Source organism: Heterocephalus glaber, unplaced genomic scaffold (assembly GCF_053883595.1).
Source record: "Heterocephalus glaber isolate CG9 unplaced genomic scaffold, H.glaber_assembly_v1.0 deba00001479, whole genome shotgun sequence".
Classification (NCBI taxonomy): domain Eukaryota; kingdom Metazoa; phylum Chordata; class Mammalia; order Rodentia; family Bathyergidae; genus Heterocephalus; species Heterocephalus glaber.
The window spans coordinates 7,716,387-7,776,719 of record NW_028258316.1 but is presented as its reverse complement, the minus strand read 5'-3'; the positions used below and the strand labels follow the sequence as shown (position 1 = coordinate 7,776,719).

General features: G+C 56.9%; 5 protein-coding genes and 1 long non-coding RNA gene across 21 annotated transcripts; 3 read left to right on the top strand and 3 right to left on the bottom strand.

Annotated features, from left to right (window-relative positions):
• The first annotated feature begins 965 nt into the window (after window positions 1–965).
• On the top strand, window positions 966–9,059 carry Cfap157 (cilia and flagella associated protein 157). The gene is made up of 9 exons (XM_004849316.4): window positions 966–1,314; window positions 4,257–4,528; window positions 5,564–5,717; window positions 6,363–6,630; window positions 7,108–7,238; window positions 7,417–7,567; window positions 8,146–8,312; window positions 8,448–8,613; window positions 8,883–9,059. The coding sequence occupies exons 1-9, from the start codon at window positions 1,142–1,144 to the stop codon at window positions 8,952–8,954; spliced, it is 1,554 nt and encodes a 517-aa protein (XP_004849373.2). The 5' UTR covers window positions 966–1,141; the 3' UTR covers window positions 8,955–9,059.
• On the bottom strand, window positions 6,195–10,814 carry Ptrh1 (peptidyl-tRNA hydrolase 1 homolog). Of its 3 annotated transcripts, XM_004849318.4 has the most exons (6): window positions 10,682–10,814; window positions 10,138–10,357; window positions 9,654–9,753; window positions 9,440–9,485; window positions 7,402–9,340; window positions 6,195–7,212 (listed from the first exon to the last, which is right to left on the bottom strand). In XM_004849318.4, exons 1-5 carry the CDS (start codon window positions 10,793–10,795, stop codon window positions 9,158–9,160), a joined length of 663 nt encoding a protein of 220 aa, XP_004849375.2. In that variant the 5' UTR covers window positions 10,796–10,814; the 3' UTR covers window positions 6,195–7,212; window positions 7,402–9,157. The 3 variants fall into 3 exon arrangements, with proteins under 3 accessions (XP_004849375.2, XP_021117663.2, XP_004849374.2); XM_021262004.2 differs by lacking the exon at window positions 9,654–9,753; XM_004849317.4 differs by lacking the exon at window positions 6,195–7,212 and having other exon boundaries at window positions 9,158–9,485.
• Window positions 10,665–30,114, top strand: Ttc16 (tetratricopeptide repeat domain 16). Its single transcript, XM_087183176.1, is given in 16 exon segments — window positions 10,665–10,800; window positions 11,140–11,344; window positions 12,082–12,254; window positions 12,670–12,760; window positions 12,915–13,058; window positions 15,355–15,398; window positions 15,400–15,453; window positions 15,532–15,673; window positions 18,069–18,283; window positions 18,846–19,093; window positions 19,337–19,478; window positions 20,340–20,505; window positions 21,114–21,256; window positions 21,399–21,591; window positions 22,867–22,951; window positions 23,514–30,114. Coding segments are annotated over 15 exon segments (2,478 nt in total). The 5' UTR covers window positions 10,665–10,800; window positions 11,140–11,287; the 3' UTR covers window positions 24,095–30,114.
• On the bottom strand, window positions 24,205–27,743 carry Tor2a (torsin family 2 member A). Of its 4 annotated transcripts, none has more exons than XM_004849319.4 (5): window positions 27,572–27,743; window positions 26,787–27,052; window positions 25,882–26,057; window positions 25,147–25,274; window positions 24,205–24,948 (listed from the first exon to the last, which is right to left on the bottom strand). In XM_004849319.4, the coding sequence occupies exons 1-5, from the start codon at window positions 27,720–27,722 to the stop codon at window positions 24,704–24,706; spliced, it is 966 nt and encodes a 321-aa protein (XP_004849376.2). In that variant the 5' UTR covers window positions 27,723–27,743; the 3' UTR covers window positions 24,205–24,703. The 4 variants fall into 4 exon arrangements, with proteins under 4 accessions (XP_004849376.2, XP_087039301.1, XP_021117660.2 ...); XM_087183175.1 differs by having other exon boundaries at window positions 25,882–26,054; XM_021262001.2 differs by having other exon boundaries at window positions 27,560–27,722.
• On the bottom strand, window positions 29,967–58,931 carry Sh2d3c (SH2 domain containing 3C). Of its 11 annotated transcripts, none has more exons than XM_087183170.1 (13): window positions 55,795–55,986; window positions 52,301–52,410; window positions 47,925–47,999; window positions 47,243–47,282; window positions 41,149–41,277; window positions 40,287–40,732; window positions 38,615–38,739; window positions 36,015–36,556; window positions 34,269–34,384; window positions 33,373–33,544; window positions 31,834–31,945; window positions 31,404–31,610; window positions 29,967–30,530 (listed from the first exon to the last, which is right to left on the bottom strand). In XM_087183170.1, exons 1-13 carry the CDS (start codon window positions 55,816–55,818, stop codon window positions 30,355–30,357), a joined length of 2,274 nt encoding a protein of 757 aa, XP_087039296.1. In that variant the 5' UTR covers window positions 55,819–55,986; the 3' UTR covers window positions 29,967–30,354. The 11 variants fall into 11 exon arrangements, with proteins under 11 accessions (XP_087039296.1, XP_087039295.1, XP_004849366.1 ...); XM_087183169.1 differs by having other exon boundaries at window positions 52,301–52,399; XM_004849309.4 differs by lacking the exons at window positions 47,925–47,999; window positions 52,301–52,410; window positions 55,795–55,986 and adding exons at window positions 56,618–57,062; window positions 58,574–58,931.
• LOC147826072 (uncharacterized) lies at window positions 34,423–35,238 on the top strand. Its single transcript, XR_015439841.1, has 2 exons — window positions 34,423–34,786; window positions 35,044–35,238. It is a non-coding gene; the product is annotated as an uncharacterized LOC147826072 (long non-coding RNA).
• Window positions 58,932–60,333: the final 1,402 nt, after the last annotated feature.

Genomic DNA, 60,333 nt, shown 5'->3' with positions numbered 1-60,333 from the left:
TCCTCCTTGTTTTTATCCTTCAGCTTTGCTCCCTGGGGGCCACTCCTGGGTGGCCGTAAGCCACTTATGGGACAGAGGTTGTGGTGAAGCCCCAGACCCAGCTGGGTGTTTACCTCTCAAGATGGCCATTGTGTGGCTCAGAGGCTGCCAGCTAATACTGTTCGAGGAGTTGATTTTTTTTTGTTCCATGATCATCCCAGGACAAGTGGCTTGAGGGCCCCTTCTCTGGTTGTTCATGAGAGAAGAGGCCTTGGACATCCACAGTCCTCCTGACTTCTGGAGATGACTGGGATGCTGTTAAGCCTGGGTTCCTGAGAATCACTGCTGGATCAGACTCATCATTGTTTGCGCAGTGTTTAAATCCCTTGTCCCAGGGAGGTGGCAGCCCCAGGGTGGTGGGTCCGTGTGTGGCCTGTGGGATGTTTTCAGGGGCCCCTTGTCCTGCACTGAATCTCCCCAAGTGGGTGTAGCCTGGCCTGTGAGCAGTCTTCCTGATCCTAGAGTTGCCTGAGTCACTAAATTTCCTGGATGGGGCTTGAACTCCTGCCTCACTCAGCCTCTCAGCATGCTGGGGTTACAGGCATGTGCCACCAGGCCTGGCAAAATGCCCTTTCTTATCATGCTGCTCCCATCCTGCTTTGGGTGACACTAATAACTTTGCTGTGTAGTCACATCATCAGTGTGTGTTCGGGACGGTCTCGGGCCTCGGGAAAGGCACTCCCTGGCTAGGAAGCAGAGGACTGGCTTCTTCTGGTCATGAGGAGGGCTATGGGGAGCTTGCAGCTTTCTCTGGCCTCTGTCTTCTAACTGGTCCCCAGGGACAGGCTGCTGATTTCTAGGGCCCTGACCATCCTAATTTCCCATGTCACTTATTTCCACTTGGGGAACCCAAATGTATGCCCCAAGAACCTGTGTCCTGGTCGGACACATTTCCTGGCACACCCAGGCCTAGGGCCTCAGTGACACTGTCTGCCTTGGAGGGTGAGGCGGGACACACGTACACACGTACCCAGCCAGCAAGAGGCCAGGGGCCCTTTAAGCCCAACCTCACTCCCTCTGGCTGTTACTATGTACAAGACCAACTTCCTTAGCAACCACCTGGCCTCTTAAGGGGGCCTGGGAACAGTGGTCGCCATCAGCCATGGCTCCCAAAAAGAAGACAAACAAAGGAGACAAGGAGCTTGACATTAAGAAGAAGAAAGGGGGCAAGAAGGATCCCAGTGTGACCACCAAGACTGTGGAGGCACCCTTAGCGATGGAGATGCAGGAGTTTTACCTCAACCAGATCCGGGACCTGGAGGACAGGCTGGCCCGGTGGGTGGGAGGCGGGGAGGCTGGTGGTGCTCGGCTAGGGGACTCCAGACCTGTGTCCTGGCCTGCATGAGAGGTCCAGGCCCCATTACCAGCCCGTTTCCTCATGGGTGACACAAGGAGGCATCAAGATTTTAAGGGTAGCCGGGCCGGGGATTTAGCTCAGTGGTTTCACTGCCTGCTGCACAAGCGCAAGGACCCGAGTTCGATCCCTGATACCCCCCGCCCCCCCCACCAAAAAAAGATTTTAAGGGCAAATGGGTGTTCCCAGCCCTTCTCAGCTCCCAGAGCCTGGGGCCACAGTGTATGGAGGAGCCCTAGCCCCAGCAGGCCCCAAAGGATCACATGATTTACCCAGGGAGGGTTTAACCTGTGGGATGGATGGGAAACAGTGGCGTCCTGGTGGTGGGTGGGCCACGCATCCCTCCTTTCTCTCCTGACAGTGGCCCAGGTCCTGCTGCCGACCTAGCTGCCGACCTAGCTGCCGACCTAGCTGCTGTGCCCCACTGCTTCTCCATGGTGGGCCTCAGTTTTCCCAAATGTAAATGAGGAAGTTTGACTCTCCCCTTCACGACGATGACATTCTGTCCTGGAGCTGGTTTTGTGTGTGGCATGCTTGGTGGGGAGGGGATCCTCTAACCCTTCGTTTCGAGATGTGTTCATTTGCCTATCATTTTTCCTGTTTTGTTTTGGTTTTTTTGGTATCGGGCATCGAACTCAGGACCTTTCATTTGCAAGGCAGGTGCTATGCCACTGAGCTAAATCCCCGGCCCCCATTTTTCCTTTTTTAAAAGAGCTCCCAGTTTTGAGTAACCAGCCCAAGTCTCAGGGTGATCCTTACAAAGACAAGTAAGCAGCAGCTCTCTGCCCATGCCTGAGGCTGCAGATGGTCTACACCAGGGGACCCTGCGCTGGCATCAGCAGGAAGCTGGGTCCTGACACTGCAAGCAACTGGCAGCACAGCTCAATTCTTTGACGTGAGATTGCAGACAAGACACACAGGCCATCATTTAGGGTACAGGTGGGGTTCATTGCAGAATGAGAGGGAACAGCTTCAAGCATGAGGGTGGGCAAGCTCCATGGCAGTTGCACTGAATGAAGTCCTGGGTTACATTGATATGAATAACTGGGTCTTTATTTTATTTTATATATTTATTGAGACAGAACCTTGCCATGTAGTTTAGGCTGGACTTAAACTCACTATGTGGCCCAGAATGGCCTTGAACTTGTGATGATCCTCCTGCCTCAGCCTCCTGAGTGCTGGGATTACAGGGCGCACCATTTCCCCCTCCCCCAACTGAGTCTTTCAAGGAATTTCCTTTCTTTTCTCCCAGGTCATTGCTTTTCACAAGGAAAACAGGCTGTGTTCACCTACTGGGTCCTCCATAGGTTTACTCCATAGGTGGATGTTTTGGGTATGGTTTGTTTTGAGACCTTCAGGTTTTTCCAATCCCTTGGTGTCACCCACAGTCTGGACTCTGTACAGCCTGGGGACCTTATCAGCACGCTCAGAGGATGTTACCTTCTCTTGAGCTAAAGTTTGAAACCACAAGTTTGTGTGGCTTTTACCTATAACCAATGATTAAGAAAGCAAAGAATAGGGCTGGGGATTTAGCTCAGTGGTTCTGGTGCCTGCCTTGTAAACGCAAGGTCCCAAGTTCAATCCCCAGTACCAAAAAAAGAAAGCAAAGGATAAACATTTTGTTTCCTTTGCTTTTCAAGTAGCCCCAGCCACCTTTCTCCAGGCCTGCTAATGTCTAACTTTCTGCCTAACACTGCACTTCCGGTGTCCTCACACCAGTTCCACAAGAGAGGTCCTGACGTCACCCCAATGCAGAGACAGGGCTATTGAGGTTCAGAGTCACCCCGGGGAAGAAGAGGTGCCAGCATGACAGCCCAGCCTCTCTGACTCCCCACACTGGGCTCCTTCCTTACCCCCCAGGAATCTTTCGGCTCCACACTCCTGCAGTGCCCGGTGTGCAGAAACCTTTTGAAAGGTGTTGGTTCAGTGAATTACGGAGTAGAATAACTTTGCAGTAGCTTTATTCCATCGGCAACTAGTCTGTTATATTGTGCTCTTAAAATTCACAGCTTCCTGGGCCAGGAATTTAGCTCAGTGGTTCCGGTGCCTGCCTCAAAAGTAAAAGGTCCTGAGTTCGATCTCCGGTACCAAAAAAAAAAAAAAATTCACAGCTTTCTTCAGCCGAGACACCAGAGGGAGCGTATCAGGAAAATGCATTTATTGGACAGTTATTGGGTCCTTGGTATTGGCCAAGCCCTCTGCTGGGCCCTGAGAATAGAGAGGTGGAGTTCAGGGGTCTGCCAAGTGGAGGAGAAGGGTGAAATCCTCCGGTCTTGACCAACCAGTGGGGCAAAATTCAACCTACAGGAGAGGGCAGGAATCTGACTTGGGGCCATGAAGGGTCCACCGAGGATGCAGCAGTGGGTTCACTGATGGACAAAGATGAGGAAGACAGCAGGCCTTACTACTGTGAAGGTGTTAGGGAGGGATGCAGAGCTGGCTGACTGCAGCGTGGGCATCATGGCTTTAGGGTCAACCTGAGGTTCACGTTCTTGCTTTGTCACTTATTAACTAGGAATTTCATCTCTCTGAGCCTCAGTTTCCTCATCTATAAAATGGGTACAACCATCATAGTACTCACATCTTTCTAGGTTGTGAGGGCTCAACAAATGGGCACCTGCTAGGTATCAGGCCCAGATATTGGGATCATGCCTGTGACTGTAATAAAGGCTTGGCCCATATGGATCCTATATTCTAGAGACATAAAAAACACAAAATGGTGAGCAATAGGGGCACAGGGGAAGATGAAGAAGGTCTAATGCCCCTTTATGGCCAGATGTGTGTGTGTCCCAGAGAGTGGGCCCAGCACCAGAGGTCTGGCTTGCCTGCCCCAACCCTAGCCCTCTGCCCGCCCCCACCCTAGGTACCAGCGGAAGTTGGATGAGCTGGCCTCACAGGAGAGGCTGTCCCGCCAGGAGTTTGAGCAGCTGGCCAACAACAAGAAGGACATCGTGGCCTTCCTCAAACACACGCTCAACCAGCGGGTGGATGAGATCACGGACCTCAAGGAGCAGCTGCAGAGCCTGCAGCTGGCCAAGGAGATGGAGAAGGATGCCTTTGAGGCACAGCTGGCCCAGGTGCGCCACGAGTTCCAGGAGACCAAGGACCAGCTGACCACAGAGAACAGCGTCCTCGGTGAGCATGGCCCAGGGCACAGCCCACCGGAGCCAGGTGATCTGTGACCTCTGTGACCCTGTTTTCTCACTTGGAAAGTGGGGCTGACTCAGCAGACAGGGGCTGCTTCACACACATCTTCCTTAATTCTCCTGTCATCTGTGAGGCTGGAAACTTCAAGAAGTCAATGGCCTCAAGCAGCATGAGGGCCTGGGCCAGAGATGTTCCATTTCAGCTGCTCATGTTTTTTTGTTGTTGTTTTGTGTACGTGTGTGTGTGTGTGTGTTTGTGTGTGTGGGACCAGGGACCCAACTCAGGACCTTGCACTTGTGAGGGAGGTGCAAGACCACTCAGCTAAATCCCCAGCCTTCAGCTCCTCTTGTTGAAGCAGGAAACAGTGAGGACCCCAGCACAAACAACTCTTTTAACACGAAGATAGGAGCAAAAAGCGGCTTTTAATGATGCCGGGAGCTCACTAAGTGACTCCTGTCAGTTTCGAGAGCCCCGAATAGAAGTTTGTGCTTTTTTATATACCTCTTTTTACATCTACAAAGCTTAATTCCATTGGAGTTTCCCTGGGAATATAGCAAGCAGGATTTACCCAATGCAGGGCAGTGGAGGTGGGGAGAGCTTCTGGCAGGACTTTGAGTCCATCACGCTCCTTTGGGGAAACATTACAGAACTTGTCATAGCTACTCAGGTACATTCTACAAAGAGCAGTTACCCAGTTAACTCATAGTTGCCCATTCCATATGGAGGGGTGGTCTCCTCTCTCACGTCACTGCTACTCTCATGAGAAGGGACTAGAGCACAGTATCAATTGCAGCTTCCTGGAGCAGATGGATCCTGCAGGCTTTGTGAGATTAGTTTTGGGTGGCAGGAGGGCATTCCAGATGAAAGTGATAAAGGTGGGCAGTGCATGTATTTAGGAGTGTGGCATGGGCAGGGCCAGCCCTGCAGGAGCAGGAGGCAGAGGGGCAATGGGAGGTGCCCGGGGGGCATCACTCAAGGCCTTCTGGGGCAGCCCCTCATGGGCTTATGCCCTTCTGTGGGCAGGGGGAAAGCTGGCCGCCCTGGAGGAGTTCCGGCTACAGAAAGAGGAGCTCATGGACAAGTTCTCGTCCCTGGAGGACCAGCTGCAGAAGCAGGAGAGTGAGTACAAGGACTCCGTGTACAACCTGGAGAAGAAGTCCGTGCTGGACAAGGACAGGTGGGCAGGCTGGGCACCCCACTGGGCCCACACACAGCCCACTCTGCAGGCCTTTGCATTCCTCAGCTTCTGAGGGGCTAGGACCAGGTCATCGGCTCCCCAGAGCACTGGCTGGGACGAGCCAAGGGGTGCACAGTGAGGAAGCTCCAGGCTGCAGTCCTCAGGTGGGTGATGGGGAATCCCTGAGCTTCCTCTGGCCACTTCTTGTGATTTAACCTAGATTTACTTAGTTAATAAAAGGTTACAGTGAGCTGGGCGTGGTGGTGCACACCTATAATTTCAGCACTCAGGAGGATAAGAAGCCAGCCAGAGTGAATTCAAGGTCAGCCTGAATTATATAGAGACCCTGTGTCATAACAACAGAATAGGTTGCAATGGTTCAAATTCCAAAGCTCCAGAGGGTCTCCTGACAGACATGTCCAACTTGTGGCCCACAGGCCATTTGCCCTCTTCTTAAAAATATTATAAGAACAAATATTAAAAAACAAAGAAAGCTTTATTGCTGATGTACATTAATTATATATACTGTATGTGGCCCAAGACATTCCTCTTCACCCAGTGCAGTCCAGGCTCTGGGGCCCTCAAGGAAGGGGATATCAGGGTGTGTGCCCTCTGGCTGCCCCTTCCCCTCTGCCACCTGAGCAGACTGAGGAAAGAGATCATCCAGCGAGTGAACCTGGTGGCTGCTGAGTTCCACAAGATGGCCGCGCACCAGACGTGGGAGATGACGAAGCGGGCCATCGTGGAGAACAACAGCACAACGCTGCAGCTGGCTAAGGTGTCCCAGCAAGGTGTGCAGCTGCTGCAGGAGAATAAGCAGCTCAAGGACACCCAGGAGGAGCTGCGCAAACAGCTGGGGCTGCTGGAGAGCACCCAGAAGGTCATGGCCAGGAACAGCAGAGGCCACCGAAAGGTGCGCTTGGCACACAATTGGAGGGGGGGAGGTGAGTCTCACTATGCAGTTCAGGCTGGCCTTGGACTCACTACGTAGCCCAGGCAGAGCTCAAACTCAGTGATCCTCCTGCCTCAGCCTCCCATGCTTGGATTAGAGGTGTACCACCATGCAAGAAGCACATCTGGCATATGAAGCAGGAGGAAACCCAGGGGCCCTGTGCCCAGGGTGCCCCTGCAGAGTAGCTTCAGGCTGGAGCCAAGAAATGCAGGAGGTGGCACAGTGGGGACGGACCTGTGTGAGGGAGTCCCCAGTTCTGCATTATCCTTCTTTGCTTCGAAGCCCCGATAACTTGAAGCAGACCCTGCCTGTGCCGAGTTGCTGTCCAGTGGTGGTACTGGCCTCTCTGTACATGGGGGTGAGCCTGGCTGTGTCTGGTGCTGACGGACAGGGAAGACTGGGGTCGTCCAGTGCCCTGGGGTCCTGCCCACCCTGCAGATCATCCTCATGCTGACCGAGAAGTGCCAAGAGCAGCAGCAGGGCATGGCGGAGGCCAAGCAGCTGCGTCTCCTGCTGAACCACCTGGAGCAGAGCGTCCTGCAGCTGCAGACAGACAACCAGGCATTGCAGTGCGCAAGAATGGGGTGGCACGGGCGGGCTCTCCACATCTCTTTTGGGCCCCATAGCCTGGGGCTGTCAGGCTGAAGCCTGGGTTTGGATGGGCTAGAGAGAACCAGCAGGGCCCAGGGCCACCAGCCACAGCCAGGGGATGGAGGTGGGCTGTCGACTCACCCTGTCCCCAACCAGGAGCCAGAGAGACCAGCTGAACCAGCAGCAGCAGCAGCAGCAAGCTGAGGTACAGCAGCTACAGCAGGAGCTGAATGAGGAGCAGAAGATTCGGGCCAGCCTAGAGGTGATCCTGGCCCAGGCCATCTTGTATGTACAGGATATTCTGCAGGTAAGCCGGAAGTGGGGGCACCAAAGACAGAGACCAGGAGAAGCTGCTCACAGGGAACTTGGCCATCTGCAAGCTCAGAAGCCACTCTGTTCCCTGAGAGACTCTTGTCCTGCCTTTTTTTTTTTTTTTCAGACAGGGGCTGGCTATATAGTTCAGGCTGGCCTTGAACTCCCAGTGATCCTCCTGCCTCAGTCTCCTGAGTGCTGGGATTACAGGAGTGTGCCACCACCGGCCTTGTACTCATTATGTAGCCCAGGCTGGCCTCAAACTCCAGGGATCCTCCCACCTCAGCTTCTGGAGTGCCAGGATTATAGGTGTGCACATAGATGTGCCACCACCACACCCAGCTCAGTCTGTCCTTTTCTGATTCTGGACTTCAAGATCCCTTCAAGGTCTCCAAAGAGCTGAATTCCTCCTCTCAGATTCTAGAAGGCTTCAGGCCTATCTCCCTACTTAGAGAACGGGTACTCATTTGACCAGGGGACACTGAGCAGACAGGCCCTGGGGTGGGAGTGCTCCCAAGGTAGGTGGGTGTTGGGGCCACTGTGGGCCCGATGCCAGCCCAGTCTCCCCGGTAGATGTACACAGATGAAGAGGACGGCGACTTCGAAGTGGCACTCCAGCTACGGTGCAAGGAGCTGCTGCAGCAACTGCTGGCCCTGCTTAGCTCTGTGGTGGTCCTGAAACCCCAGATGGCTGCATGTCTCCGCCACAAGAAGCAGCCCCATGGGCCGCCCAAGGAGAGGTAAGCAGGTGGCCCTGGGTGGCCTCAGAAGAGGCAGCTGCCGTGCTGCAGAAAAGCCTACCTCTCCCAGGCCTCCCTGAACCCCAGCCTCTTCTTCCGGAGATGGAGGTGATGACCCCAGGCCCCTCCCCACAGCCAATCCTGTGTCCTGCAGCAGCAGCTATCTGGCATCACCACCTTCCAGCCAGGGCATCCAGGCTCAGTGCCTCACCAAGGCCACCTCCCACCCAACCCCCAGGACCTCAGGCTGCTCTCATTTGTCACCCGCATGGGGACCCTCCGGGCACACAGCACTCCTGAGGTGAGGGTTCCAGGCCCCCCAGGGACAGCAAGACAGCTGCCCGTTGGGGGTGCACAGTGTGGCTCTGCCAGGTCACAGCTGTGCGGCCTTTGGGATGTGACTAGATGTCTCTGAGCCTCCCGTCTGTAAAAGGTGTGGCAGGGCATGCCCACACATCCCCTGGGGAGGGGGTGCTGCACACTGTTCTACCCACCCCACTGGCAGGAGAAAGGTGAGAGTTGCCCTCTGAGGAGGATTCAGCATCCAAGCTGGCATCTTTAATCCTACAGATCCATGCCCCCGACACTCTAAAAAGGCTCAAAAAGTTCAATGTTCCTGAAGTTTTCCTGCGTCCCAAGTAGCACCTGGAGAGACCAACCCCACCCTACCCCAGAAAGGGACTGTTTTGGCCACAGTCCCCCCTGGAATCTGCAGGAGGCCTGGAGCAGCCCAGAGAAGAGTGGACCCCCTATAAAAAATGGAACCCCTCAGTGGGCATGGTGGCTTTATGGCCATGGCTGAGTCTGCGGCCGCTGCAATCAGGCAGCAACCTAGTGCACTGGTGTCAGGGACCGGGTGAGGGCGCCTGGCTCCGATTCTGGATGTGGTCCAGGAGCAGGTCAGTGGCACTCTCCAGCAGCGGAGGCAGCAGCTCCTGTTCCTCAGGGGAGAAGTAGCCAAGGACGTGGCCCTCCACTGTGCCAGGGTGCACAGGGCGACCGATGCCCACCCGCAGCCTTGGCACTGCCTGTGGGGGATCGAGGGGGGCCCGGGAGCTTTGGTGAGGCATGTTGGGGACCCCACACTGGCCATCCCCACCCAGGGCAGGGCAGAAGGGCAGACTCACGCTGGAGTTGAGACAGCTAATGCAGGAACGGACTCCATTGTGGCCCCTTTGAGGGACAAGGGAGAAGTTAGTGTTGGGGGGAGGCACCCTCTACCCCTTTCAGTCCCAGCTGGGTTCCGCGTGGCCCATCCCTGGGGAGCCTGGGGCAGAAGCCCCACTCCACCCCAACTGGAGGGCAGCATCCCTGCCCCAACCCTGAGCAGAGGGACCTAACCTGGCACTGCCTCCCAGCTTCAGAGCCAGCTTCCCCAGGGGCTTGTCCAGCTCATCGTGCACCAGGTAGACCTCCTCTGCCGTCAGCCCAAACAGCTCCGCTTGGCACAGGGAAAGGGTGGCCCTGGTTACTGCCCATCTGCCCTGACAGGCATCTCCCTAGGTCACACAAGGAACCCCACCCACTTCCCATATAAAAAAGCCAAGGCGACTGGGTGTGGTGGTGCATGCCTCTAATCACAGCACTCAGGAGGCTGAGGCAGGGGGAGTGCCTTGAGTTCCAGGCCAGCCTGGGCTGCACAGTGAGTTCAAGGTCAGCCTGAAATACATAGCAAGACTCTGTCTCAGATCATCAAAAAAAGAAAAAAGAAGAGGCTCCTCAAAGTACCTAACCTCAGAGCAGCTGCAGCTGCTCATGAAGACAGTGCACCCTCTCTGGACCCTGCGCCCTCCCCGCCGGTTCATCCCTGGAGCCCTCAACTCACCGGCCCGAGCCACGCTTCGCCCATTGGCGTTCATGAGCCGCCGCGGCCGGAGCAGGACCAGCTGGGCATCGCCGAGTGGGGCCAGGGCGAGGTCGGCGGCGCAGCTCGAGTCGCGCACCCAGCTCTCTGCCACTCCTAGACGCCGCGCCAGCTGCCCCAGCACTGCCAGGCCCACGCTGTGCCGCGTGCCGGGGAGTCCGGGGTTCCCCAGGCCAGCCACCTGCGGGCGGCACCAGGGAAACTGAGGCCAGACAACTCTCACCACCCCTGATCGCACAGCCTTCCCTGGGACCCAAAGCAGAGGAAAAACGGAGAGCAGAGCTACAGTGGGAAAGGGGCGCGACAAAGGGGCCCGGGAGCTCCCAGAAGCTTCAAAAGGCTGGGCGGGCAGGGCGCCGGGTTAGAGAAGAGAAGCGCCTAAAAGAAGCCGTGGTATCCGAGCCCTTTTCTAGATAAGAAAACTGGGACAGCAATTTGGGGGATTTACCCGGGAGACAGTGACAGAACGAGAACTAGAGGCCCCCCGAGCCCACACCCCACTCACCAGCCACCGCTTCCCTGGGGACTGAAGTTCCGAAACAAACCGACTCATGGCCAGCGTCGGCCACAGCCCACAGCCCGGCGCGCAAAAGGCCGGACCACAACAGGCTGTTCCCATTCACGGTCCGGACCCCGCCCCCTGACGTCAACCAGCCCTAAGCCAATCAAATCGTCCTCTGCTCAGGGTGTCCAATTCGGGCCTCGCCTCGTGGCCGCCATATTTACAAAAGGCGGAAGTGGCGAGGCGGTGGCCGCGTCGGGGTGTGCTTGTGCATTCCGTGGCGAGGTGTCACCGTGTCCCTGTGGGGTTTATGTCACATTCTCGGAGATCTTGCTTAATCATCGGCTTGGGAGGCAGGAACCTGGTTATGCCACCGCTATGGCCCTTCCTCGCTGCAGAAACCCATCCAGTTCATTCAAGCCAGAGACCTTAGCTTCACCCGCTATTAACTTTTCTTACAGCCTTTGGTCCTGGGGGCGTGGCCAAGGAGCGGAACCTGTGGGCGTCCTGGAGCTGCTGCCTAGTAACGCCAGAGGCCTAAATTAGGAGGCGGGCAGGGGTCCCGGAAGGAGTTGGCGCAGGCCCAGAGATCCTCCTGCAAGATACCTCATGACAGACTCCTGGGAAGTGCAGGCTGGAGATGCCAAAGCCAAGGTAGAAGGCAGGGTAAGGAGACCAGGGCTGATTTCCAGGAAGGCTTCACGTAGGACGGAGACAGAGCCAGCAGTGCTATTCAGGGAGGCCTTGGGGCCGTGCGGAGGTGGGAGGGGTGGCCAGAGCCCGGTATCCAGGTAGAGATAAATGACACTGGCCCGAAGGAGGGGGACGAGAGAAGAGCGATCTGAGAGATTTGAGGAAGTGGCACAGATAGGACATGTCTCTGGCTTGAATGGCTAGTGGGGAAGGTGACAAGTCGAGGTGGGAAAGCCTGAAGCAGATGTCAGATGAAGGGCTTACTCAGTATAGCTTTCTGGGTGTGAGGGTCCCAAAGGATACCCAAGGGACTTGGGGATCCCGAGGCCTGTGACCTAGGGCAGGGCCTGCTCTGGGGACGTTAGAGTGATGGCTGTTAGGAGGAGAGCAGAGGGTGGTGTGGATGAGGACCTGGACTGTAGGAGAGAGACAGAAGCAGGACTGCAGAGAGACGCTGGAACATCTTAGAGGAAATGGTCAGGAGAGCAGTAGACCCCAGATTGTGTGTGCTGCCTTCCAGGTCCTGTTTCCACTCCTTCTCCACCTACATGGGAATATACCTCCGGAGAGGGCTGGGAGTGTAGCTCAGTACTACCACGAACAAAGATCTGAGTTCCACCACCAGTACAGAAGGGAGGGGGCTGGGGAAGTGTATAGGTCGGGCGAGGGTCCTCTCTGAGGCCTGCTCCTGGTGGCTGTCACTGTTCTAGGAGGACCCGGAGCTTGGACAGACCTCCTCATACAGCATCCCAAAGCCATGGGTGATTCCAGTCCCAAGGGGGACCCTACGTTCCATCTTTGGGACCAGCCAGGTGTTCTGGGGCATGGATGATATAAAACCAAAGGTCACAGGATTAACAGTGCCTCTCAAAGTCAGGGAGTAGTAAGTGACTACCTTGTCCTGTGGTCCCAGACTCCTACTCTACACAGCTATTAACATGTTCTGCAATCTTGAGCCAGTTACCATTTCTCTCTGGCCCTCAATGAACTCCATTGTGTAACAGCTCTTCTGCCAGTGGATGAAAGACTGACGGCCCAGAGCCAGGGATTTAGCTCAGTGGCGCCGCCACCTGCCTTGCAAGCATAAGGTTCTGAGTTCGATCCCCAGTACCAAAATTTAAAAAAGACTGATGGCCTGGATGAGCTCCAGAAATGCCAACCCTCCCTTCCTGGCACTCCGTCCACTCTTCTTGTCCCCCCACTCCACCTCCCAACTACCGGTCCCCTCAGCCCCAGCTGTACGCTTTGGGCTGGTGCAAAGTCAGGGCAGCCCCCTGCCCATACTTCCCTGCCTGCAGCTACCACCGAGGCCAGGGATGCCTGGAGCAGGAGGACTGGGAGATGGCTGTGCTCTTCTTCTCCCGAGCCCTCCACCTGGACCCTCAGCTGGTGAGAGGGCCTGGGTGGGCATGGACAGCCTCTGACACACTTTCCAGGGCCCTCCTCTCAGGACCGCCAAGTCCCTGCCCATAACTGCATGTCCAGCCTCAGGGAGGGGTGGGTGGTGGGGAGGAGACAGCAGCCTGGGTCCCCTCACCTCCAGGTAGACTTCTACGCCTTACGAGCGGAGGCCTTGATCCAGCTCTGCGACTCCTCCTCGGCTGCCCAGAACCTGCGCAGGTCCTACTCGGCCCAGCCGGAGAACACGAAGCACCTGGAGCAGCTCACCTTTGTGCTTTACCTGCAGGTGCCCACTTGTACCCAGGCCCCCTGGCTTGCGCTTCAGCTCTGGGGGGCTCTCCTTGCCCTCGGGACCAGCTGTCTCCTTGGGGACTCCTCCCTGTGTCTGCTGTCCCTCTCACCTGCTGAGGGGCTTCCTGCCAGGGGTGGGTAGAGTTTTGCAGCATAATGACGTGATCAACTCAGCTCTGTCCAGTAGTAGCACAGCCACCAGCCATGTGAAAGGTTGGACCCCTTGAACTGTGGCAAGTGTGATCAGAAACTGAATTTTAATTTTATCTGGGCTACAGGTGTAGCTCAGTGGCAGAACACTTGCCTAGCAAGTGTGAGGCCCTATGTTTGATCCCTAGCACTTCAAAACTAATTAAATATCAATTTTATTTAGCTTTTTTTTTTTTTTTTGGTACTGGGGATCAAACTCAGAGCCTTGTGCTTGCGAGTCTTGCATGGTGCCACTGAGGTAAATCCCCAGCCCAATTTTATTTAGTTTTTTGTTTTTGTATTTTGTTTTTCTTTTTGGTACCGGAGATCAAACTCGGGTCCTTGCACTTGCGCAGCAGGCGGCAAAACCACTGAGCTAAATCCCTGGCCCCAAGTTTTAATGAATTTAAATCTGTATAGCCACATGCAGCTAGCTGGTGCCTGTGGTAGTGGACAGATCTAGAGTGGAGAGGCTGGAGCACTAAAAAAGGGATAATAACCTTATTTGCAGTTTATAATAAAATTCAAGCCACGTGTGGTGGCACACACCTGTAATCCCAGCACTTGGGAGGGTGAAGCAGGAGTGACATAGGAGACATGGCTGGGGAAAATGAGCAGGACTTGTCAGTTACAAGATCCCCGGGTAATACCAGGAGCCCCTATGTAGATCTTCTCTCAAGCTCCCACTAGATGTGGGCTGAATAAAAGAAGAGAGGCCATCACAGGAAGCTGCTGTCATGAGTTCCCCTGATAGCCCGTGTAGTATTTCTCAGAAGGCGCATATACTTTTATTTTTGCTTTTACCCTCTTTTCTTCTTTGTTCAGCCCAAATAGAGCTGGTTTCTCCCGTACCCATTCACTCCACACTTTTCAAATAAACTTCTGACACTGTTTTTGGCTTGTCCAATTCTTTGTTTGGGGAAAGAAGGACCTAGAATACTTTTGATTGGTGAGTCACTTTTAAAGGAACTACCCTATAAAAGGAGGATTCCCACAAATTCAAGGCTAGCCTGGACTACATAGCAAGACCCTGTCTCAAAAAAAAAGCCAGGTATGGTGACCCTCGCCTGCAGTCCCAGCACTCAAAAGGCTGAGGCAGGAAGATTGCTGTGAGTTTGAGCTCAGCCTGGGCTACACAATGAGTTCAAGGCCAGACTGAACTGCATAGTGAGACCCTGTCTCAAAAAAAAAAAAAGTGAACTACAAAACACAACCAAGTCTTGATTGTTTTTTTATCTTTTTTTTTTGGTACCGGGGATCAAACTCGGGTCCTTGCACTTGCGCAGCAGGCAGCGAAACCACTAAGCTAAATCCCTGGCCCGATTGTTTTTTTATCTTGACAACTTTGATAACTATTTTTAAATTTTATTTTGAGTAGGGTCTCTCTATGTAGCCTAGGCTGGCCTGGAACTCATGATCCTCCTGCCTCAGACTCCTGTGTGCTGGTATTACAGGCATGTGCCACCATGCCTGGTTTAATGTCTTTAAAAAAAGAAAGATGTAATCCCAGCACTAGGAAGGCTGAGGGAGGAGGACTGCCACAAGTTTGAGGCCAGGCTGGGCTACTAGTGAGTTCAAGGCCAGACCAGACTACATAGTTGAGACCCTGACTCAACTCCCACCCCACCCCCCAAATTATCCAATTCTTCAAAAGAAGCACTTGGGCTGCCCAAGCCTTGTGCTTAAGCCATCTGTCTGGGGCCTGCGTCCTGCAGTGTCGCCTCTTGTGTGACCTCAGGAAACACTTCGCCTCTCCGAGACTTCTTTTCCTTCATCCAAAGGTGGCTGCTGGCCAGGGCCAGTGAGGTGACAAGTTCAGGTTCTCAGCCCAGGGCTGTGGACTGTTACTGTGAGCGCGGCTGCTGTCACCTGCTTTCCAGGTGCCCGTTCCAGGCTGTCTGTGTCACTGTCCCTTGCCCAATGTGCGTCCGGCCCTGCTTCTCTCCATCTCTGTCTCTGTGTATCTGAAAGTTCCTCCCAGATTTAATCAGCTCTGGCCCTGTCTCTTGTATCTCCCCTCTGTCCCAAAGTTGGCCCCTGGCAAGTGGCAGGTTCCACTGGGCCAGGGTCACCAGCAGGATCGACTGTCCCTGTGTCCCCAGGGCCAGTGCCTCTTTGAGCAGTGCAACTTCGAGGATGCCCTGACGGTTCTCCCAGGCCTGGGAGCTCCAGCCCGAGAAGCAGCACTTCTGGTACCGGAGGTGAGTGCCCGGCCTGGCGCCCTCTCCCAGCAGCTCCTTCCTGCCTGCTGTGCCCACCTCGCCCTCTGCCGCCCGCAGCATGGCCTGCCTCCTGGCCCTCCAGCGGCATCACGACTGCCTGGCACTCATCAACAAGCAGCTGAGGCAAGGGCAAGGCACGACCAACGCCGACCTCTACATCCTCCGTGCCAGGATCTACAACCTCTTCCAGACGGGGTGAGTGGGGCGTGCAGGGCAGGTGTGTGGGCCTCCCCAGCCTCTGAGCCCCGGGCGCGCCCCAAGATGACAGGAGGGCAGGGCTGACAGCCAGCCCAGACACCCCAACCCCACAGCATGCCCTCCGGCTTCCTCCCTAGGCAGAGGCTCCCGGCAGCCCTGCCCACTAAGCTGCCCGGCTGGGTGGCTGTCCCTTGTTACTTGGCTCTGGCTCTGTTCCAGCCCCGTGCTGGGCCCCATGGAAACCACAGGTGAGGAACCCTGTCGTCCCTGCCTTCCTGCAGCTCTCAGCCCAGGGGAAACACCCTGAGCAGACAGGAGCACAAGGAACGATTTAGCCTCAGTTGTTTGAAGTGCCAAGGGGAGGTGCCCTGGGGAACCTAAGGCAGCCTTTGCTCCTCCGGCTGTCTCTTCCCTCTCCCTCCCTCCCTCCCTCCCTTCCCATTTGGCTCCATGGACCCCTCCTCCCAGCCCCACACAGGCTGTGACACACACAGGGGAGGGAACAGCTCTGGGGCGAGGGAGCCAGTGTCCTGGGAGGAGGGAGGGGTGCTGGGCAGGGCAGGGAGGGTGCTGCAGTGTGAGAGGGCCCCCGGTCCCCAGGGCTTTGGGGGGCGCCCCCTGCTTCTGGGTCGTGAGCCGGGTGGGGGGAGGCCGAGGGCAGGCAGGAGCAGGAAGGCTCCACTCAACATCCTGTGCTCTGCCCGGCCTGGCCAGGAGATGGGGATGGGGATGGAGACGCTGGGACACACGGGAAGGTGGGCGGGTGGTAGGAAAGGGGCGCCCGCAATTCCAGAACAGGCCACTGCCCTCCAGAAGTCGCTCCTGGGGTTGGATTGAGTCGCAGGTGACTTGTCCCTCTGCTGAGGGCCTGGGCCCCAGTCCCCCACACACGAGTCAGTGGGAGAGCCGCCTTCGGGCCTGAGACGAGGAATTGTCTGCGTGCCTTGACCCCGCTGCGGTGGGCAGGTGAAGCAGCAGCAGCACTGCAGTGACTTGTCCAGGGCCACACAGCAGTTGTCAGTGGAGCTGCCCACCTACTCCAAAGCCCTGCCCCTGGCTTCTGCCATTGCCCCTCCCCATTAGCCCACACCCGCTGCCCACACTGTTGCCCGGTCCACCTCCCAGTCACTACCTGCAGGACACAGGCTGCTTGCTGAAACTGTTTGTTGACTGACTGGCTGACCTGCATACCCTGGGGATGCTTTCTGCTCACGCTCAGGCTTGACTCTGTTCTTGGTCAGTGCTGTCTTGGGCTTCAAGGTCAGGAAGCGGGAGAAGAGCACAGTCAGGCCGTTGAGGGGCCCTGCGAGGAGGTGGCATTGTCACAAACCACAAGGCCAGTCCGGCTCACAGGTCACATCTGGAAAGGGGACAGCAAGGGTGTGCTAGTTACTTCTCTCTCATTGCTGAGACCACATACCCAGCACCCAAAATTAAAGGGGAAAAGAGTTTATTTGGCTTACAGTTCATAGAGGTTTCAGTCCATAATCGGCTGGCTCCGAGGCAGGGACAGCAGACAGGCATCGCAGAGGAGAAACAACAGGGTGCACACAAGGCAGCAAAGGTAACAAGCGAGAGCCTTTAACAGCATCTTTCTGCCCATTTTATCTTACTCAGAGTACCGGGATTAGGGCAGTGCCAAACCATTCACTCATATGTAGTGGTTTAGTTTAGTAATCACACATCCCAGCTTCAACTACCTCTGAAAAAGCAACCCTCACCTCATCTGCATGAGGCTTTGGGGTGACATCTAAACACAAACCATCACAGAGGATGAGGCTGGAATGGGTCTTCCCACAGTGCTCCTTGCCTCCTTCAACTGGAAGGAGACAGAACAGTGTTCCAGAACAACCCAGTCCTGGCGTAGGAAGACTGTCCCCTAGCACTGTGAGACCGAAGGAAGAGAGGCAGGCAGGTCTAGCATGGCACAGATGTATAGGGAATGTTCTGACAGAAGCCCAGTCCTGAATGGCAGCTGGATCTCAGCAATTTGGGTCAGGAAGAGGGGTGTTTGTATGTGTGAAGATGGAAGTGACTGGCGGGTCTTAAGATAATAGCACAGTCAGGTGCATTCCTGGAGCCAGGGCCTGGTTGTAAAGCCAAACCCATGTAGCTGACTGCTGGTTTTATCTGTTTGTGTTTTGCTGGGAACCTTTGCCCGAAAAGCCAGCTAGGTTACTCGGGGGCAATCATGGCGGTTATGACACAAGATGGCTGTGGTCATGTCAAGCTGTGCTGTACGTGCAGACACTGCATAGGCCACAGAGGAGGGATGGTGTGATGCTAGCCCGCCAGTCCGCGTCCTGGAGACCGCCCCTCCTCCTCCCCACATTGGGCAGAGAAGGGCTTGGCTTAGCCCACTGGCACTCCTGATGCCCCTGATGGCACCCCTGCAGCCCAACTTCTGCTGTCAGGACCTGTGCAGCGCCTTGCTGTTGGATCCCAAGCCCCCACAGGCCAGGATGCTGCTCCAGATGATGGTGGACCAGGCCCAGGAGGCCCGCCAGGATGCTGGGATCCTGGCCATACAGGGCAGGCTGCAGCATGCACTGCAGCGCATCAACTGTGCCGTGGACAACAGCCCTCTGGAGCCCAGTCTCTTCCTCTTCCGGTGTGCAGTGGGGAGCTGCTGGCCCTGGGTCTCAGGCCCGCCCTTTGCAGCTCGCTGCGTGGACTCAAGAGAGTTCCTCAGCCTCTTCCCATCTGTGTCCTCCTCGAGCCCCTAGTCTGTCCCTACCAGGGTCCCAGCAGCATGGAGGTGGTCTCTGCCGCTGCTCCCAGAGGAGGGCCAGGCAGTGGGGCCCAGGCATCCTGGGAATCCTAGAAGCCCAGGCCTGTGGAGCAATTCCCACTGGCAGTCCCCACCTGCCCTCGGACTTACCATGTGATTTGGGGCCATTTAACCTCTGTGAGCCTGGACAGTGGGGTAAAACATCTGCTGCATGTACCCATGGACCTCGGTATAGGCTGCCATGCATCTGGCTCCCAAGAAAAACAGAAGCTATTTTTGAGAAAATTAGGGGCACAGGACAAACCTAGGCCTTGGAGTGGGAGCCGCCACCAGCGTCCCGGGGCCTGGGTCAGAAAGCAGGGTGAGCAGTGGCTTACCCAGCCACGCGCCACTCGGCGGGTGCTTTGGTCCTCCCTGCCACCTGCCGTGCCCTCCCCCGCAGGGGCATCTTGTACCGCCGGCTGCAGGAGGCTGACGCGGCAGTGGAGGACTTCCTGAAGGTCCTGGACGTGGCCACCGCCGACAGCCAACGTGACACAGTGCGACAGGCGCAGCGCCAGCTGCTGCTGACCTACAACGACTTTGCTGTGCACTGCTACAAACAGGGCGCCTACCAGGAGGGCGTGCTACTGCTCAATAAGGCGCTACGGGGGGAGCATCGCGAGAAGGGTCTCTACATCAACCGCGGCGGTGGGCGGGGAAGGGGGCTGGGGGCATCTGATGGTCTCCGTGTCCCAGTGTCGCCTTAGACAAACTGGGTACAGTCTCCTTAGAGTCTCAGCTCGGCAACCAGGAAAAGGTGCGCAGAAGCACTGAAAACTGGGACCACCTGTGTGGGTCTCAGCCCCCAGCCACCTCTGGCCGGGCTGGAGCAAGCGGGGCTGGGGCTCCCGGGAGCGAGGGGTTCACTCAGCCCCTGCCCTCCGGCCCTAGATTGCTTCTTCCAGCTGGGTAACCTGACCTTTGCGGAGGCAGATTACAACCAGGCCCTGGGTCTGAGCCCGCAGGACCAGGGTGCCAACACACGCCTGAGCATCCTGCAGGAGATGATGGGGTTCCGAGAGCAGAAGCGCAGGTGCGTGGAGGCGGGGCCGGCGGTGGGCGGGGCAAGGTGGGTGGGGCTCGGGTCTCCAGGCGGCAAGCTGCTTCTGACTACTCTAACTTCTGTCTATATTAATTTTTTCTCCAAATCTTTACTACAAATGCGTGTCTTCCTGCTGCTGATGGTAATTATGTTTTTAATATCATTGTAAGGTAACTGAAGCATTTAAATGTTCACTAATAATATAACTTATTGCAAATTACTCTAAAATGTACCTCCCAACTTTTCTGCCCCCCAAGATTGGTAATGATTCTTCCAGACTCTGAGCTAAGCATACTTTAACAATTATTATTTATGAAAGTAGGCTGATGTGAAACTTCTTTTCCCCAGTGTTGGGGGTCAAACCCAGGCCCTGTGCATGTGAGCCAAGAGCTCTGCCACTAAGCTACATCCCCAGCCCTTGTCTGTTGCTTTGCTTTGTGATGTTTTTCTACTCTTTAATTTGGCATCATTTAATCTTAGTCGAGTTAGTTTTGTTTGTTTGGTTTTTTTAGTACCAGGGATTGAACTCGGGTCCTTCCACTTTCGAGGCAGGCGGTGACACTACTGAGCTAAATCCCCGGCCCAGTCAAGTTAGTTTTTTCATTCTTAGCCACTGGGTTTATGATAGCGCCAGAAAGGCTTTCCCTACTCCAGATCAGAACTGGAGTTTCATACCAGTGTCTAAGGGTCAGGTCTGTCCAGGGTGTGGCTGGCAGGAGGGGAAGAGAGGGGCACGTTGTGGGGACCAGGGACCCTTGGTTTTCTCCCAGTCTTCACTGTGGGGACCAGCAGCCACCATCTTCCTGACACAGACCCCGTTCAGGGCAGTCTGGGGCCCTCTGTACCCTGCAGGCAGTTCCAGCGGGCTGAGGACCACTTCTCAGCAGCCATTCAGCACAACCCCCAGAGGGCCCAGTGCTACCTGTACCGGGCCAAGAACCGTCAGACCCTACAGGACATTTTTGGTGCCCGCCAGGATGTCGCCACAGTGCTGCTCCTGAACCCCAAGCAACCAAAGGTGGGTTCTTCCTGGGTCAGGAGGGCAGGTGGGCTCCAGAGGCAGATTTCTGTTTTTTTTTTTTTTTTTGGTACCGGGATCAAACTCAGGTCCTTGAGCTTGCAAGGCAGGCGGTGGAACCACTGAGCTAAATTCCCGGCCCTTCAGAGGCAGATTTCTATCCCTGAGAAATCTGACTTGATAACAATAACAATATTTATCAGTTGCAGCTCCTGATAACAATAAACTGCTAATGCCAGAACACTTTCTGTGAGCCAGGCAGAGTTCTTAACACATGAAACCCACCGCTCCCTCGAACCCTCCTCCCTTCCCTCCAAGCCCAATAACATCATCACCCTCAAACAGCGAGGCTCTGAGAAGGTATCCTTGCCCTGGCTCAGAGGTTGGACCATATCTGAATGGCTCCATCAGGCCTGTGTTGGAATGGTTCCTTTCTTATAATCTCTTGCTCTTTCCGGGATAAAAGGGTCGAGCCCTTTAGAAACAACTTGCAAACCCTCTGCATTCAGCACTGAGAAGAGCCAGTTAGGACTCTGCAATGCAGAGCTCCAGCCCTCTGCCACCTGCTTTGGCCCACACCTGGCTCTGGTCACCCTCTCTCCTGGCAGCTCTTCCCACTGATGACCAGCCTCTTTCCGGGCATGTCAGTGGAGGAGGTGCTTAGCAGCCAGGTATGCCACCTGGCTAAGCTGCAGCTGGAGCGGATGGTGGAAAGTGGCCTGCAGGCCAAGAGCCCACAAGGCATTGTGGGGTGAGCCTACGGAGTGAGGGCCACAGGGCAGTGGTGGGGCTGGCTACGGCTCCCAACTCCTAGGGCCCCACTGCCTAGTCCTTGAGGATGGCAGGTGGAGTCCAGGAAACCAACTCAGGGCCCTGGGGCCATGGCTTGGCAGCTTACTCATGGTTTGGGAGCTGGAGCACCACAAGGCCCAGGCCCTGAAGCTCTCCTGGAAGCTCAGATGGCCTCTGTCTGCGACCCCTAAAGAGCCAGAGCTCACCTCCCAGATGCTGCAGATATCCCTGGAAGACTCAGGGAAAGACACTGAGGCCCTCAAGGGGAAGAAAGCAGGGGAAGAGAAAGAACAGGTGAGTGGGACCCAGGTCAGAGCCTGGGCCCCTCAGGGTCTGGAACTGAAGTTGACTGCTGGCTTCTGGGACTGGCACATCTTGTAGGGGGTGGGGAAGGGACCAGAGATGGGAGGAGGTATAAAGACATGGGCCTCATAGGAAGGGATTTCCCATACTTCCCTGGGCTCATCTTCATGATTTGTGCAGTGTGCACTGGTTCTGAAGACATTGTGGAATGTAGCATAAATGCAGACAAGAGCATAGATCAAAAGTAAACAATTGGATGAGCAGTTGGATTTTCACAAGCTGAATGCACCATGACACCATTGCTTGGGTCAACAAAGAACATGTGCCTGGCTCCCAGAAGCCCTCGGGTGCCTCCTAGTGCTTCTCTGCCCCAGCCCAGCCACAAAGCTGCTCTGATTCCTAAAACTACCAGCCACCAGGTTTAGCCCCCACCCACCCGTTCTTCCCATGAATGGACAGATACGGGGTGGCCTCCTTTCGGAGCTCCTTTCCCTAAAATGGCATTTGGGAGACTTGTGCACATAGGCTGCCCCTTCCCACCACTTCAATGCGTGATCTCTTTATCTGTTCCCCTGCTGGTAGACCTTGAGTAAGCGCATGTCCAAAGGGCACTCCGCATAACAGGGGTGACTGCAGTACCGGTGTCCCCTGCAGGCCTCGGGGAAGGCCAGCCTTTCATTTTTCAGCTCACTTAGAGTAAATGCAGATGCACAGAGCTCCCATCTGTGTGGCCCAGGTCACTATGGCCCCACCCTCAGAGGATGCGAGCTGCCCTGGGCAGAGCTTGGGGCCCAGGACCCAGTGCCTAGGGGAACTGGTGCACTTGGTGCCTCCAGCTTGTACAGAGGGGCCGCAAACCGGCTTCTGTCCCCAGCTGAGTGGCACCAGGCAGGTGGCTTGGATGTGTGGTCTCAGAAATGGTCACAACAGCGGTCTCACCCCACCCTGGATGTGCTGGGAGGATGAAATGGGGCAAGTGTGCCAAGCAGTGAGCGGGTCTTCCACTTTGTCACTGCCAGTCCCTATGGAGCAGCGCTTTCGTTACAGAAGCCCCCTGGAGCTAATGGTGTGCAGAGGGGAAACCAGAGACCCGGCAGCCCCCTGAACACTGCCTTCCTCAGGGCTCTGTGCCTGTGTCGCCTGGCCACGGCCCTTGCCGAAGCCTTAGCCTGTCCATGAGGAGCTCCAAGCCCAGGAGAGATTGCTGGAGGTCCCAAGAGCCAGCTGGCCTCTGACTCCAACTGCCCATCCTGTTTCCTGCTGCAGGACCAACTAAAGCTCAGCCTTCACAAGGTGACGTCTGCATCGGACAGCTACCTCGACCGGACCTCCTCGGGCTCCGTCCTTGGCTGTAAGTCCCTGGTCCCCTGTGAGGCCCATGCAAGCCAGAGTGGCACAGTGGCCAATGGTCAAGGGTCACAAACTGGGCGTGGTGCCACACGTCTGTAATCCCAGCCCTTGGAAGGCTGAGGCAGGAGGATCGCTGTGAGTTTGTGCTACGTAGTGAGTTCAGACCACTGAACTACATAAGAAGACCCTGCCTCAAAAAAATCCAAAGCAAAAACAGTTCAGACATCAGGACCTGTGAACTTGGCCTCTCCTGTTGATGGCCCTGTGTCCTTGGGGAGCTGACTCTAAAGTGGAAGGCACAGCCAAACCCTAATGGAGGGCAGGTGGGTGGGTAGCTAAGCATGGGAAGGGCTGGGGCAGGGCACAACTGGGCAGGGGCTGAGCCCTGTGGGGGCACAGAGGGCAAGGGGCAGCCAGCAGAGGAGAGCCAGGTGGCAGGTTGCTGGTGTGACCGGCAGGTCTTCCCCTTCAGCTGTACAGAGCCCAGGGACACAGGGGTGCAGGCCAGGGAGCTTCCCAAGGCAGGGGTGGCCTGAGAACTGCCCTTGGCACACCCTTCCCAGTCAGGACGGCATCCACCTCAGAGATGGAGATGTCCACGCCTTCCCAGGAGTACAGGAGCACCTCCACCACCCCCGGGATGTTCTCTGACTCCTCGCTGCCCAAGACTCAGTCCTCAGATTCCGGGAACAAGAGAGAAGCCCTAAGCCCGAGCCATCGCCCCAGAAAATCCCAGGCTTCCCAGGCTCAGATGCAGAGCTCGTCCGAGGCCACCCAGAGCCAGGGCTCCAGTGAGACCAAGGCTGCCCAGGGTCAAAGGCAGAGGCCCAGCAAGATCAAGGCCACCCAGAGCCCAAGGCAGAGATTCAGGAAGGCCGAGGCTGCCCACGGCCAGAACTGGGGACGAGTCTAGGGTCCCAGCAGGACTAAGTCCAAGGGTTTCCATGACCCAAGTGGGAGCCTCAGCAATACCAAGGCCAACCAGGGCCAGAGCTGGATGCCCAGTGAGACTGAGGCTGTTGCCCTGAACCCAGGTCAGGGCACAAGCTCAAGTTCCAACAAAACTGATGCCATGCAGGGCCTGGGCCACAACGCCAGCAAGACCAAGGCTGGTCAGGGCCCTGACCATCATGCTGCGCTCTGAATGCCCGAGTAAGGCCCCTGCTTCTTGCTGGGGAGGGGACAGATTCTGCCCCCGACACCAGCACACAGCAAAGCTGCCCCCTTCTTGGGCAACAAGAAGCCCAGCCAACATTCCTGTTGTCCCATGGCTAAGTTTATTACACTTGTTCATTTACAAAATTAAGAACATCTAAGTCCAGGCCCAGGTGGCAGCTTGAGTCCCTCCATGCGTGGCCTGTGATCCTGGAACAAAGGCTGAGGAGTGGGGCTGGGGTCAGGTGCCAGAGCAAAGGGCTCGAGAAGGAGAGCCCGGATGGAGGGAGCAGCCACGAACCGTGGTCCCTGAGTTACAATTCACATGAAGCAGACCCAGGCTGCAGGTGAGGTCAAGAGAGTGAGCTTGCGGACGACCAGGGGTTTCCCTGGCGGAGGTTGCCAAGGCCACGGGGCCCACTCACTGGTTCAGAGGCTGGGCCCTTCCAGCCCTTTGTCCTTGGCCCCTCTTCATCTTGACTTTGTGTCCTGGGTCCCACTCTCCAGCAGGCTTGGGACAAGGGTCCCTCAGCGGAGGTCCCAGGCCTTTCCTGTGTGGCCCTAGCCATGCAGAGGAGGTGAGGATGCCAGCCCGGTGTCAGAGGAAGAGGGTAATCCGGGAGGCCACAGTCTTGCAGCCGTTGGAGGAGAAGAGCTGCTCGTCCTCGGGGAAGAAGGTGGTGCTGTCCAGCACGGCCTGAACCACCTCGTCCTGGGCCTCAAGCCCCAGCTGGGCCAGCTCATTCAGCACGCAGTGCCGCACATGGTGTCTCTGCAGCGGGAGGAAGGGGACCACCGCGTCCAGCAGGCGCTCCTCCATAATGCCCGAGCGCCAGAAGCCATCTGCAAGAAGGGCAGGGAGGGGACACTGTGCCTCACGAGCTCGTGCAAGTGGGGAGAGGCCAGCCACCGAGGGGCGGTGGAGGCGCGATGCTGGCCTTGCAAACTTTCTATTCTGGGAGGGCCAGGCCCACTCGGGGAGGCTGGCACTTGGGGTTCTGGGTGCGAAGCCACACAGACTGGGCCCCTGAGCCAACTCACGGTGCGGGTTGTCCAGCACGGCCCGGGAGACGATGGGCTCCAGCTCCTGCAGGCTGATCTCCTCACGTTCCCGGTGGCTGCGCCATGCCTCCAAGGCCACCTGGTTGATCTGCTCGCCACCCGTGTTGCTAAAACCAGGAGGAACACAGGCTGAGAGGCAGATGGGCCAGAGGCTCAGGACGCGGTCCTCCCTGGCACTGCTGCCCTGGATCAGGGGCGGGAGCCAAGCCCAGGAAACACCCCTTCCCTTCCTCTCCGGCTCCTGTAATGACCCTGTACAATGGGTTCCCACCATGCACTTTCCGGTTTGCACACACTTTAGTGCAAACTTAACTGCCTGGTCTCACCCAGCCTCCAAGAGGACAATGGCAATAAAATAAGGCTGCTCAGAAGATACAGAAGCTTGGACAGGTCAAGCAGTCTTGGCTGAGCAGACACAGTGAGGACCCACAGAGCTGGGACTAGAAGACCAGGAGTCCAGTCCCATGTGGTCTCAGCCACAAAACAACTCTTGATGCACCAGGGTTTCCACAAAGAAGTGCCAAGGACCCACAGGACCAAGCCCAGCATGCTTTGAGGGTGCACAAGGGGAGTCGCGAATGACAGCCTCACCAGCACAAGGGTGAGGGGCTGTGAGAAAGCCCGACTGGCCCAGTGGCGGGGTGGGGCACGGTACTCCACGGGGAGCACAGGCCAAGACCAGAGACTGCTGGACCTCCGAGCAGTGTCACCCACCTGATGAAGATGAAGATGGCTTTGCGGTAGTTGGTCCCATACACAACCCAGGAAGGACCCAGGAAAGGCCGCAGGACCTCCATCAGGCCTGGGGGCAGCTTGTCCATCTCATCGAAGAGGAAGAGGGAGCGGCCACAGGCAGTGAGGTTCCCCTGGACCCAGCTCTTAAGATCCTTCTAAGGGGAGAGACAGGCATACTAGGGGGGGCAGAGATACTCTCCCGACCCCAGCTTCTCCCCAAGGCAGGAACTAATCCCCTTCCCTGGGAGATACGGCCCCTCAGAGTGGACCAGCTCCTTCACGAGACTGACAGAGAAAGGGTGGCCCAGAAAGGGCCAGAGATTTGCCCATGGTCATACAGCCAGTCAGCAGGAGAACAGGCATGTAAACCTAAGCCCCCGTCTCCCTATCTGGGCTCCTTCCATGCTACCAACTACTTCCTACTCCCTGCTCCTTCCCAATGATATTGCCAGCCAGGACAGATCAGCCTAGAAAGTAAAGTGCCTTGCAGTCAGCAACAGTCAGCGGAGCTGGTATTCACGGCTTCCTCTACAGCACAACTAGGGCTAAGTGCTTCACAGGAAGAGGACAACGCAGACTGTCTGGCAAACAGAGGAGCTCAATAGGTAATACCTGCAACTGGAGAATCCCACATCCTTCACAACAACTCTGGCAGTAGGTGGCATAACTGCCTGCCACCTTGGAATCAGAGAACTGCCTCTCTCTGCCTGCCAAGTAGAAGCTGCCATTTCCAATCCCTGTTCAGGATGGGTGCTAAGGGCTGAGGTCCAGCTGGCTGTGTGGCTTGGGGCGAGCGACTCCCCTCTCTGGGCTCAGCACTCACTACTTGTGGTCCTTCACCTCACGGGGCCAGTGAATGGCAGTCCAGGATGTGTCCGGCCTACCTTGTAGCGCTCGATGTGGCTGGGGTGTGGGAAGTGAATGATGGGGGAGAAGTGGTGCACGTGGGGGCTGCGGAGGCCGCCCCGGAACAGGTACTGTGCCAGCAGGGAGCTGATATAGGACTTGCCGGTGCCGGTCCAGCCATGCAGGGAGAGGACCAGTGGCTTGTTGGGGGCCGGGTCCTGCACGAAGGCCTTCAGCAACTTCAAGACCAGAGCTTTGGCCAGATGCTGGCCAGCCAGATGCTGGGCCAGGTCACACTCCAGGCCTGGGGCCACAAAAGAAGTGTCAGAGCTAAGAACACATCCCTACCAAGGGAGAGTTCCAAGGGGGAAATCATATCTGCAGCCTGGCATGGGAAACCCTGGGTGTGGGACGCAGAAGGACACGGGACCCTTGGGGGTCTCTGACTGCAGGAGAGACCTCAGCCAGGCTCAGCTCGGCAGCGCCGCCACTCGGCCGTTCGCTAGATTGCAGCCTTAAGTGAGCGCGAGCTGAGTCGGGCCGAGACCTCTACCTGTCCCCAGGGCAAGCTTCTCCCTGGCCGGCCAGTACGTTCCGTGGAGGGCTGACACGACCCCCAGAGGCCCTGCTGTCAAGGGTCTCTCCATTCTGACAAGTCCTCGGGGATCCCCAACGGGCACCCCAAACCCTCGCCTCTGGTGCGTGCCCCAGGCTCTCGGCTTCTCTCCCAAGTCCACGGGTCCCGCCTGCGGTTGCCCCTCCAGGTCCACAGATGCTCCAGCCCAGGGCCTGCTCCCAGCCCCCAGCTCACCCGGACCCTCACCGGGCAGGTCTGGCCGGAAGTCGCATTCGCAGAAGGAGCCAAAGTTGCAGCGCAGCGAAGTCAAGTCCCAGGTGGCGGCCGCGGCCGAGACCAGCGTGAGTAGCCCGAGGAGCGAGCCCCAGGGCCGGCAGCTGCGTGTCGCAGCCGCCATCCGTAGGAGGCCGGAGCTCAGTCTGGGCCGCCAACCCCCTCGACCTGGGAACTACAGCTCCCACAGTGCACCGCTCCAGGGCAGCCATGTCCGTGGCCTACAACCCCCAGAGCCCCTCGCGAGCGTCTGCAAGCCACGCCCGGTCGTCGAGCCCAGGAATGGAAGGTGGCCTCCAAGGGGAGCCCGCGAGCCGTCCGATCCGGACTGGCGGGCAGCGTTTCCATGGCCACTGTAACTAGGGGACCATCACGGGAGCTCAGAAAGAATAAAGGATTATGACCACAAAGGATGATGTAACAATTGTAACAAAAACTTGTCCTGAACCTTGCGCCTTGCAAAGCGCCTTTTCCATGCCCTTTTTTTCTTTTATGTGACAAAAGAGAGCTCATTAATAGCTTTTGGTGAAGACGCATATGTGCTCTTAGTGTCAGGTGCCTTATATATCCCGTAATATAATACAGAGGAATGGTGACATTTCAGTGAGATAGAGGAACATAAAATGCTTTAGTCAGAAAATAATAAGGGGCCGGGGATTTAGCTCAGTGGTTCTGCTGCCTGCCTCAAAAGCACAAGGTCCTGAGTTCGATCCCCTGTACAAAAAAAAAAAATAATAAATGATCATTGACAATCCATTATATATGAAACACAGCTGCTCCCTCCCTAGCAACTGCTAAGTGTTTAATAGCAATCCTAGGAGTTAGGTTCCATTATCTGTCCCTATTTTATTGGATTTGGGGCCCAAGAGTTTAAGCCTCTTATCCATGTGTGCAGCTAGTAAACAATAGAACTGAACTCAACCCTAACTTCTGCCAAAGATGGAATGCACCGTGTCATGTTAGCAGTCTCTCTTGGTCAAAGGATTCAGAAGCAGAGGCCCTTGAGGTCTCAAGTTCAGGAAACAGGCTCCCAGGCCCTCCATCCTGGCTGGGGTCATGCTGATTTGCATTGCCTGCCTCAGCCTCTCCTACCTGCTAGCGGAAGGGAACTAGGGCAACTGCCTTCATGGCCCACCTCAGAGACCCTTGTCCTGGGCTGGGGATTTATTAGCTCAAAGGGACTGTGCCTGCCTGGCAAGAGCAAGGTCCTGAGTTCGATGCCCAGTACCAAAAAAAAAACCCTTGTCCCACCCACCAGGCACAGACATGTGTGTGTACACATACCCCATGACTTCTGGGGCAAATTCCCCAGTTTTGGGTTTGTTTCTTTTTTTGCCATACTGGAGATTAAACCCAAGACTTCGAACATGCTAGACATAGCTCCACCACCGAGCTACATCTCCAACCCTTTTCCCTTTTTTTTTTTTTTGGCACTGGGGATGGAACTCAGGACCCTGTGCTTGTGAGGCAGGCGGCAGAACCACTGAGCTAAATCCCCGGCCCCTCCAACCCTTTTTATTTTCATTGGTTTAAAAAAAAAATTTTGAGACAGGGTCTCACTGTGTAGCCTAGGCTGGTCTTGAACTCCCTATGTAGCCTAGCCTGGCCTTGAACTTGAACAGTTCTCCTGCCTCAGCCTCCCAGAGTGCTGGGATTACAGACATACATCACCGCACCAAGGTTTGTTTTTTTTTGAAACTGTCTACCTATGTATCCAAGCTGGCCTCAAACTTGGGATCCTCTTGCCCCAGCCTCCCAGGTACTTAGGATTACAGATGTGTACCACCACACCTGAAAAGAAATGACTAGTTCCCAGTATTAAGGAAAGAAAATGCAAGAGCCCCAGGTTGGGACAGCCAGTCTGTAGCTTTCCTTCTTCTGCCACTGTATCCCGGAAGTCCCTTCTCCCTCCAGATCTGTCTTCCGGCATAACTGGAACCCTAGCCTTCTGAATCCCTTCCACCTCAGTCATCTCACCCCCTTGGCGGTGTGTTTTGTGGAAACTGTTGCTGCAGCTTCCTGAAGGTGGTGGGGAAATGGGCCAAGAGAAGCAGGCCAGTCTTTCCCCACCGGGTTGGAATTTGCTGCTGTCATCCCCGCTGTGTGTAAGCTCCCCCAGGGTAGGGCTTAGGTTTGGGATTTATTGCATCCGAGCTCCAGGTCCAGTCTAGGATGGCCCAGGTGCTAAAGAAATATTCTCTGGGGGCCAGGGATTTAGCTCAGTGGTTCTGCTGCCTGCCTTGCAAGCACAAGGACCCAAGTTCGAGCCCTGGTACCAAAAAAAAAAAAGGAATATTCACTGAATGGCATTCTCCACCTTTCCCTTGAAAAAGTGCTTCCTTCTACCCGACTCCCCAAGAGTCAGAAGAAAGTCATAAAAGTTTATTATATGAAAGAAAGAACATGGCTCTGTACATCTATTTACAGACAGGCGGGCTTATTTACAGTGGTGCAGTGGGGTGGAGGCCTGGTGGCCTCCATGGCTCGAAATCAGGGAACCTCAACTGGAAGGGGGACAGCAGAAGCCAGTGGGAGGAACAGGGCCTCCTGTCCTTCCTGAGGGAGACTCGGTGAGCAGGTGGCAGTGGGACAGAGCCTAGAGTCACGAAGGACCCTGAAGGTGCAAGGGAGATCCCGGAGTGGAACCCAGAACATTCTTGGGCTGATCACAGTGTCCCTGGGGTGCTCTGGGGAAGGTCTGTACCCTTCTGTCCCCAGTGCTGCCTGCTGCAGCAGGAGGGAACAGTCCCTGGGGGTCACAGTTCGCTGGAGCGCACGGCTGGCTCTACTTTGTGGGACAGGGCGGTGAGGACCTTGTCGAACTTCTCGTAGCGCCGGGCCTGGCTGCTGCTGGCGCCCTGGCTGCCCCAGAGGAGGCGCATCTGGAACTCTGTGCTGAACACCTCCAGGAGCTCTGGGTGGGCCTGGAACCCTGCAGGGTGCATAGGGTCAGGGGATCCCCATCCAGCTGGGGCCCTCACACCCACCGATATGGATGCCACCCCTACCCGCCCCATCCCATCCCACCCGAAACCCAAGGCTTTGGTGAACAAGGCAGTGCACATTACAACATCGACTTCCTAGATGACTAAAAGTTTTGGGGTTTTGTTTCATTCTGGTGGTTTTTGTTTTTTGGGTTTTTTGGTACCAGGGATGGAACTTGGGACCTTGCGTTTGCAAGGATGGTGGCGGCGCCACTGAGCCAAATCCCTGGCCCTGTTTTGCTGTTTTGAGACAGGGTCTCACTATGCAGTCCAGGCTGGCCTTGAACTCACTGTGTAGCCCAGGCTGGCCTCAGACTTGGAGCGATCCTCGTGCCTCAGCCTCCCGAGTGCTGGGATGACAGAAGTGCGCCACCATATCCAGCTTCCTCTGGGTAATTTTTTAAATCATAATTTTCCCTAGTTGCAGTTTCTAATTTGTCCCCAGCAAAATTGTGTGACTTAAATAATGTCAAAAGCAGTATAGGAGAGATTGAGCAGCCTGCTCTCTGTAGCTTCTCAGGGAGGGGATTCGAGGCCCCCTGAAGACAGGCAGGTCTGTCTCTGGCCCGGTCTGTATCACCCACCCACTTCGCAGGTGGGAACACTAAGGCTCAGCAAAGCAAAGCATGACACTCAGCTGAGTCGCCCCCGTGTCCACCCAGCGCACTCAAAACTGCTTGGTGACCTGAGAGGGAGGAGAAAGAGGAGTTGAGGAGACAGAGCAGGACAGAGGGACGAGAACTGCGCACCGGCCGCTTCCAGGAATGGGGAGCAGCGAGGGTGGGGGAGGCGAGGCACGCGGACCGATGGCCGCCACTCACCCTGCAGCTTGACCTCCGCGTTGGTGTGGTAGAGGCCCCCGTGGTGCGCCACCGTGCGGGCCGCCTCCAGGTGCGCCAGCACCACCTCCACGCCGTGCTCCGTGCTGCCCCAGGGCTCCGGGCCCTCGGTGGGCACCGCGTCGCACTCCAGCAGCGTGATGAGCGGCAGCACGTGCGGAAACGTGGTGTTGCTCAGCGGCGGGCCTTCTGTGGGGACAGAGGGGCTCAGCCGCCCCGGGGGGCACTGCCGCCCCTCCGCGGGCTCCGGGAGAGGGGGGTCCCACCACCCCGACAACCCTTTCCTTTCAGATGCCCCGGGTGAACCCCAGGGGCCGCCAGCTGTCCGGAGGGCTGAACCGGGATGTGGGCGCGGCCGAACCCACACTAGGCTGGCTCGCGTCCCGGGTCATCCAGCAAGGCAGCCAGGTACCTTTGCCCTCGTTGAGGCTCTTGAGAAAAGGCTTGAGCTTCTTCTCATACAGGATGGCACCCTCTGTGTGTCGCTGCCGCAGGGTCATCCACGTTTGCTCCAGCCGGGAAATCTGGGGGGACGGGGGCGGGGGGGGGGGACTCAGACCAGGAAGGGACCAGCAGGGACCTCACCCGTGAAGCTGCACAACAGCTCATTTCACAGATGAGAGAAGGAAGCTCAGAGAGGGGAACGACCTGTCCGGTGTTATTCCGAAGTAAGTGGCAGAGCCAGAGCTGAGTCCAGAACCCTGCCATCCTCCCCCGGCCTTCTGTATTAGGCCCAGGAGAGGCCCACACTCAGTCTGGCTCAAATCCTCAAGTGGTCAGGCTGTATGAACTTAAGCAAGTACTACTGTCTCAGTTGCTCCATTTATTTATTTATTTATTTATTTATTTATTTTTGTACTAGGGTTCGAACTCAGGACCTTGTGCTTGTGAGGCAGGTGGATTACTTGTTTATTTATTTAAGGTTTTTTTTTTTTTGAGTCAAGGTCTCACTTTGTAGTTCAGACTGGCCTTGAACACACTATGTAGCCCAGGCTGGCCTTGAACTTGTGATTATTCTCCTGCCTCAGCCTCTTGAGTGATCATAACTGCATTATTTATTTTGGTTTTTTGATACAAGGTCTTGCTATCTAGTTCTGGTGGTCTTCAACTTACTATGTAGCCCAGGGTGGCCTCAAACTCCAGATGATCCAGGTTGGCCTTGAACTCTGCAATCCTCCTGCCTCAGCCTCCCAAGTGCTGGTAAATATTTAGTGTAAAGCCAGGCATGATGGCACATGTCTGTTATCCCAACACTGGAGAGGCTGAGGCAGGAGGATTGCAGAGTTCAAGGCCAACCTGGGCTACACAGTGTGTTCAAGGCCAGCCAGAGCTACTTAGTGAGACTATCTCAAAAAACAAACAAAAACTGGGCCGAGGATTTAGCTCAGTGGTTTCCGCCGCCTGCTGCACAAGCGCAAGGACCCAAGTTTGATCCCTGGTACCCCCCCCAAATAATAATAATAATAAAATAAAAAACAAATAAAAACTTAAGAGTGTAGCTCCCAGCACAAAGTTATAGCCATTTTGTGTGTATTTGTCCTCTTTGATTAATCCCAGCACCTCATGTGTGCTAAGCAAACGCTCTGATCGATATCCCCAGCCCTTTCTATTTTTCATTTTGAGCGAAGGTCTGGCTAAATCGCCCAGGCTGGCCTCCAATTCGTCATCCTCCCGCCTCAGCCTAGGGAGAGGCTGGGGTTACAGGCATGTGCTACCACCCCCAGCTACGTGTACTTTTTGAACTCATATAACGCCCTTTAAAAGTGAGGAAACTGAGGCCCAGAGAAAGGGAAGAGCTTGGTCTTGTCGGCAGGGACGAACTCGGTCGGTTCTTCCTGTTACCCTTTCACCAGTGATGCCTAGAAGTTTACAGAGCCTTTCCTCTTTTTACACAGGCGGTCCGAAGGACCACGCCCCCTCTTCCGGGCGGTCTCTGAGGACCCCTTAGTACCTGGGCCATATCCAGGGCGCCCATGACGGCGGCAAAGCTGAACATGTTGCCCATGGTCCCCCGCAGCTCGGCGGCCAGCTGGATGGTCTTGTGTAGCAGCGCCGCGCGCTCCTCCGCAGAGCCGGTGCAGCCTAGGATATCCACTGCCAGCATAATGGACATGGTATGGAACCTGTCGGAGAGGGTGGGTCAGGGGCGTGGCCAAGGCCGGGGCGGGGCCTTGCCGCTGCAAGTCACAGGGCACCGAGGGGCGGAGCGCAGAGCCGAAGTGAGAAGGTGCAGAGTCCCTTGCATTGGGGGGGTAGCCAGGATGAGGGAAAGCGTGGCTAGGGGCTTCTGATTGGTCAGTATAAGTGAGGGGCAGGAGCAGGGCGGCGCCAGGTGGTGGGGCTTGTGATTGATGAGTGGAATTCACTGAGCAGAGTTCTTTTAAGAATGAATGGAAAAAAAAAAAGAATGAATGAAGAGGGGCCGGAGATTTAGCTTAGTGGCGCCGCGCCTGCCTGGCAAGCGCAAGGTCCTGAGTTCGATTCTGATACCGAAAAAAAAAAAGTTAAAAAAAAAGAATAAACCTAGGATCGAGGATTTAGCTCAGTGGTTCCACCGCCTGCCTCGCAAGAGGAAGGTGCCTGTTACCCGCCAAAAAATTTTTTTTAAAAAAATAGGTTAGAAATGATGGGCGGGGCAAGGGTGTTGGGCAGGGGATGCAAACGGAGCATCCAGAGATAAAACCTTCAGCCTTTGGGAAAGCAGGAATGCGATTGGCCATCTGGATGGGAGGCGTGGCCAGAGCTCCGGGGGCGGGGAGCCGAGAGTCCCCCTGGCCAAGGGCCACCGCCAAAGGCGCGAGGCAGCTCCGAGTCCCTGCGAGCTCCCTGGGCCGGCGCTGGCCTTACCTCTCCAGCAGGTCTAGTCGGAGCTGCCGGCCATGGGGGAGGGTGAGCAGCTCCATGCCCCAGCGGACTCCCATTAGGGTCTGCATCTCCTTGGTAACGCCCAGTATCCTAGCAACCTGCAAGGACGCCCAGAGGGCTGATTAATTTCCTGTCAGGGCTGGCCCGAGCCTTCTGGGAGAGCTCTAAGAGGGTAGCCCGGCTGGGAGGCGGGTTTGAATCCCAGCCCTACTCGCTAACCTTGGGACACGGGGCAAGAGAGTCTACCTTTCTGAGTGGGCCTCAGTTTCACCATCTGTGAAATGGGAGATAAATGGGAACATGCTCAGGGTTCCTAATGTGTTAAATGTTCAGCCACGGTTAAGAACTGGGACCCTGTATTCTAGAGGCCAGCCTGACGCCAAGGAAGAAGGGGCTTGCGGAAGGTCACCTGGGTTCCTCCTACCCGCCCAGCCCCTTCACGGAACAACGTCTCGGCCTCTGTTCTTCTCGCTTCCTGAGCTCTGAGGCCTGGTAACTAGGTAATCAGTTCGTCCCAGCCCACGGAGGCAGAAACGGGCTCAGAGAGAATTGGTGTCCTTAGCTGACCAAAGAGACTTGCTACCGACCAGAGGTCGCCGCCTTTACGATTGAGGGGCAGAGAGTCTTTTGCGGGTTCTTCCACAAGGGGGCGTGGGGGCCGGGAGTCGGGCTTTGTGGGGCTGGACCCGCGGGTGACTTTCGTCAGTGTCCCCAAGTGCAGGAGAGAATGAGACACGCACGCACGCCTGCGTTTCAGGTTGCCCAACTCCAGGGCCAAACCGACATCCGGAGGAAGCGAGACCGTCTGGTACTCAAGACGTTTTGGTACTCGAAAGTGAACCCAGCGCGCTGAGCTCCATCCAACAGCCCCGGCCCTTTGTAATTCGAGAGTCTCTCTAAGTGGCCCAGACTGGCTTCAACCTTCCTGGGAATACAGGAGTGGAACACCTCACCCGGAGTGGGTTTTTTCTTTTTATTAATATTTTTGAAATAGGGCCTCACTATGTAGCTCAGGCTGGTCTCAAACTCCTGCTGATCCTCCTGCCTCAGCCTCCCAAGTGCTGGGATTACAGGTGTGCATCACCATTCCGGAGTTTCTTTCTTTCTTCCTTCCTTCCTTCCTTCCTTCCTTCCTTTCTTTCTTTCTTTCTTTCTTTCTTTCTTTCTTTCTTTCTTTCTTTCTTTCTTTCTTTCTTTCTTTCTTTCTTTCTTTCTTTCTTTCTTTCTTTCTTTCTTTCTTTCTTTCTTTCTTTCTTTCTTTCTTTCTTTCTTTCTTTCTTTCTTTCTTTCTTTCTTTCTTTCTTTCTTTCTTTCTTTCTTTCTTAAAAGAAGCCAGGTGTGATGGTGCACTCTTGTCATCCCAGCATTGAGAGAATGCGGCAGGAGGTTCCAGCACAGTCTGGGCAACTCACCAATTAACTGAGACCTTGTCTCAAAATAAAGGGCCGGGGATTTAGCTCAGTGGTCCCACCGCCTGCCTCAAAAGCACAAGGACCCGAGTTCAATCCCCGGTACCAAAAAAATAAATAAAATAAAAATATTTGGATGGTGCTGAGTGCAAAGACCCTAGGTTCAGCCCCTCCCCAGCACCGCTAAATGGAATAAAAGGAGAAGACACAATGAGCGGCCGAGTCACAGGGCAGCGAAGGACAGCCAGGATCCTGGACTCCAGCCCCTCCCCACCTTGACTCCTGTCCCAAAGCCGCTGTGGGGCACAGCAGCTCTTACCAGGCAGTCGACCTTAGTGACGTGCCGGGCCAGCGTGTGGGCGTCCACCTCGGCCAGCAGCTCCTTCACCTTGCGCAGCAGGCTCACCTCCAGTGGCCGGTTCTCCTTGGGGATCAGCAGCGACTGGAAGGTGGTGGGGTTGAAGGAGGAGGTGGCTTCCATGACGGGCGCAGTGAAGCCCTTGCCCCTGTCCCCTTCGGGGCCCCCGCCTTCCGACAGTTCCTTCAGCCTCTCCCCGTAGCTCCGAGCTTGGCGGCTAGAGGGTTCCACCGCGGCCCACTCCAGGCTGGTGCGCGCGGGAGGCTGCAGCTGGCAGTAGTGGCCAGAGTCCTGGTCGCTGTAGCTGCTGAGTGACGGAGACGGGGAGGCCTTGCCGAGACTGTGATTGGGGCTGGCGTGAGGGGCCTTGTCCGACTCCCGGAGGGGCTTTGGGGCACTTCCGGGACACAGCTGGGGCTCACTGGAGCGGCGGGCGACGGGAGAGGGAGAGGCGGGGAGCCCATCGGCGGAGGGGGCTGTAGGGGTGGCGTGGACACGGGTGACTGCGGGGAGGAGACAGAGGACCGGTCACCGCGGCGCCCAACAGTGGGGCCCCTGGTCCCCGCTCGCCACTAGGGTGATGCCCACCTCCCGAGTGGTTGGAGACCAGCCTTCCCGACTCTCTGAGGGCCTTGGCCCCTGCCCTGAGCTAGCTGCTGCACCGCGGGAGCCCGGCCGCCGGGCGGGACTGTTCCAGTGGGGGAGCAGCAGTGATTTGTGCAGGTCTGCCCAGAGCTGGCGACTTACTGGAGGCAACACCAGTGAACAAGACTAAAGGTACCGGCACAAGCCAGAGGTGAGGTTGCCCACCTGCGATCCCAGCACTCCGGGAGGCGGAGGCAAGAGGCCTGCAAGTTCGAGCCCAGGCTGGGCAACTTAGTGACTAAGCCAGGCCCTGTCTCAAAATGAAAATAAAAATCATCTGGGGATGTAGGCCAGGGAGAAGGCCCTGGGCTCAATCCCCAGGACGACAAAACGAAACTGGAACTGGAGCTGGGAGGCATTGAGCTCTTACTGCCCACAAAGTCTTCTCTGAACATTGACCATTTACCTCTCCCTGCATCCGGGGAAGGAAGTGCTTTTTTGGTCGTTCTTCTATAGAGGAGAAAGCTGAAGCTCAGCATCTCAGGGACCAGCCCAAGGTCACCCAGCCTGCCAGTGGTAGGGCTAGGATTTAAGTCTCGACCTCTGGGCTACTTGACTCTGGTGTATTACTTGGAGATTGTCCCATAAATCATTTCTGGTAAGGAGTTTTATTTTGTTTTGTTTGTTTCTTTTGTTTTGTTGAGACAGGGTCTCACTATGTAGCCCAGGCTGGGCTTGAACTCTTTTCAATCCTCCTGCCTCAGCCTCTAGAATACTGGGATTACAGGCGTGCGCCACCACGCCAAGTTGGTAAAGAGTTTTTGGGGGGTTTTTTGGTACCGGGGATCAAACTCAGGTCCTTGCGCTTGAGCAGCAGGCGTCAAAATCACTGAGCTAAATCCCCGGCCCTGGTAAAGAGTTTTAACTTTCACACTTGAATGTATTGTTTGGAAGGTAAGTTCGTAGCTATGACAAAGTTGATGGCTTGTGTTTAGGGCGGGACTTGTGGTGAGCCATAGAGACAGCAACCCTCCAACAGAGCACCTTGAAGCCCAGGAAAAGCTTCTGCTGGGAGTCATGTGCTGCCCACATGACTTTACCTGCCTCATGGACAAAACAGCCAAATGAAAAACAAAAACAAAAACAAAATATAGCCAATTGAAAAGTCTTTTTTTTTTTTAAACCAGCAATGAACTGGGGCATGTTTCTATGGAGTGAAAGTGGAAACTTTCTGTGTATTTATAAGAAAGCACAGCTGGGCATGGTGGTGCATGCCTGTAATCCCAGCACTTTGGAGGCTGAGGCAGGAGGATTGCAAATTCAAGCCCAGCATGGGCAACCTAGCCTAACCCTTCCCGACTCAAAAAATAAGGATATAACTCAGTGGGAGAGAGCCCCTGGGTTTGATTTCTAGTACCACCAAAAAAAGAAAAAAGAAAAAAGAAAAGTAAGCACAGTTCTTTGTATTTTGCAACGTTAACTCAGCTGTAAACTTTAAACTGCTCAAAAAAAAAATCTATTAAAAAACAAAAAGCATGGGCCAGGGATTTAGCTCAGTGGTTCCGGCGCCCGCCTTGCAAGCGAAAGGTCCCAAGTTCAATTCCCGGTACCAAAAAACAAACAAACAAACAAACAAACAAAAAAGCAAAGCATGGCCAACCTGTTTGGAGCCAGGATTGCAACCAGCAATAGATACACTAAGTCAGGCCAAAGCCATGGGGACTGGGTCAGTGGAGCTGAGCCATGGTGTGTAAGTGCCCATCACAGCACTGAGACTTAGGGCTCATGTGTAGCCCAGGGTAGCCTTGAATTCAATGGCGATCCTCCTGCTTCAGCCTCCCAGTGCTGGAACTACAGGTGTTCGCCACCACGAGCGGCCTTTTCAGAGTGAATTCTTACAGGCTGCTGCTCTCAGAAAAGAGGCAGAAACAGCCAACCAGAAGCCAAGGTCCCTGCCCACCTGCGCCCCGCCGTACCTGTGCTGTAGGCGGGGGAGCTGGGGCTCTCGGAGATGGGGGAGAGGGGCGAGTGCAGGTCCGGGATCTGGTCCATACTGAGGGCGCAGTTGCGGATGGAGTCCCGGGAGTGGGGCAGGGATGCGCTGTGGACAGATGTTCTCGTGAGCAGGAGCCCAGAGTCCCGGGCCTCAGCCCCTCTCTGACACCCCCACCTGTGTCCCCTGAACCTCACAGGCAGAAAAGGCCTGGAGATTCAGACTCTCAATGGACAGAACAAAAACAGAAGCCTCGAGGAAGGGCTGGGCCCAGTGGGCACAGTGGTCACCAGCCAGCACTGCCAGCCTCTGCTCCACGCACAGGGCTCGGAATCAGTGTTGCCTGTTATCCTGCTCTCTCTGTCCTGACCCAGCATCCCCCTCACACACCCCAGACCAGCCTAAGAGCACAAGGCTTGGGGACCCCCACTGAGCCGAGGCCCCTCAGTCCCCTTGCTGTCTCTCCTGGCCCCAGGAGGAGGATAGGCAGGGACAGACAGACAAAAACTCTGCTACCCAAATTGCCTTTGTGTGAGTTCACAATTGCACCCATTCTCAGGGTAGACACGGCACCTCACTACTTCCCTCAACATCATAAGTAGAGGGCAAGATGGATTTTAGCTCCCTCCACTGTCCTTGGGATGAGGACAAAGAGGATTTGTGCAGTCCACAATCTGCACAACTGTTCCTTCCTGGGAATCCTGGCCAGAGGAACCTTGGAGAACTATCTGGGGAGAGGGCTAGCAGGAAGGAGGAGACACTGGGGAAGCCAGGGCAGTCAATCTGGTCCCTCTTGCCTGCTCCCACACACTGCCTGCCTCAAGCACATGTGTCCTGTGGATCCTAGGACCACATGCTCACTGGCTCCAAACCACAGGTCAAGTGGCTGCTGCCCGCAGGAATCCACCATTAGTTCTTTGGCTGACAGCATCCAATCAGACCTGGGGAGGGTGGTGTAGGCCCACCTAGATGCTGGTGACAACGGGCTGTGACCTCTTTGCAAACAGCCTGGGAAGCCACAGAAATAGGGCCAGTCTATTAGGGGAAATTAGACTGGAATCCACAAAGCTGGGTTCAAATCTGCATACTACCACTTGCTAGCAATCGGCTTCCCCTTCCAAGCCCATCTTTTCCTCTGTAAATGGGGGTACAGCCAGCGGGCTTGGGGTGGGAACTGACCAGACCGGGCCTGGATGGCACCCAGCACAGGGCCAGGCACAGTGGGGCCTTTGTCTAGGGGCAACAGTGTCATTACAATGTTACCATGAAGCTTCCAGTCCCTAAGCAGTGGTTTCCACCCTGCAGAGCCCTCTGCTCTACTGCATGCCTGGGCCTGGCTGGCAGCGGGTGGCACCAAGACCAGGGCCTCTGGTTCAGGACAGCACTCGGGCTCCCCCTCTGCGATGAAGGGCTGCTGGAGTGAGGGGGGACACATGGAGGTGCGGGGTGGGGAGGGACAGGGCCAGGGGCACCCAGCCAGCAAGTGCCACACCTGTCCCCAACCTCCAAACACCTGACACAATGCTCCCCTGTCCCCTGCACACTGAGTGTCACGGAGAGAGTGACCAGCTGTGTGGGCTGGGTCCCCTCCCCCAGCACGCTCATCACAGAGTCCCCCATTGCACTGCAAGGCCCCATATGGGGTCCCAGCTGACCTGGTGGGGCAGCCATCGCCGAGAGTGACCTTGTCAGCGGTGAGCCCATCTGTCATGGTGACGCTGCGCCGCTTCATGTGGCTGCCCTTGGTCCCTGTGGGGCTGGCGGCCTTACCACCGGCCGGGCCCAGGCCGTAGCTGGCTTCGAGGTAGCGCAGCGGGAAGGTGCGGTTGACCGGGCAGTAGATGATGGCACCGCTCTGCTCTGACACGGCTTTGCGGCTGCCCACGTGGTAGCGCACCAGGGCGGGCACGTGGTCGAAGCTCTCCTGCTCGAACAGGTACTGGATGTGGGTGTAGCTCTCGCCCGCCTTCACCACCACCTTGTTGATCTTGAAGTGCAGGGCCTGGTTGCGCCAGCGGCACGTGAGCACATAGTCACCCAGGCTGGTGAGCGAGTCCCGGATGAGAAAGTCACCGTTGCGCTGCACCAGGGTCTCTGAGACCTGCAGGAGGCATGTGTGGGTCAGGGACATGGGGACTCGGGACCAGCAAGGGACACCACAACCAGACCCAGGATGGGGGCAGTGAACAGTGACAGTGTGAATGAAAGGAGTAAGTGCAGGTTGGAGTTGGTAAAAGTGATAAGAGCAAAGCCAAGGTTCACCAAGCTCACAGGGGCCGGACGTCACATTAGCACTTTCCCTGCCTTCTCCCACTTCATTCCTGACAACCCTTTGGTAGGTACTGAGTCTCCTCTGCTTCACAGACTGGACACTGAGGTTCAGAGAGAGGGAGTCAGCCCAGTCCGGGCCTCAGCCCAGACCACTCGGGTTGTGCCTGCCTGGCCACAGTCAGAGGCCCTCTGCTAGCTGAAGCCAGAGCCCGGGTAGCCAAGGTGTGGGCAGCGGGGTGCGCTCACCTCTCGGGGGATTCGGCCATGGTACCAGGCATGGCTTCGGAGGTCCGTGCTGCTGAGTTTCAGCTCTTCCTCCAGCTCCTTATGCAGTTTCTCTGGAGAGGAGTCCAGGATGTACTTCTCCTTGGAGAACTGGGTGGGAGAGGTAAGAGTTGGCAGCCGATTCAAAGCTGCTCTTCCTTTTCTCACAACTTCCCACTGCACCGAGGACCCCTCCTCTCCCCAAATTCAGGAACTGTCACTCTCGGGTGCCCGAAAAGTCCTCACTAATGAGTGCCAGACCCAGCTGGAGCAAAGCAATCTCCATTAATGCCACTAAACCAGGCCTGCCACATTCCACATCCTGGATTAGATGCTGGAGTGGATGCACTGATACATAAACCAAGCTGTGTCCTCAAGGAAGGGCTTAAGGAAGAAGCAGGGCCCAGGCAGCTTCTTCCGAGCCGCCTGCGGTCAGCACCACGGTACTGGACAGCGGCAAAGAGCCGCGTGGCTTTTAGGACAGCGACTCCACCTGGGCAAAGTGGAGAAGTCTGGGAAGCCTTCCCGGAGGAGATGGCCAGCAGGCCATGGGCACCAGCGACACCAAACTGATCCTGAAGTGGGAGCGGAGAGGATTTCCACGGGTGTATGTGGGAGAGGAAGCAGCAGATACTGAAGGCCAAGGCAAGGACCGGCGGAGAGCTGGGTGGACAGCACAGTCTGGGAGAGCAAGTTGTACAGAGGAGGATAGGGAAGCAGCCATCCACAGGCACAGGGGACCCTGCGGACATCTCCATTTGCAATTCTGAAGGTCCCTCCGCCTTGCCTCTCAAGCAACCCTTGCCAGTCGGGGAAACTGCAGCCCAGCGGAGAGGCCCAGCATCATTCTTGAGAAAAGCCCAGGGCGCTGCCCTCCCACCCACCTGGGGTCGGACGTCAGAGCCCACCCAGCCAGGAGCCCTGAGGCCAGGAGGAAGGGAGCCCTGCTGCCAGGTGCACCCCACAGAGACCCCAGCCCAGCCCTCTGGGGCCACGTGAACTGCTGGCCTCCACTTCCTCCTCGGTAAGATGGGTGCAGCGAGAGCTGCCTCACTGACTGGCCAGGGCCACTGCAGAGCCTTCGCTCTGCCCCACAGACATCTTTCACCGCGAGGACAGGGGACATTCCTGCCTCCCCCAGCTCCAGCCCCCGGTCCGGGCTGCTCCAGGATGGGCGGACTCCAGAGCTGGCCAAGTGAGAGGAGCAGAACAGGACAGCCTCCCCCTGCACACCTTGCTCCCCAAAGCCCTAGTGTCCTGCACCCACTCCCTGGCTCCTCAGGTTCCCTTCCCGGCCCCCCGGCTCCCACACCACCGGGGGCTCCCTGATCGACACTGCTTCCCAACACTGATCCCCAGCTCAGGAACAGCTAGGCCCTCTCACTCCACACCTTTGCTCTGGTTCTGTGTGGCTGCTGAGGCCCTAAGGTGACTGGGATGGTCCTCTGCCCCAGGGGAGCCCATCCAGGTACCCACAATCAACCCTGAGTCTTATGAATGCTCAGAGGTGCACGGTGAGTCCCTCGTCCCATTGGGGCAGAGTTGGGGTGCCTTCCCAGAGAAGGTGGTGTTGCCACTGAGGCTGAAGGGCCCTGGGGAAGCCAGCAGAAGGAGGCAGGGGAGAGGCAGGTGGGAGGAGAGCAGTACAGTTGGGGCCCTCAGGGCAAAGCCAAGGGCTGGGGCCATAGGCACCAAGGGCAGGAGCGGCTGGGCTTCAGGGGTGCCCTGGGGAGTTGGGAGTCACCTGGAAGCCACAGCTGAGCCACGGCAGGAAGGCTCAGGGCTGGGACAGGTTTGCTGGGTGTGGAAAGCACCCAGGGTCTTCAGCAATGGCAGGGTGGGGTGCGGGGTGGGGAGAGGGAGGAAGAAGGGGAGTTCAGTGGCTGTTAATGAGGTGAGGGAAGAGGCCATGATTCAGGTTAAAATTCTGGGAGGACAAGGGGATACTGCTGCAGTGGGCAAGGCTGGGAGGGGCAGTTTGCCAGTGCACCCATGAAAACGTGGCCTGCGAGGAGCCGGCATGCTCTGGGGACAGACGGTGGTGCGGGCGGCTTGCGTGGGTGCTCAGGGAAGGCTGACCTAGCAGAAGCCGGTACCTGAGGAGGGGCAGGGAGACCCAGGGCTGGGCTGAGCTGAGGTTCTGGCCTTGATAAGCCCTCACCCTTCCCCAAGGCTCCCTATTTTTGGGGATCCCTGAGCCCCTCCCTCTCAAGCTCAAGGGCTCACTCCAGCCTAGGCCTCCCTTCTACCACGCCCGATGCTGTAGAGGGAGGCACAGGGCAAAGGGGAACCAGAGCCCAGGCTTCCCGGGTCCCCCTAGACAAACAGCGTCCACCTGAACTCCCCCAGTTGCACGGCTGAAGCTGGAGGGACAAGCGGGCACCGATGGAGAGGAAGCTGTGTGCAGGCAAACCTGGCCCCAAGACTCTGCCACTGTGTGACCTTCAAGCAGTCACTGCCCCTCTCTGGGCCTGGATAGCCTGAGCTCCTCTTCCCACCCTCATTAGTGGGTGCAGAGTTTGGGAGGGATCAACTTGGTCCTCCACACGCCTGAGGGTGGGCAGCCCTAGGGGACCTGTGCCCTTCTCCTCACCCTCAAACTGGGGGTCCCCGGCTCCTAAGAGTTGGGGGGGGGGTTACGAATGCAGCATCCCGGCGCTCCACGCATTGCTATTGGCTAGAGATGATCTCACCGCCTCCCGGCCTGCGCGCGCCTGATTGGCCGGCGCGGATGCTGCGCTCCTGGCGGCGCGGCCGTCATTCAGGCGGGCTGGGAGCGTGTGTGAGCCCGGGGCAGCGCTGGGTGACGCTCCCGGCGTCTCCTGGGGCTCGAGAGGCAGAGCGCGGAGACCCCGGGTCGGGGTCTTAACCCCTTCCCACCAGCCGGCGCCCGGGCACCCCCTCGGGCTCCCGCAGGTATCCCGACCCCGGGCCGAGCCGTCCCCGAGGATGCTCTGCAGAGAGGCGGGGTCCGGGTCCTCCCCTCCACCCCCTTCCGTTTAACCCTCTCGCCGCCGCGGCCGCCCCTGCGCTGCCCGCCGGCCGGGCTGGGGACCTGCGCCCCGAGCACCCCCAGGGCCACCTGGGGAGCAGCAGGGTGGCGGGCGCGCTGGCCCCAGCTCAGGCATCCCGCAGCACCCGCGGCGTCCTGCCCCCCACTTCGGACCCCAGCCCGGTGCCCCGGTACAATGGGGAGCCAGGTGGCGGGGGTCAGCCCAGAGCCCCAGTGCCGGCCGCAGGACGCAGGACCTCCGGGCGCCCGCGCCCAGACCCGCTCCTCCCGCGGGGGAGGAAGCACCGGCAGCGCCCGCAGCGTGGAGTCTCGGGGCGCTCGGCACCTGCACCCCGCGGGGCGCCCCGAGGTGAGGCCGGAGACCCCGCCCCCTCCCGCGCCGCCCCCTGTCCGGCCCCTCGGGCTGCGGCTCCCGGCCCCGGCGAACCGGTGCCCATCCGGCAGGGTCGGCGCCCTCACCTGCACCTGCACGAAGGAGCCGCGGTAGAAGCAGCAGGCGGCGGCGGACAGCGCGCTCCACAGGCTGCAGCGCTCGGCCATGGTGCGGCCGGGCAGGGGGCGGCGGCGCCGGGCTGGGGCGCGGGACCGACCGGCTGGGCACCGGCTGCGCTGCCTCTCGGCGGCGCGATTACCTCATCGCCTGGGCGGGGGAGGAGCGGGGAGGCGGGGCGGGGAGACCCCACCCTCCGGCCGGCGGGGAGGGGAGGGGGCCATTGTTCCTCCCTCCGGCCCCCACTCGCAGCCTGCGCCCCCCGCGCTCGGTCCCGCGCTAGCTCGGGCCGCCGGGAGCCGGGGCGCGGGGCTGAGGGCTGGCCAGGGGGTGTCAGGGGGCCTGGGATGCAGGAGGGAGAGGTGGGCTGGTGACGGCGGACTCTGGCCTCCCCAGCTCCCCGCACCCCTCCAGGACCACAGCCGGCAGGGACTTTTAATGAAATCGTATCTAAAACTGGAAAAAGAAAATCGCTGTATCTTTTGGACCCAGTCCTTTGTGGCCTCAGGAAATCTCCGGGACTCGAGTTTTCTCATCTCTGTTCCGGAGTCGCATCCCCGACTGGGGGTCCAGAGCGCCAGGGAAGCCCCAAGGGTCAGAGCACCAGCCGGGTTCACCCTGCCTCTCCCCTACCTTGATGCGCCCCCCCCCCCGCCCGATCTGCTCTTTGGAGAAACATCTGGAACATACAGCTAATACCTGTGTGACCTCAGGGAACTCTGAGTGTTTGTTGGCTGAGAGCCCGCATGGAAGTTGCCAGGCACAAAGTAAGTGCTCATCCAGGTGTAGTGGAGCACACCTGTAATCCCAGCACTGTGGACGCTGAGACAGGAGGATGGCCAAGAGTTCAGAGCCAGCCTGGGCTACTAGTGAGTTCAAGGCCAGCCTGAACTACATAGCAAGACCTTGTCTCCATCAATCAATCAATCAATCAATCAATAAAATGTAAGTGCTCAGGAAGCACCCGTTACTGCTTTCCAGCTTAGTAAACCCTAGGCTCATAGGCTCTTCAGAGGCCTGGCATCCAGACCCCTCGCCTCTCTGGGTCCCCGGTGTTTATTTCCTATAAATACACCTGAAGGGGCCGGGGATTTAGCTCAGTGGTTCTGCCGCCTGCCTTGCAGGCACAAGGTCCTGAGTTCGATCCCCGGTACCAAAATAAATAAATAAATAAATAAATAAATACACCTGAAGCTCTGAGCGTGGAGCCTGGCACTCTATGGTCTTGGAATTTTAGAACCAAAGGATTCCCACTGAGCTTTGGGGACTCTGGAGTTCCAGAAGCCGACTCTTCAAAGATGCGCACCTCAGGGCCGGACAGAGCTTTGGAAACTATTTATTCCAATACTTGTTGCAGGCTCAAAAATAAAACTAACATTACTTTGATTTTAGCCTTTGAGGGCTTGTTTAATCAGTTCCAGTGAGCAGGTGTTATTTCTTTTAAAATTTTATTGCACTATGGTCTCATAAAAGTGAAGAAGAGTTGGTTATTTTTGGTATCAGGGATCGAACTCGGGACCTTGCGCTTGCGAGGCAGGCGCCGGAACCACTGAGCTAAATCCCCAGCCCTATTTCTTTTAAAATTTAAAAAAAATCTACAGATTTAACTCCATAAACCAAAGGAAAAATGAAAAGCTGACAGTCCTCAGGGATCTCACTACCTTGCCTGGCAGCTAGGATTTGTGGGGTGGTGACACATGGTCCCTGTGCGCCCCATCTACCAGCTTTGCTCCCACACCTGTGGTCTACGGGTCCTGTCTTCCCTCTGACTCACCTGGGCCTGGAACCCCCTCCAGCCCACGCTGCCCTCTCTAGCTTTCCAATCAAGGAGAGTTGACAAGGGAGCGTCCACTGCAGAGGCCTGGCTTCCATGCTTCTTCCTCCAGGAAGCCTTCCTGGGTTCCCCCTCCCCTGCTCCCTGCTGGAAGTCACCCCCTATCTCTAGCTCCATGGCTTCAGACCAGAGCCTGCTGGGGACAGTGGGGGCAGGTTGGAGACACCACTGTGACCCCACTGCACACAAGCAAACACTGAGCTCAGAGGCGAAGTTCACACCCAGGACTGACGCTTGCATGGAGTGCATTGGCCAAGCCATTGTGTGCTTCTGCCCTGGTGCCTGGCTGGGCCGGGAGCCCTTTGACTGCAGGGCTCAGTGCCTGCGCCTGCCGTCCGCAGTGTGCCCAGTACTCAGCTCCGGGCTGGCCCAGGGGGGTGCAAGGCCAAGAACATCGCCTCGGGCCTCAGCATCTGCAGGCCCAGCTCTGGCCTGTGACAGCTGTGTGGCTGTGGCCGAGTCACTGCGCCTCAGGTTTCCCACTGTGAATGGTCACACAGAGCCCCTCCCTGCTCCCTGCCGGGAAGGAAGTCAGACCTGGCGCATGCTGCCCAGGAGCCAGCACAGGTCCCCACACAGCTCTCAAAGCGTCAGTTACCCCTGCCACCATTAGATGCTCATTTCGGAACAGCGTCTGCTAAGATCCCAGTGCCAGTGAACCCAGGCCCTGAGCCTCCCGCTGAGGTCTGGAGGCTCTGGCAGCCCTGTGGTCTCCCGACCCACGGCCCCGCCTTCTTACCTGCACGTAGTCCCCGCTGGCCTCCAGCTCTCCCGAGGCCCTGCAAGGAAGACAGACAGGTGAGTCCCAGCGCATGGCCCCAGGCCTAGGCCTCTGCCTACCTCCCGGGGCAGGCAGGCGAGCACCCGCTCCTCAGTGCCCCAGGGCTGGTCCTGAAGGCAGGAGGGGGCCCAGAAGAGGCAGCACTCACTGGGGTGGTTGGCCTGGCTGTGCAACCCTGGGCAAATGCCACCACCACGCTGAGCCTGGGTTTCAGCAAATCAGGAATAAAGCCAGCGCCTGCCTAATCATTTGTCCCAGGGAGTCATGAATGTCCCATGTGTAACACGGGTCTGGTTCCTGAATCGCTGGGACTCCGTGCTCTCCTGGTTCGCTGCTCCTGCTCCCTGCCTCCCTGCCCCTGACTGCAGGCATTGGAGGCCCCGTGGGTGCGGCCTTCTCTCCTCCTGGCCAGCACCCAGCACGCACAGAATGATTCCCCTGCTTTCCGGTGGAGCCTGGGGAGGCCTGAGAGGCCGTTTCTCTGGGGTCACAGTGGAATACATATCCCTCTTGTGAGGGCCACCAGGGGCCACCTCCCCCAGCCCCACCCTGGTGCCGGCCTTGGTTCTGGCGCTGCCACACCAGCTGTACAACCTAAGACAGCGCCTTCGGAGGTAGGAAGGCATCCTGGGCTACTCACATTGGTCCCCGTGCATCGTCCCATCTCAGTGACATGGCTGAGGTTACTGTTGTCATCTTCTGCTGCATCCTCCTGCTGATGTGGCCAAAGGATTTGCCTGACCCCAGCCACGCCCAGCCCAGCAGGGAACCGGGGAGCACTTGTTGGCCTCCTGGCCAGGACTGCAGGTCCTCCCATCTCTGTCACGTCCCCTCTGCTGCCAGGCAGCACCCGAGGTCACAGCCAAAGCCAATCATGGGCACACCTTCCAGGAAGGGGCTCCCACTTCTCTCTCTCTCTCTCTCTCCTTTTATCTCTCTCTCTTTTTTTTTTTTTGGTAGCGAGGATTGAACTCAGGACCTTGAGCTTGCAAGGCAGGCGCTGGAACCACTGAGCTAAATCCCGGGCCCTCCTTTTATCTTTCTTGAGATGGGAGTCTTGCTGTGTTGCCCAGGGTTGCCTCAAACTCCCAAGCTCAAGAGATTCTCTTGCCTCAGCCTCCCAAGTACCTCCCAACTACACAGGTATAATCTACCATGCCTGGTTAAACTTCTTTTTCTGTGTGTCTGGGTGGTGTTGGGGATGAACCCAGAGCCTCATGCACTCTGGGCAAGTGCTCTACCACTGAGGCACACACCCAGCCCTCTTATCTCTTGAGGAACAAAATTTATCTTCCCCTCCAAGGCCAGCTAAATATCATCAAGATGAAGGGTGCCATTATTGTGCTGGAAAACAGGCATAAACCAGGTCATGCTGTCCCCAGCCTGGAAGTCAGTAGTGAGCAGTCTGGCGGTTTCTGAGGTAGGGACCTCACCAACCCTCTATACATCAGGCCTCCCAGATCCTTCTGCCCCAGCCGCATCGGCCTCCTTGCCTGCTCATTCCTGCCACAGGGCCTTTGCACTTGCTCCGAATGCCATGCTCCAAATGTTCTTCCTCAGATGATCACCTTCACCTTCACCCCTGTTATTCAGGGCGCTGCTTAAAGTCACCTCCTCCGAGAAGCCTTCCTGGAGCACCCACCTAGAACACCTGTCCTCCTTCACGAACTTCCCAGCCCTGCTTCACTTTCCTCAGTTTTCCAATCCCTGCCTGAAATGACTGCTCCACTTTTATTTCACTGGACAGTTGGATGCTGCCACTAGGGTGTGGGCTTTGTCTCCAGCACCCCAAACCACCAGTCCCCAGCAGAGCACCGGGCACATTCCAGCAGCTCAGGAGCTTAAAGGGCTGCACGACCATCACATCTGTCATCTCAGGCTACAAAATGGGGAGGGAAGGCTGGACATCAGGGAAATATTTGCTCAAATACAAGAGTCTAAAGGGGAGGGTGTAATCCCAGCACACGGGAGGCTGAGGCAGGAGAATCGCTGTGAGTTCGAGGGCAGCCTAAACCACATAGTGAGACCCTGTCTCAAAAAAACCAAAAAATCAAACCAAACCAAAACCAACAACAAAAAACACAAGCTTAATATTCAAACAAAATAAAGCTGAGGTAGAAAATGAGTATTACAGGGTTCCTGGCTCCTTAGGCCAGGGGCTCCTCATTGAGAAAATGTTGGTCTTGACACTATGGGGTTCCTTGTTGCTGACAAGGCCTCCTGGAAGTCCCTCCTGACATCTAGCAACCGTCCCTCAAGCTGTCCTTGGCGGCGGTAGCTTCCTCAGCGGGGTAAGGTGGACTGGGGCCTTCCCGGGTGAGGTGTCCATCCCAGCCTTTCCGGCCATTCAGGCCCGGAAATCCTCCCACTTCTGGGAACAGAGGAGCCAGGACACTGGGATCGGCCGGCGCTTCCTCCAGCTTCCTGTCCACTTCCCCTCTGGCCCAGGGGTGGGAATGGAGCCCTGGGGATGGGGTGCCCACCCCAGAGGTCAGCCCGGGTGGGGTGGCTGGACCCAGTAGGGTGCTCAGGACAGCGGCCTCGGCAGGAAACCGAGGACACTGGGACAACAGCCCTCACCTCCCCAGCCCTCCAGAGCGTGCTGGGATTTCCAAGCCACATGTGACCATGGCCACCTACACTGGCTGCCATCGCTTGTCTGGACTGTGACCACCAGCCCCTCCCCCACCACAGCCCACGACTCACTCTGCAGTGGCCACCGCAGTCCTTTTAAGGGAAGTCAGCTCACAGCTGTCCCCTGCTCCCACCCTAGGCGTCGCCTCAGTGTCGCTCCAAATGAGAGCCCAGGGTCCCCTCACAACCCCGCAGACTGGCTCCTCAGCACCTATGCCCAATCATGCCTCTTACCTGGAAGCTTCATACTGACCTCTGCCCCTCAGCACCAGGGACCTCAGGGCCTTTGCACCTTCTGTCACCTCTGCTGAAGCCCTTTCCTTCCAGAGGTCCTCAGGATTCCCTCCCTGCTTCCTACAGTCTTCTTCTATGGAGCCCTTCCCTGGCCACTAGTCTGAAGCGTGACCTTCTCCACAGTGCTGAGACCACAGGTGTGGGCCACCCCACCTGACTTCAGCCCCAATATTCTGTAGGTGAATGAAAGTCCGAGCAGCCCCTGCTTCCCCAAGGACAAAGCCCAGTCCTCTTGGCTTGGCCCAGCTCTTTCTTCTCACCTTTCCTTCAATCACAGTCTCTTAAAACTTCCTCCAACTTCCTCCACCAAGCACCACTCCCTGAGGCCTCAGGGCCTTTGCACACGACATTCCCTCTGCTGTCGTATCCTCTCCCCTTTGCCAGGCTGCTCCTATTCAGTCTTCAACTCTCACTTTGCTTGGAGATTTCCAGAACAAGCTCCCCCTCATTCTGACAATCAAACCCAGGAACCCAAGCATCCGTTTGTAATTAATTAATTAATACCTTATTTTATAGATTTAAGACATTTTCCCTCTAATATTAGTAGTGAAATCAATAAGTAGTGACAATAGAGCCAAATCAGGCCCATTCATCAGCCACATTAATTATTTAAATAACCAACCCCTTTAATTGCCTGTATGAACTGATTTGTTCTGATAACTGATACCACTTATTGCATATATTCGCTTCATTAATTGCATTCATGAACAGTAATTAAAGCCCATTAGCCTTTATTTCCCCAGCGCGTATTTAAATCTGAACTTCATCTTCAGGAGCTCTGGCCAGGCCTGAAGGAGAAAGGGTCAGAGGCAGGGCTGCCCCAAGGGACCCTCGCTGTCCACCTCTGCAGAGCTCAGTCTCTGTCCCAGTTCCATCCTCCAGCATTCAGGGCCTGGTCACCCAGCCCCGGACGCTGCCACCTGCTTCCCACTTTCCTACCCTGCCCGAGCCCCCTGCCTCCTCTTCTGGGGCCCAACTTCCTTACCGAGAACTGGGCACACTCGGCCCTGGAGACCCCGGGGTCTCCCCACCCCGACCTCCACTCGCCCAGCCAGAGAGCCATGGGCATTGCCTGCTTGGCTCCTTCCTGCCTCAGGCCTTGGGCAGAGCGGCTGGAAAGCCCCGGGACTCCAGCCCTGGGCTGTGGGATTCCCTCTGGCATTAGCCCCTGCCCCGAACACCCCGAGGATGGGCCACCAGGGGCTGGATGGGTCCCTGCGCCTTCCTCACCTGGTGGGGAGAACCTGGGGGAGAGCAGATGGGTTCCGCTGTCCCCAGGCAGAGCTGAGGCTATTGAGCTCAAGGCTGCGGACTGACACTCAGGACCACCGCTTGCTGGGCGTGGTGGCACACACCTGTAATCCCTGCACTCAGAAGGCTGAGGCAGGAGGAGCGCTGCACCTTCAAGGCCAGCCTGGGCTTCAGAGTGAGACCCTGTCCCCCAAAAATAAAAGCCAAAACCAAAACAAAATGAAAACCAGTGCAGAAGAGCAAAGAGCAGGCAGTGGAGTGGTGACTGCATGCCTGTGACCTGGAAGCCCCTCGACAGCCCAGAGGACTGAGGCTTGGAGCTTTACCCAGGGTGCATGGCTGCTCCTAGCAAACAGTTTGGCCTGAGCTCAAGCTCTCTGCTCTATTTCTCGGCAGGATGGTCTCCCCTAGACATCAGGAGCTGCTGCTGAGTGGAAACAGGGGAAGCTGGGGAGCAGAGGGTGAAAAAAATAGTGTTTCAGGGCCGAGGATTTAGCTCAGTGGTTTCGCCACCTGCTGTGCAAGAGTAAGGACCCAAGTTTGATCCCCAGTACCAAAAAAAGATAGTGTTTCAACCAGGCAGGCTGGGTGTGGTGGTGCACACCTGTAATCCCTGCACTTTAGGAGGCTGAGGCAGGAGGATCTCTGCAAGTTCAAAGCCAACTTGGGCTACATAGTGACTTCAAGGCCAGCCTGGAAGACATAGTGAGATCCTGCCTCAAAAAGACAAAATCCTAGCAGGAGCCCAAACCCAAGGCCAAGAAGGGGGAAGGGGTGATGGAGAAAAGACCCTCTAGGCTCCCAGGGGTCCCCAGCTGGGAAGTGGGAAGCCGTTACCTGGGCAAACCCCCTCCATGGGCCTGTTTCCTCTGCATAAGCAGCTCCGTTCCTGGCACTTCCTGGGTCCAGGCTGAGGAGAAACGCTGTATCTGCCATCTGTCTGGGTCCTCAGCGTACAAATGAGGAAACTGAGGCTCAGAGAGGGGAAAGGCTCCCTCCCTGGATGTCTGAGCTGCTGAGTGTGTAGCCCCTGAGCCCCAGGCCTCCCAGGTCAGGCAGCCTGCAGACAGGGCCCCCTGGGGGGGGTGCTGCTGCAGTGGGGAGTGGTGGGAGTGGGGGATGGCCCGTCCTTCCCCAGGCAGCCAGGTTCCCACAGCCCGAGGCGTCTGGGGGTCTCGGGGACTGTGAGAAAGTCTCCACAGGAAATGAGAGCCCAGCCCGGAGCAGCTGGGCCCATTCAGATGACAAGGACGGGCGAATGGCGTGAGCCCAAGGAGGCCGCAGGGCCCCGGCCCAGCGCCCCCTCCCCACTGGGTAATCGCTACCAGATGCCCGGCCACTGACGTCACTCGCAGGCCTAGAGAGGGTCTTGGGACTCCAGGGAGCCGGGAATGCTTGGACCAGAATCAACATTCCAAAAGGAAATGAGCGGGGGTCGCAGCCGTGGCTGCTTTTTGGTGCCTGGCACTAGGGCCCGGGCAGGGGCAACACTGGGTGCCCCAGCTCTCCTTCAAACAGCTCCCCTGGGATGAGGGCCCCAGTGGTTCGATGGGAGGCAAAGGACACTTGGGCAATGCAGTACTGAGGGAAGGAGAACGGTTTCAGATCCTCCTAAGGGGAGAGAGTGTCTGAAAACACGTAGGAGCAGGCCCTCCAGCCTGAGGCCAGCTGTGGCTCCCATCTTGCCAAGCCAAGGCCAAGCCATTTCCCCTCTGATTTCTCCTCTTGCCACTCCCTATCTCCCCCATCCTGCTCTGGTCTGGTTACTCTGGGCTCTGTCTTTGCTTCTGAAACATGCTGAGGACTCTCCTACTTCAGGACCTTTACACATGCTCTCCCCAAACCTCAATAAGCACTTTCTCTGACAGCAAAAGGCTTTGTCCCTCACCTCCTTTGTTCAAACATCACTTCCTCACAGAGACTTTTTTTTTGGAGGGTACCGGGGATTGAACTCGGGACCTTGCACTTGGCAGGCAGGTGGAGGAACCACTGAGCTACATCCCCAGGCTCTCACAGAGACATTTTTCTGACTAATCTTCCTAAATTGCCACCACCAGCCATTTCCCCCAAGACCAATTCCCTCACTTGATTTTACATTTTCTTGGTGGCTGTTTTCTCTCCTAGTTGTCCACATAACTCATCTGTCTGCTTTACCATCTCTCTTGCCTGCACTGGCATTAGGGTTCCAGGGTAGGGTCTTCGGGGCTCACTGCTGTCTCCCCAGAGCCTAGCAGCTTGAGAATCTCAGTAAATATAAACATGAGTGAAATGCTAAATCCACTGAGATCCCCAGCACATTATTTCCTTTTGTTTCTTGGTTTTGTTCACTTGTTTTTGAGACAGGGTCTCAATAGGCAGTCCAGGCAGGCCTTGAACTCATTATGGAGCCCAGGTTGGCCTCAAACTCACAGCAATCCTCCTGCCTCAGCCTCCTGAGTGCTGGGATTACAGGCATGTGTCACCATACTTGGCTGCATCTCATTATTAAGTCAGCATTGTAAAATGGGTTTCCATCACCTCCTGCTCAGGGTGTTCACCTCCTGCTCAGGGTGTTATGTAAAGTCACGTAAAATAATGGTAGACAAGGGCTGGGGATTTAGCTCAGTGGTGCCGCTGCCTGCCTCACAAGTGCAAGGTCCTGAGTTCTATCCCTTGTAGGGCAAAAAAGAAAAAAGTTAATTTGTATAAAATAATGGTAGACCAAACTTTGAGGTTTTTACTTACAGGTGGGGAAAAATGACCTGTAGGTTAAGATCTTGGAGCTGGAGATTTAGCTCAGTGATGCTGTGCCTGTCTCGAAAGCCCAAGGTCCTGAGTTCAATCCCCAGCATCACAAAAACAAACAAAGATCTTGGCCTTGGGTGTTGGTCAGGCCCTCTCCAACCCTCAGGCCTCACCCATAGAGTAACAGAGGCACCCACTCTCCAGGGCTCGTCAAGGCTGAGTCACCCACTGTGAGCCACTGTGAGCCGCACCAGGACCATCTCCTGAGACCCTGGCCTGACACCTGCTGTAGGGCTGGGGTGGGCAGTGTCAGAGCCCCCGACTCTCTCCAGGCCTCACTTCCTCCTCTGTGCTGTGGGCTGAGGGGGCTCCAAGGCTCTGGGCCCTGCAGTCTCACCAAAGGAGGCCCTGGTCCTTGGGTGCTGGGCAGGAGCTGGCAGCCCCTCCTCCCTCCTTCCTGCTCCTCTCATGATCTCATGGTGAACAGAGCACCAGGAAACTCCTGCAGCCTCACCTCTTCCCCTTCCTTCCTCCTGCTCCAGGTGCACCCTGCCTCCCAGGGGCTGGGGACCGACACCTTGTGCAGCCACTGGATGAGTGTCCCTCTCTGGTTGCTCAGGCAGGGGGCCCATCCTGCTCTCTGGGGGTTCTTACCCCCCAAGAAGGCCAACGCAGGCCCTTGTGGGCTACTGGGGAGCAGATGCCTGGAGTCAGCAGGGCCATTGTGGTCATGAAAGAGAGGGATTCCCCTGGTGCCTGGCACAGGGCTGAGGTTTGGGGACTCTTGGGAGAAATGTTCACAGGACTTGGAGGGCAGGTAGGACACTGGGTCTCAGGGCACCAGGACAATGCTTCTAACTCCCCTCCCCAGAACTTCTGGATACTCAGGTGATGGTGGGGGAGTCTGTCCACTTCCTCTAATAGCTCCAGGCCAAGCCTGAGGCCAGGACTAGCAGGCTTCTGCCTACAGGGAGAAAGGCTTGGGTGGGTCTTGACTTGACCTTCTTGAGGCCCAAGACCTTCACTCACAGCCCCTGGCCCCAAGGGAGGGGTGTGTATTTCAAGGGTTAGTGCACCGCCCTGCTTCCAGCTTCCACTTACAGTGTCAGACTGGCAAGCAAACCTTTCTTTCCTCATCCACAAATGGGGGTGCTAAAAATCCCTCTCTCCTTGGACTGTCCTGAGGAGCAGATGAGCAGATGCCCAGCCTGAGCAGAGGCAGGGCTGGGGACAGAATTATAGCCAAAGAAAGCTGGCTTGGAATAGTCCAGATGGCCAGGCGTGGTGGGTGGCACACGCCTGTAATTTCAGCACTCTGGGAGGCTGAGGCAGGAGGATAAAAAGTTCAAGTCCCATCTGGCCTATTTAGTGAGATTCTGTCTCAAAATTTAAAAAATTAAAAAAGGCCTGGGGACACAGTTCAGTGCAAAGGCCCTGGGTTCAAGAACACATGCGCGCGCGCGCGCACACACACACACACACACACACACACTTTCCAGATGCCAGACCCATACCCAGGTTTGTAAATCTCTCCTGGGGTGCGAAACTCCCCCTGCTGCCACTCGTGCCTTGCGCTGGCCCTGCCCGGGCCCAGATCAGTCACTCACCTTCGAGGCCCCAGCGTGGGGCATCTCCTGCCCACTGCAGTCATGGTTCCCCGCGGTGGGCCCCAGCAGCAGCCTGGAGACCTCCTCAGAAAAGCTACCGCCTTTCTCAGACCACCAAACCACGGAGCTCAGAGCTGGACTCCAGGGGCGGAGCTTGACCTGTAGACCCCGCCCCTCCACGCCTTTCTGCCTTCTGGCCTGCCCCCTTCACCGCCTACTCCTCCAGTGGAAAGACCCGCCCCTCCGCTTCCTCCCTCGCTCCGCCCCTCCCCCCCCGTCAGTCTAAAGCAGGGGAGGCCACGCCCCCAGAGCGCACTCCTCCCACCCTTCTCGCTCCGCCCCGCTCCCCCGCCCGCTTTCCCTACAGTTCGCCCTGCCAGGAAAGGCCACGCCCCTAGGCACGCCCTCCCCGCCCCTCTCCCGTGAAGGAATCAGCGTCCTTGGGGGGAGGAAGCTCCCAGGCTCCCAGGCTCCCTGGCTTGGGGAACCTCAAAACTCCCGGGGGCCTACTGGGCTCTTATCGCTGCACATCCCGCCCCTCCACGCCTGATTGAGACTGAATTCAGGGAGAGGGTGTCCAGAGAAGGAGCCTGGGGCGCCCGGGGATGTGCAACCCGGCTGGGACAGAGGACTTCCCCACTGCAGTTCGGTTTCTCATCTACTATTTGAAACAGTTGCACCCTCTTGCTAGTTTTCTCTGAAAATGTTACAGGTCAGGGTCAGCACAGTGCCTGGTTGTAGTGAGCACTGCAGATTTCTTCTTTTCGGCCCAGATGTTCCGGGGCGGGGGACACCATCCCTCCCGCCCCTGGCCAGCACGTACCCTTCTGAGCACGCATCCCGGGGAACTCTGCCCAGCTCGGTGCCTGCTGTAGGGTCCTCAGGCTTTCTCATAGGGTCCGAAGGGCCGGGTCCCCCTGCCGGCATGTCCTCCAGGAGGCCACCAGCCTCCACCACATCCCTGGCTGCCTCCAAGCCGGGTGGGTCAGGCAGACCTCGAGGGGCCACCTCCTGGGCCTTCTGGGTGGCCTTTTTGTCCCGAGCCTTCTTGAGGTTGGGCCTAGGCATGGTGCCCATGTGGCTATACATGTCACTGGAGCGGGCATAGGCTGAAGGGCTCTTGGGAATTGTCACCATGTCATCCTGTGTGGCTTCGAAGGTGTCAGGCTCCAGAGGGGGCCGGATACTGATGGGGGCCGAAGATCGTCTCAGAGTGAAGGACCGGGGAAGGTTGGAGAGACTCCCAAGGCCCTTGAACTTGAAGAGCTCTGGAAAGCAGGAAGCGAAGGAAAGCAATCATTGACAATGCCAGCAGCATTGATTTTTTTTGGGGGGGGGGTTACCGGGGATCGAACTCGGGTCCTTGTGCTTGTGCAGCAGGCAGCAAAACCACTGAGCTAAATCCCTGGTCCCAAGCAGCACTGATAATAATAATAAAAACTACACTGCAGCCTGAATCCCAGCACATGGGAGGCGGAGGCAGGAGGGTCTTCATGAGTTTGAGCCCAGGCTGGGCTCCACAGTGAGCTCAACAAAGAAACAAAAATAACCATTGACATGAACCTGGGGGCTGAGGGAGCGTCCATACCAGCCTCTATGTGGAGGGTTGGGGGAAAGGAGCAGGAAGTAGTCGCCGATCCAAGGGTCGTCCACCCGCCCATCTGGGGTCCTCTCCTTCCTGTGCTCCGTTCCTAGCTCAGCCACAGTGCTCAGGTGATACCATCTTTCCCTCACTTCCGGAAGGGTACGGAAGCTGTGAGGTCACTGCTTCCTGCCCCCATTGTGGGACTATCCTCGCTCATGGCTACCACCATCCAAATGAGTAAAAAGGAAAAACTGGCATTTTCCACTTTCTTAGCGTCCTCCGCCTCTATCCTCATACCCACTCTGGGACGTAGGTAGGAGGTTCCCCTAAAGGTGGAAACTCAGGTCCAGAGAGGGAGAAGGACTTGCTCACGTCACGCAGCAAGGCTGTGGCTGAGCCAGATGAAGGCCCATGGCTGGGGACTGTGGGGCCCGGCAGCTTTGTCCCCAGCCCTGCCTGACTCAGCCCCCCATACTGTCCCCCAGTGCTCTGCTCTTAAATGGCTCTGCATGGGAGAGATTGCACCATGGGCCAGAAGGGGGCCAGTGACAGCCCAGCTTCTCAGCACCTTGAGCTCTGTTTCCTGAGCACCAGGGAGCCAGAGGGACAGTAGTGGGAACAGCAAGGAAAACTGAGGCCCCAAGTCCGGGGATGGGATCAAGCCCTACTCCTCACCCCATGGGAACCCAGGCAAGCCTGGGCCTCAGTATTTTCACCTGTGGAACGCACAAACATGTGCACACGCATGATGTCAGATCAGAGCACACAGGGGACAACAGTGTGCTGGGGCCGGTAGGGGCTCAACTGGGGAAAGAAACACAGCAGTGGGTGGCAGTGGCTCGCCCTGGAGCTGTTTTAGGACTTCCAGCCTCACTGCTGATGGGAATGTGGGGCAGCCCCCCACAACGCCGTGTGACCGTCTCCCTTGCCCAGCTGTGAGATCAGAGACTGAGATGCGGCGAGGGACAGAGACAGATGCAGAGACAGACAACCGAGTGGAGAGCTGAGCACCAAACCAGCCGAGAGACAGAAAGAGGAGAGACGGGGCCAGAGTGTGGACAGATGGGGACATGGCGAGATGCTGAGGACAGGCAGAAATGGACAGAAAGAGAAACAGAAAGGAGACAGTGGCGACAAGCCAGATGCAGGGAGAGCCGAGGGGACAGACACAGGGATGGGGACAGCCGCACTCACTGAACTTTTTGCTGGACTTCTTGGGCCCCTCCGTCATCTTGGCGAATGGTGTGAAGCCCCTGGCCAGCTTGACATCGGGGTTTCGATGCCTCCCCCACCCGTTCCCCTTTCTCTCGCCCTCCCCGGCTTCCTCTGTGTATTTTTAAACCCGCGAGACTCCCACAGCCCCACCCCCACCCTCTCCGCAGGGGGCGGGGGCTGGGGCCTCCCTTTCTGCCCCCAGGGCCACTTCCTGGCCTCAGCCCCAGGGGCAGGGGGCACAGCGCAAGCCCATGGGACCTGGGTGGGCCGGGAAACAGACCACAGGCTCTGGGATCAGCGCCCACTGGGCTGGGGCCATGGGGGACCTGCCAGCCTCCATCTGGGGTCTGGGATGACACTTTATCCCAAGCCTCGGTGCCCAGGAGACAGACTGACAGCTGTGACAAGCAGAGTGTTGTGGGTAGGCCTGGGGCTCTGGGCCATTGGGCCCAAGTTCAGCTCTTGGCAGGCCATTTAGTCACAATGTGATCTTGGACTAGGAGCACTTCCCGAGCCTCAGTTTGCTTCCTTTGTTCCGTCCGCCAAGCAGAGCCTGGCACAGAATCCATGGCTGCTGAAGCATGGTTGCTCTTTTCCAAGCTAGCAGGTACCTGAGGACTTGATCTTCCACATCTATAGGACAGAGATGGGGAAACTGAGGCACAGAGTGGCAGAGGGGTTTCCCTAGGTCTCACAATGAGTCAGTGACACAGTCTGGGTTACAACTTGGCTTTCCAAACCAGCTGTGGTGGTGCATGCCTGTAATTCCAGCACTTGGGTGGCTGAGGCAGGAGGATCATTTTGAGTTGAGGTCAGCCTGAAGGACAAAGCGACACCCCCTAGCCCCCAGGGCTGGTGTTCTTCCACCTTACAACTTCCTTTGTGTTGGCTGTGTGTGTGCCCTGGGGATGGAACCCAGGGCCTGATGCATTTGCTACCACAGAGCCACACCCCTCGCCCAGCCTTGGCTCCCTTGTCCTCGTTCCCGGGCTGGGACCCTGGCTGTGAGAGAGGGGCTCATGTTTGTATGGGCCCTTCCTGCATCCTCCATGTTGATAATGGCCCCCAAGTCATGCCAGAGGGAACAGGAAGCTGCTTGTCCAGCCACACAGTATGCGGGGCTAACTTCCACAGAGGCCACCTCCCCAGGCATGGCAGGTGGATGCGGTCCTGTGGGGAAGCACCTGGATGAGCCATTTTACTTTTTTATTTTTATCATCCTGGGGATTGAACCCATGGCCTGTGCACTAAGCCACATCCTCCCCAGGCCCTTTTAAAATTTTATTTTGAGATAGGGTCTCGATACATCAAGTTGCCCAGGATGGGGCTGAACTCGCCATCCTCCTGCCTCCGCCTCCCAGAGTACTGGGATTATAGGTGTGGGCCACCACACCTTGCTCAAACTGAGCCTTCTGATAGGGTGAAAAGAACCCCAAGGGCCTGTGGGGATGGGACTCAGCCCTGAGGTCATGCAGCAGAATCCTGCTCCCAGACAGGCCCGGATGCCCCCCGTGCTTGAAGTGCCAGCAAAAGGGCAAGGTTTCTGGGCCGTGGACTTTGGGGCAAGGGTCCCCAACCCCAACCCTACTGCTGAGCCAGAAGCCCCCACAGACTATCATTTAGATCCACAAACAGACCCAGTAAGCAAATCCTGGTACTTGTCCCCACTTCACAGATGAAGTTGAGGAAACTGAGGCCAAAGAGGAGCAGATATCAGACAGACAGCCAGGCTTCCAAAC

Bases quoted from the DNA above. Each gene is read 5' to 3' on its own strand.
- Cfap157 (XM_004849316.4), top strand. From the start codon at position 1,142: ATGGCTCCCAAAAAGAAGACAAACAAAGGAGACAAGGAGCTTGACATT. The intron at 7,239-7,416 runs GTGCGCAAGAAT...GTCCCCAACCAG, and splicing joins ACAGACAACCAGGCATTGCA to GAGCCAGAGAGACCAGCTGA. The intron at 8,313-8,447 runs GTAAGCAGGTGG...CCCTCCCCACAG, and splicing joins CATGGGCCGCCCAAGGAGAG to CCAATCCTGTGTCCTGCAGC.
- Sh2d3c (XM_021261999.2), bottom strand. From the start codon at position 57,455: ATGGGCGGGTGGACGACCCTTGGATCGGCGACTACTTCCTGCTCCTTT. The intron at 47,283-56,617 runs GTACGTGCTGGC...TCTTCCTTGCAG, and splicing joins CGGGATGCGTGCTCAGAAGG to GGCCTCGGGAGAGCTGGAGG. The intron at 30,531-31,403 runs GTGAGTGGCGGC...TGCACCCTGCAG, and splicing joins CGCGGAGGTCAAGCTGCAGG to GGTTCCAGGCCCACCCAGAG.
- Tor2a (XM_021262001.2), bottom strand. From the start codon at position 27,722: ATGGCGGCTGCGACACGCAGCTGCCGGCCCTGGGGCTCGCTCCTCGGG. The intron at 26,058-26,786 runs GTAGGCCGGACA...CTCTCCCCTTAG, and splicing joins GCCACATCGAGCGCTACAAG to AAGGATCTTAAGAGCTGGGT. The intron at 24,949-25,146 runs GTGAGTTGGCTC...CCCTTCTTGCAG, and splicing joins CGTGCTGGACAACCCGCACC to ATGGCTTCTGGCGCTCGGGC.
- Ptrh1 (XM_021262004.2), bottom strand. From the start codon at position 10,795: ATGGGAACAGCCTGTTGTGGTCCGGCCTTTTGCGCGCCGGGCTGTGGG. The intron at 9,486-10,137 runs GTGAGTTGAGGG...TGTCCCTCAAAG, and splicing joins GCGAAGCGTGGCTCGGGCCG to GGGCCACAATGGAGTCCGTT. The intron at 9,341-9,439 runs GTGAGTCTGCCC...GATCCCCCACAG, and splicing joins TTAGCTGTCTCAACTCCAGC to GCAGTGCCAAGGCTGCGGGT.